The sequence below is a fragment of the Malania oleifera genome, chromosome 1 (assembly GCF_029873635.1).
Source record: "Malania oleifera isolate guangnan ecotype guangnan chromosome 1, ASM2987363v1, whole genome shotgun sequence".
Taxonomy (NCBI): domain Eukaryota; kingdom Viridiplantae; phylum Streptophyta; class Magnoliopsida; order Santalales; family Ximeniaceae; genus Malania; species Malania oleifera.
Window position 1 is genome coordinate 90,907,941 of NC_080417.1, and position 72,089 is coordinate 90,980,029.

Below are 72,089 nucleotides of genomic sequence, written 5' to 3' on the forward strand. Positions count from 1 at the left end.
ATGAAAATACGTCAGAAGTATCCACAGTTGTTTTGAGCACTTGTATGTTATCCTACTTTGGGTTGGGATAGGTGGTTAGTCGTCAAGAGTGTGTGTATTGTGAACTCCTGAGACGGGTGTATATGTAACCACGGTATTGCTCCGCCATAAGTGACGGTATGTATGTATATGTGTATGATGGGGTTGCGCTGTAGTAGTCGCTAGTTTTTTACTAGAGATGTGTATATGTGTTCGATTGTATGAGCGAGTTTGTGGATGAGAGATGGCAAATTTCGAGGACGAAATTTTTATAAAAAGAGGAGATTGTAAGAACCCGAATCGTCATATATGGGTTTAAATAAATAAGAGAGGGGTAAAATTGGAATTTGAATAGGCTTCGTTGACGAAGCCAGAGTTCGTTGACGAAGGCCTTGTATATCTCATCGACGAAGTTCAGAGGCTCGTCAGCGAGGAGAAGCCGAGGGTTTTGGGAAACCGGTGATATTAGGATTTGTCGACGAGAAGACCATAGAGCCTCATCGACGAGGACACCATTTCGCCGACGAGTTTGCCTAAGTCAAAGGGCTATAAATATCATTTCTCATTGCTTAACCATTAAGAAACTCAAATATCTTCTCTCCCTCTCTAGAACTCTCCCTACTCTTCATCTTTCTAGATTTCTTCGCCGTTCGTCGCGAGAATCATAAATCTGAAGTTACCACGAGGATCGTGGAAGGATTCTCTACAAGTTCTACGGATTGGAATCCCGTTTCGGAGATTTTCGGGTTTTGGTATAAAATTGAGGTAAGACTCAGTTTTTAATTCTGATCCAGTAGTTTCATGTGAGTATATTCTGTAATGTGATTTGTAGGTTTTGGAACTCAGTTTGCTATTTAGGGGTCTTAGAGTTCAGGTTTTGCTATTTGGGAAAAGGTAAGGGAAATTGTGTTTATATCGGTTATTTTTTAAATCGGACTCGGTAGAACTGTAGTTCACAGTCCTGTGTGTATTTTGGCTACTTATTTGAGGGGATCTAATAAGGAAAACTATGGGTTTTTCATGATTACAATTTTAGGAAAAAGGGAGCGACGGGCTGCATCCCTAGTTTTGTTGAAAACCGAGCGTATATGTTGATTTATATTGTATTATAGGGATGATCATGCCTTGACTTGTTTAAACTCTATTTAGTTGGAAAACCATGATTTTAGATTACCAAATGAGTGTGGTTTTGTTTGGTTATATGAGCATGCGTGTATTGTATTTTGGTGAAATAGGAACGAGGTTCCGAATTGTTCTAGGTTTGAAAATTCGACTTTTGCTGAAGAGTGTGCATTACCACTAGATCGGCTGGCTTTCGAGCCAAAGGGTGTGTGAACACCAGATCTGCACCGGTTCAATGCTAATGCTATGCCAGGCTACCGGGGGCATCGGCGTTTGCCGAAGGGTGTGAAATATTACCAAACTGCTAGCATTTGCCAAAGGGTTTGAAATATCACCAGATTACCGATTTTTACCGAAGGGTGTGAAATACCACCAAACAGTCCGGGTTTGAGCCGAAGGGTGTGACAACACTAGATTGTATTGCTTGTTTTGTGAAAATACTAGAACTGGTTTTGATTGTTTTGACTATTGAACTATGTATGTTAGTATGTCATGATAAAACTCAAATGTGTCACACCAATATAACATGTATTCTTCCTTACTGAGAGGTGTCTTACCCCTATTGTACGTACATTTTTATAGGTCCTTCGAGTAACCGAAACTAGCATTCTAGTGTAGGGAGCGTAGTGGCCGGTGTACTGCAGGTAGCACTTGGGTAAGTGCTAGGACTTGTATTTTGTGGGTTTCCGTTTTGAAATGTGTTGGGCACCCAATTGTACGTTGTATGATAGAGTCTATTCCTGCTCTGGTATAGACTCTGGTATGGTACTGTATACATATAGAATGACCTTATTCCGATGCATACATTCTGTTATGTTTGGATGTGTATAGGGTGCCTGGGAACCCCACAGGGTTGGACCCTCATCTGTTGTCCTGTATCTTTGGATGTTTTGTATGATACAAGGACTGGTTGGTTTACATTTTTACCCCTAAGTCCCATTCCGGGTTCGAGGCGTGACACCTTCTACCTTTCCAAAGTTCATAGGGACTTTTATTTAAATTTGATCTTATTAATACTCTATTTATTACATAACATGCGGTATTTACCACTTCAGCCCAAAAATATTTTGGTAGCTTATGTTCATTTAGCATTGTTCTTGTCATTTCTTGAAGAGTTTTATTTTTTTTTTTTCAACAACTTCATTTTGTTGTGGAGTTCTAAGTGCTGAAAAATTATGATTAATTCCATATTCATTACAAAATTTTTCAACTTCATTGTTGTTTAACTCTCTTCCTTGATCACTCCTTATATTTGAAACACTATATCCTTTTTCATTTTGAAGTTTCTTGCACAAATGTATTAACATGTTACAAGCTTCATCTTTGGAGGCTAAAAATAGTACCCAGGTAAACTTGGAATAGTCATCAACTATGACAAAAGCATATTGCTTACCTCCTTTGCTTTAAGTTCTAGTAGGACTAAGTAAATCTAAATGAATAAGTTTTAAGGATCTACGAGTAGAAAAATGTTTCTTCTTTTTAAAACTTTTTTTGATTTTTTTTCCAAATTGGCAAGCATCACAAATTTTATATTTTATGAATTTTTTATTTGGTAAACCTTTGACTAACTTCTTTCTAGATAAGTTTGATAATAGATCCATGCTTACATGTCCTAATCTTCCATGCCAAATCCAATTAGCTTCATTCATGACAGCTAAGCATGTTGCATCTTGAGAGATTAAGTTTTCAAGGTTTATCAATATACATTATTGACTCTATAAGCTATAAATAACACTTCATGTTTTCTTGGGTTTTGAACTATGCACTTATCTTGCTTAAAGACTATGTCAAATCCTTTATCACTAAATTGACTTATGTTTAAAAGATTATGCTTTAATCCATCCACTAACAAAATATCATCAATTGTAAGGGAGGGTTTTTTATCTATTTTACCAATCCCGACGATTTTACTTTTAGCGTTGTCACTGAAGGTCACATACCCTCCATATTTTTTAACTAGGGTGGTGAACTTTGTTCTATCCCCGGTCATATGCCTTGAACACCCGCTGTCCAAGTACCATTTTTCCTTTAGTGGAGTGATCTTAAAGCATACCTACAAGGAAGGATTTACGGTGTTACTTTTGGAACCCAAACCTTCTTAATTTTTTTTAAGTCACATCTATTTTTAGTGTTCATTTTCCATTCATTTTTTATTTTGACATACTTCTTTTTAAGTGGACAATTAAACTTTATATGTCCCTTATTCCTATATAAGAAGCAAGTAGTGTGTTCATAAATATTTGTAGAAGATGTACTAGCATAGTATTTTGCTTCTTTTACAAAATATCTCATAAATAAGTTCTTCTTTTTGTTTTCAATTTCATTGTAACCAATTCCTTCTTTGTCACTAATCATCCTTTGTTATCCAACCATCTTTTCAAAATTCTCTTTTCTTCTAATAAAATTATAAATGATTTTGTCTTTCTCTTTAATTTTACTTTTAAGATTACTTATTTTTAAGTCTTTCTTACTTTCACCGTTTACTTGTAGTTTTACCAACTCTTGAGACATGTTGTTTATTTTCTTCATTAGGTCATCAATATGAGATTCCTTTTCTTTTTCAGCTGATTTAGAGGATTCTAGCTTATTCTTAAGATTTTCATTTTGCTCTTTCAAAGCTATGTTCCTTTTAGTTACTTTAATGAACCTATTGTGTAAGGTGAATAACTCAGCTTGGAATTCCTTGTATGAAGACATACTATCACATGAATCATTACAAGACTCTCCACTAGATTCTTATGATGAACTATAGTAAGAGTTTACCTCAGCATTGTGCGTCATAAAGCACGTGTTGGCAACTTCTTGTTCACTTGATTCATTTTCCGATTAGTTTGAGCTTGTATCATTCCATGTAGCTTTCATTGCCTTCTTTTTTTTCTTGTCTTTCTTCAGCTGTGGACAATCAGGTTTAATGTGTCTGACCTTCTTGCAGTTATAACATATAGGTGGTTCATTCTTAGTTTCCTTTGTGCTTGTTTGTACTTTGTTAGTTTTTTATCCTTTAAACTTCTGAGGGAATTTCCTATTCATTTTAAAAAAATTTCCAAATCTTTTAGTAATGAAGGCTAGTTCTTCATCATCTAATTCATTATCTTCATCTTCATCACTAGAACTTTCTTTGATAGCCTTAAGGGCTATTGATTTCTCGTTTTTATCATTGTTCTCTAAATTTATTTCATTTATCGTCATCTCATATGGGAGAAGGGATCCAATCAACTCATCAAGGGAGGTATTTTTCAAGTTTCTTCCTTCCATGATTGCTGTGGCCTTAGGTTCCCATATCGGAGGAAGTCCTCGAAGGATTTTTCGAATCATTTCATATGATGAATAATTTTTTCATAAAGCATTTAAGGAATTTATTATATGAGTAAATATGGTATACATTCTAGTGATAGTTTCATCAAGATTCATCATAAAGACTTCATACTCGCTAGAGAGCATGTCGATTCTACTATCTCTAACATCTATTGTTTCTTCATAGATTACCTCTAACTTATCCCATATTTCTTTAGGTGACTTACATGTCATGACCCTATTGAATTCATTAACGTCCAAAGTACAATATAATGCATTCATGGCATTTGAGTTTACTTGCATCATTTTATAGTCATTATCAGTCAAATCTCGTTCTTCTTTAGGCACTTATTTACCATTGACTAATTTAGAAGGAATGTGGTCACCAAGTGAGACAACTTTCCATACTTTCCGATCCATAGTTTCAATATAGATTCTCATTTTTTGTTTCCAGAAGGTGTAGTTTTCACCGCAGAAAATAGGGGGTCCAGTTGAGGATTGGCCCTCAGCAAAAAGGGATACACCTAAGTGTGTCATAGTGATCTTTATATAGAAGATTTGTTATAACCCCACTCTGATACTAATTGAAAATGAAGGTGTATTCCTAATAGCGAGGTGAATTGGGATTTTAAAATTTCTTTTCAATTTCTTTGATTAATTCTTTTTCATTTATTTTAAATTCAGCAACCTCACAAGCAAAGTCGTTTTACAATTATAAGTATAGTGGAAAATTAACTTTGTAAAACCTTTATGAATGTATATGCCAAGTTGTTTAATTTTTTCAGCAACTCAATACAATCCAATCAACACAAACTTAACACAATCCACACTAGAGAAAGAATTTAGCAATGTTGTCAAGTTTCAACACTTTTGTAACCCAAAGTAGAGTTCAAGAATGTATGCTTGCTGATGAAAAGCCCTATTTTTATGTACCTATTTTCTCAATATAAACCACAATTCAAACTTCCAACAATCTTACAAAAACTCAGACATTAAATAAACTTTCAATTAATTAGTCTTGGGTGTTAACCAATCAACGTACTCCCTTTAAGGTTTCCGCAATTTATATTGATCAACCAACGTACTCCCGTTCGGTTTCCGCAATCCCAAAATCAAATTAAACCGTAATTTATTTAATTTCCAATCCACGTAGTGTGTATAATCAAAAATTAAAATCCAACCACTGAGTTAATATAAACAAGAAATTAAATGAGAATAGGGAAGAGAGTGAGATGAGAGTTTTTACGAGGTTTGGCTATACCCGCTTACGTCCTCACCTTAGGCCAAACCACCCAAGGATTTCATTATAACCACTCCTTTATAGGCAGGAGCAACCTTACAATCTCTCCTCCAATAGGCTAGAGTACGCCTCTCCAAACGATACCCCACACTTGGTCCAACAACGATTCAAGAACCTGAACCGTCTACAAAATAAGAACAAGTTTTGGTGTACAAAGACACTCTCAACAAGAGCTAATTAGTACAACAATTAAGCACTGAAATATACTTCAATTCAAAATAATAATTGAAAGAGTTTGAAGCCTTTAGAAATATATCACCATGAGCTTTCTTTCAAGATTGAAAGAATTTAGTATAGGCTTAGAATTGTGTATGAGATTCCTAGCAAACCTCAATAGAGAATTTAGAAAGTAATTGCACAAGAAAGCTTTTGAGAGTATTGAGAGTTTTGAGAGCAAGAAAGCTTGATTGCTGTAATTACTTGGTGTGTTTGAATCCTTAGTCTTGGGGAGGTATTTATAGATGATTAATCAAGAGTATTTCATATTTCCCAAGTGACTTGGAGTGTTTCTCAAGTTTTCATAACGGTTAGAATTTAAAATATCAAATTTGGAAAGTACCCGTTATGTTTAAAATTTAAAATCTTGAAGAGTCAGTCGACTGGAAAACATGAGTCAGTCGCCTGGATCCATTTAAAACACTGAAATTTTCAAAGTCAAAGCGAGTCAGTTGACTAGGAACACACGAGTCAGTCGATTGGGCCCTCTCGGGTTGTTTCAAAAACAATTCAAATATTTGTTAGTTGACAGGGAAGACACAAGTCAGTCGACTGGGTCCTCTTGGGTTGTTTCAAAATTAATTCAAACATTTGTCAGTCGACTGGAAAAACCTTGTCAGTCACCTGGAAGGACCAAAAACTGATTTTTCAATTTTGTTTCCAAATTCTTTTTGCTCTTTTGATTTCCCCAAAATAATTTAAGGTTTTTGAAAAGTAGTTTCCGGGGTTTCTCAAAACATGGTCTCTAGGTCAATGAGAATCCTATTGAGTTTTAAATTCAATCAAATTATCATTTGAATGAAGTACTTACACAAAGGCTCTCTTAAGACTTTATAACACTTTGTAAGTTAGGAGTCTTCATGTTTGTCCTTTGTTGAATCATTTCTTGTCTTTGAACTTCAAATTCTCTAAACTTTTAGTAAGTCCTTTTTGAATTTCATGCTCTCATGATCTTCAAGCTTTCATATTCCTTCTCCATGGAGTTTTGCAATCAGCTTTTGAATTCATTTGAACATGAGCTTAATGACTTGATTCTTGAAATTTCATCACTTGCAACAAGTCATGTTAAGTGACATTTTATTTGTTATCATCAAAACAAGATTAGTAAACCATGTTAGGCCAAGAGTGGTTTCATCCCATCGTCGATCAATCGCTACGTAAATCTCTTCTTCTTTGAATCCTTTATGGTTCAATAATGGATTCCTCAGAGATTCTACCCCACACGATTCATCGATTGTAAGTTGAGGGCTTTAGTTATTGGGAAAACTCATTGATTGACTAGCTTGTGTCAAAAGCACTAGGCCAGGTCACCTTTCACCATCAGCTGCTATTTCATGCCTTGAATCCATTCAATGATGTCAATCGGCTCAAAGTATGATTCATTTTGATGGGTTCATCGTGGATGGACCATAGGTGGGCCTCTAAATGATCCTAAGAAGTGTTGCTTCAAGAATTTAAAATTCCCAATTTCATAAATTATGCTTGAAGCCCAGCCCCCAGCTTTTATGGAGTATGCAAAAAAAAAAAACCCTTATGAGTCAAAAAGAGGCTTTTGCAATTTTTGTTCTTGAAAGCCTAGCATAAAAGGTTACTCATCATCCATCTCATACCCCTTTTCATTCTTTTTAAAATTTAAATGAGACATCCTACACAAACGCATCAAATTCTAACTATTAAGATATCTCTCATAAGACGTTTGCAAGCATGTTATTGATAGGGCATATGATACTAAAAGGATTCACTTGACCACTGTTATTTTTTTATCATATGATATCTTAGAACCATTTCATTAGATCACTAATAAATAATTTTCTTATTTAATTAATAATTATTTTGTAATCTAGAGAAAACTATAATATTAAACTAATAATAACTTATAATATTTTATTCAATTTTTTTAATGGAGCAACAACATTACTACTATATTATGAATTGTAAAACAGCAACAATCAACTATTGAACAAGATTTATCTTCTTTTCAATATAAATTAGTATACACACTTCTCAATAATAGCAACGAACTCTCAAGTCATGCAAGAAGTGGAGCTATATTGTCTTCTCTATGTTCTTATAATAATAACATTATTATTTGCCAAACTAAAGAAAACAAACAGGAAACAAAGAAAGAGTCAATTCTAGCATGGAAGAATCATAAATTATCACAGAAAATTTGAAAATTACTGTCGCAATGTCTCGAACATGGGTGTCTACAACTACTAAACTCTTTAACAAATTAAAATCAGGTACCATGCACTCTACCTCAGTGATCTATACAAATACCCATAAAGATACTAATGAGCCAAGAGCATCCAAATGGGTTGCAGGGAGTATGTTAGAACATCCCAATAATTAAAGTTTCAGAACATATAGACATGCAGCAAGAGTAGATTAGAGAGTAGATTAAGTAAAGTTGGCCCTGCCTGTTTGATCTACCACGTTAGAATCCATGCACAATAGCATTATTATTTTATTGCGTTTTAGAGTTTAGATTTTAAATCTTAGATTTGAATCCAAATGAATTTTTTTAAGAAAAAAAAAAAAAAAAGCAAGCTACAAAATTATATTTAATTTCATATAAATTCACATAAATTCAAATATTACCTTTAAATTTTTACGTTCAAGTTCTCAAATTTGAATATTAAGAGTAAGAGATATGAAATGAGAAATTAATTCTCCCCCATTGTCTAGGCCAGGACGACGGGCTTCCTATGAAGCACAAATTCTCTTGCAAAATTTGTGCAGAACACTCCTATGATTTTCAACCAATTTGTTTACGTAGCCTCAATGCCACCAGATAATTGACACGTGATTCAGTAGGACGATAAAACGCACTCAGCCGGCTGGAATTCATATGAAAGCCTTGAAAAGTAAACGCTGGAGATGGTCAAAGCGTTGAGTTTAGACATTAGACAATTCCGCATACACCTTTGTTGTCCCTTTCTCCAGGGCCGGCTCTTCACAATATGGGGCCTAAGCGAATGATTTAATCAAGGACCCTTAATATTTTTTTTAATTTTAATTTTTATTTAAAATTAATTTTTCTAACTTTTTGAGATGCAAAATCACTAATTAAAGTTTTATATTCAAGATTTTCAAGTATTTCTTTTTCTATTGATAACATAGCCAATCCATTTAATCTTTCTTGTGACATAGTTGATCGCAAATAATTTTTTATAAGTTTAAGTTTTGAAAAACTTCTTTCTGCAGAAGCTACTGTCACAGGTATCGTTAATAAAATTCTATAAGCAATAAATATATTTGGAAAACAATCTACCTTTTTTATAAAATTCAATGTTTCAATTGGTGTACTCGTTTCTTCCAAACTTTCTTTTAAAATTCTCAATTCTGAAAATAAATCAAAACCATTAATATCTGAATGTGTTCCACATTTTAAAATATTCTCAAGTGTCAAACATTTTTGTTTCAAATTATTCTCATCTAATGATTTTAATATTTTTAAATCATATAAAAAACCAAAAATATTCTCATATGTTTAAAATTGTTCAAATCTACTCTCAAATGAAATAATAGCTTGATCTATTATGTATAAGAAAAAATTAATCATAAAAGATTCTTCAGCTGAGTGTGTTGTATCATCATTAGCATTCTCATCAAATTGTTTTTTTCCTATTAATTACACGTTTTTTACGAAATATAGGTTCGATATTCATTTCAAGTGCAATCTCTTTTGCTGAAATCATAGAAGATATAAATTCATTCTCCCTATAATTTTTTAGAAAAACAATAAGACCTTTTAATTGATTAATGGCGACATCAATACACATATCTTTTGATTGTAAATTTTTACTAACACAATTAACACCAAATAATATGTCATACCAAATAATCATTCCTAGTAAGAATTCAAAATTTTCCATTTCATAAGTTGCTATACAATAAGATTCACTCTTTGTTTTTGGATCATCACTAGTTTTTTCTAATTGAAGCAAAGCATCTCTAATTTGAGAAGCTTGAAACCTTATTGCCTTAACACTCTTTATTCGACTTTCCCAACGTGTTTGTGATAATGATTTTACAGTTAAATTTGGTACATATTCGGTTAAAATTTTCCATCGTTTTGTAGAAGAAGAAAATAATGTATATATTCGTTGTACTACTCCAAAAAAAGTTATAACTTTAGAACAACAATTAGCCATATCACAAAGTACTAGATTAAGACTGTGACAACCACACGGAGTATAAAATGCTCTAGAATTTAAATCTAATAGTCTCTTTTGTACACCTTGTTGTTTTCCTTTCATATTAGATCCATTATCATATCCTTGCCCTCTTATATTCTCAATACTAAGTTCAAATTTTTGTATGACATTTATTAATTCATTAAAGAGTCATTCTCCTGACGTATCATCTACTTTTAGAAATTCTATAAAATGTTCTTCTATTTTAATTGGACTTGTAGAAAGATTCAAATATCGTATTATTAAAGACATTTGTTCTTGATGACTTACATCCGGAGTGCAATCGAGTATGATTGAATAATATTTTGTTTCATTGATTTGCTTCATAATTTTCTTTTTAATATTAAGAGTTAATAAATTTATCAATTCATTTTGCATATTATGACCAAGATAATGATTATGAATTTCACCATGTTGAAAACGTCGAATATGTTCTTTCATTATTGGATCAAATTCTGCAATCATTTCAATTAAACTTAAAAAAATTCCATTATTCTCTTGATAAATTCGTTCATTTTTCCCACGAAATGCCAAATTATTTTTAGCAAGAGTTTTCACAACAGAAATAATTCTCAATAATACTTTTTTCCAGTGTTCTTTTTCTTTGTTAATTTGTTCTTCTATATTTTTATCAATTGTTATATTTTTTAACAATCTTAACTCTAAATCAGCCCATTTACTCATATTAAAAATATGTTCTTCACTAATTTCGTGACTTTTAAGTTTGGTACTAAGATTTTTCCAATCTTTACACCCTTCATTAGCTAGTTGTTGGTTATTTAATTTTTGACCAAATAACTTACAACAAAAACAAAATACTCTATCTAAATCTTTAGAATATATAAGCCATTTTCTATCATGTTTCTCTCCATTTGATAATTTTCGAATATAATATATATTTGAAAAATGTCTTGAATTTTCATCTTTTGGAAAAATTAAATCATTATCCTTAATAGGACCTTTTTCAACTAATAAATTTCGTAATTTGCTATCTATATTTTCCCAATATTTTGGATCATAAATATTATCATCATTATTTATTTTTTTTTCTTCTATATTGTTAAAATGTCTTTCAAAAGAAATATCATTAGTGAACATTTCCTGTATATCAATGTTATCTTTATCACTATTATTATTATTATTATTATTATTATTATTATTATATTAGATTCTAATTCCATCTCTGGAATTGATTGCTCGTTTTTTGGAGGATTTTCATCTTGTTCATTTATATTTTGCTTAGAACTAAAAATAAATTTGTCAAGAGCTCCTTTTTGAGATGACACTAATTCTTCTATTTTTTTTTTCTTTCTTCGTTTTTCGTATCCGGATTCATATTTTCTTGTTGACATAGTTAAATTTCAAAATTAACACTATAAATTGACAAATTATGTAAACAAATAAAAATAAATTTGATAAATCTATAGAAATAGTAGATTGAAACAATATAACCTGATTATTATTATTATTGCAAATCGATCGGTGAGCGAGACTTTAGAGATATCGGATTCTTGCCGGATACAGCGCTCTAACCTCAAAGCTTCCAAAATCTAAGAAAAAATAGAAAGAAAAAAAAATTTCAGAGTGAAAATAATAGAAAAATAATATACAAACATTGAAATCAAAATTAGAGTTGAAGAAAATTACAGAGAATCGTAGGCCCGAAGATGATGAACACAATAGTTGGAGTAAAAATCATAGAGAGACCAAGAAATGAGAGTGTGAGAGCGTGAGAGATGAAAAAAAAATTTTAGAGAGACTAAGAGAGAGAGATGGGAGTAATATATAATTTGAAATACAATAAAATTATTAGTTGGGAAGTATAAGACTTGAAAAAAAAAATTTTAATTATATTTATTTTATATTTTAAAATATAATTTTATTTATTTGTTAGTTAGGAAGTCAATTATGGGAATAGAGCATAATAAATAATATTAATATTATTTAATTAAAAAAAATTTTGGGACCCTAAAAGTATATTATTATATTAAATAAAAATTGAGGGGCCCCAAAAATTTGGGGGCCCTAGGCGGCTGCCTTAATGGCCTAAGGGCAGAGCCGCCTCTGCCTTTCTCAAGACCTTCCTAACCCAGGGAAAAGTATTCCATCCCCGAAGCTCCCAAGAAATTAATACCTTGTTCAATTATCAATCAGCCAGAGCTGAACTTAAACGCATATATATAAACACATGCACAAACACAAACAGATCATGCATACGGATTTTTATATGCCATTTGGACTTCAAGAAACTCAATAAAATGGCTCTGCTATGTGCGATGCAAGTTACTTTGTTGCTGCTTTTGCTATTCAGTGCAGTAGCAAAAGCAGAACCAGCTATAGCCAAACCAGGCTGCAGACCCCAGTGCGGAAATGTTAGTGTTCCATACCCATTTGGAATTGGACTGGCAGAATGTTACCTGGACGAGTGGTTCGCCATTGACTGCAACGAAACCTCCAGCCCTCCTAAACTTATCATCAGGAGTATCAATATGGAGGCTCTGGATATAGATCTTCGAGGCACAGTTCGTGTCAGGAGCCCGATAATTTCTTCTCCAAACTGTTCTAGTCCAGCAGAAAATCGTGAAGGGGTGAGCTTACAGGGGAGTCCTTATGCCTTCTCATCCTCTCAGAACATGTTCACCGCAATTGGCTGCAACAACTTCGCAGTAATGACTGATATTGATCCCACGGTTGTTGGGTGCAAAGCAGACTGCAACTCCAGTAGAAATAACAGCAGAAAATTCAACTGCACATCAGGCTTCAATTGCTGCCAGACGACGCCCCCTTCAGACCTTAAAGTGTTCAATGCAGGTATTAGTAACATAGATGGTCACAGAAGTAATGCAGGCGAGTGCAAGTATGCTTTCTTGGTAGAGAAAGATTGGTTCAGTAACGAGCGTGATCCCATTTTGTCCATTGAAGGAAGGGGTTTCACTCCAGTGGTGCTGAACTGGAAGATATATGAATGGAACAACAATTCCCAGGCTTTGTTTGCTATGTGGAACAGAAGGGAGGTCAGCTGTGATTTTTCTGTCATCCAATACCCAGAGAATGAGTTCCGTATTTTAAGCGTTCTATGTCATTGCAGTACGGGATACAAAGGAAACCCTTATCTTCATGCAGCATGTGTAGGTAAACTCTTCATACGGATGGACTACTCTAAGATAGTTTCTTCAGAAGTTAGAATGCATTTATTAACAATGATAAAGTTAATGCTTCTTTTTGCCAAAGAGTATTTATCAAAATTAATAGGTATTTAAAAATCTGAAACATTTTATGTTCTACCTTGCTAAAATTATGGGGAAGATTATACTTTTTGCCTTTTTCCAAGGAAGTTTGCCGAGATTCATAGGTATTTAAAAATGAGATTATGAGAACTATTTTTTGTTTTCCTTTGCTAAAGCTATGCTACAGAACCTCTCATGCACCACTTTTCAACCAATTTCATTATTTTTAACTCCAGGATGATCACAAAGAATTTTTACGTTAGTACAAGTTAGAAGCATGTATGCTTACTCGATTGGAACTACCTTTTGTTTTCCATTGCCCCAGAATTTTTCCTAAAAAGTTTTCATGTACAAAATGTGCTTGGGTAGAACACCCCTTCTTTCTCCCTTAATCTTGCTTGGCTTGGTTTATTTCAAGCACAAAGCCAAAATTCAAATTATAAGCTCATTAAAGACTAAAAAGGTCTCCATAGTCTTCTGCAGCTCCGGAATGTGCTAACCTAGTGGGTTTCTTAACTTCTATTTTTATTTTATTTCAGACATAAATGAGTGCGAGGATCCAAAGCTACACACATGCAACAGTGCAGGAGATTGTGAGAATACAATTGGGGGTTACAATTGTGACAAACGAAAAACTAAGATGAAGATAGCCGTGATAGGTATGTTGTGTGCTAAATCTGAACAATGAAAATGAGTCTGAAAAGGGATCTAAGATAAACAAATGGAGGAAAATGTTTCATATATTGTCGAGAAAGTTAAGGATATAACTGACTTATCCATGTGCCCAATTTATGCAGTTGTTGGCACAACCCTTGCTGTGCTCCTTCTACTCTTAATTACATGGTGGTTATACAAAGTGATTAAGAAAAGAAATGAAACTAAGCTCAAGAAAAAGAATTTCAAAAGGAATGGTGGCTTGTTGTTGAAGCAACGAGTATCATCGAATGAAGATAATGTCCAGAGTACAAGACTATTCAATTCAAGGGACTTGGAGAAGGCCACAGACCATTTTAACAAAAGCCGAATACTTGGTCAAGGTGGGCAAGGTACAGTGTACAAAGGAATGCTGGTTGATGGCAAAATTGTTGCAATCAAGAAGTCCACAGTAGTGGATGAGGCTAACCTTGAACAATTCATCAATGAGGTTGTTATTCTTTCACAGATTAATCACAGAAATGTGGTTAAGCTACTTGGGTGTTGCTTGGAGACTCAAGTTCCTCTGTTGGTTTATGAATTCATCCCAAATGGAACACTTCTCCAATATCTTCATGAACAAAATGAAGAGTTTCCACTGACATGGGAGTTGCGCTTAAGGATTGCCACAGAAGTTGCTGGAGCACTTACCTACTTGCACTCGGCAGCTTCACTGCCTATTTACCACCGAGACATAAAGTCTACGAACATACTCTTAGATGATAAGTACAGAGCAAAAGTAGCTGACTTTGGGACTTCAAGGTCTGTTGCAGCCATTGACCAAACTCACATAACCACACAAGTATGTGGCACCTTTGGATACCTAGATCCACAGTACTTCCAAACAAGCCAATTTACAGAAAAGAGTGATGTTTATAGCTTTGGAGTTGTCCTGGTTGAACTAATAACTGGAGAGAAAGCAGTTTCTTCCATGAGGTCACAAGAAGGCAAAAATCTGGCAACATATTTCATTATTGCAGTTGAAGCTAATCATCTACATGACATTCTTGATGCCCGAGTTAAGCAGGAGGGGCGTATAGAAGAGATCATTGCAGTTGCTGAACTTGCTAAGAGATGCTTGAATTTAAATGGGAGAAACCGACCAACAATGAGAGAGGTTGTCATTGCGTTGGAAGGGATTAGAAAAGGTTCTAACGTTCAGCAGATGCAGGAAGAGTTTGAATATGTTAGAACTGAAGAAAACGAGCCTTGGGACAATTTTTCTACCTCAACAAGATCACTACTGCAGTATCATACCAGTACGATAAAATAGTGTTCATTCTTGTAGCAAACATTTTTCCCCTTTCTTTTCATTCCATATTGAATACTATTGTTAATTCTGTTTGTTACAACAATTTGGTAAATTTTAAGAATCTTTTAAAACTGTATTGCACGATAAATGTTGGAGGAAATAGTACAAGTCAACAATTTCAGGCTTGCACTTTAAAGATCGATAAAACCTTTTTTCCTACGATTTATTTGATAGTGAGTCCTAAAGAGCTTTAACATATAGGGTTTTGAGTGAACATAATAGCTAATAGTTGATTAAATGAAGATTTTTACAGCTCATGTGAGAAGATGAAGTCAAATCATTCTGCAGCATATCATTAACATTCCATATAGCCATTCAGTAGGACGATAAAACGCACTCAGCCGGCTGGAATTCATATGAAAGCCTTGAAAAGTAAACGCTGGAGATGGTCAAAGCGTTGAGTTTAGACATTAGACAATTCAGCATACACCTTTGTTGTCCCTTTCTCCAGGGCCGGCTATTCACAATATGGGACCCTAAGCGAATGATTTAATCAAGGACCCTTAATATTTTTTTTAATTTTAATTTTTATTTAAAATTAATTTTTCTAACTTTTTGAGATGCAAAATCACTAATTAAAGTTTTATATTCAAGATTTTCAAGTATTTCTTTTTCTATTGATAACATAGCCAATCCATTTAATCTTTCTTGTGACATAGTTGATCGCAAATAATTTTTTATAAGTTTAAGTTTTGAAAAACTTCTTTCTGCAGAAGCTACTGTCACAGGTATCGTTAATAAAATTCTATAAGCAATAAATGTATTTGGAAAACAATCAACCTTTTTTATAAAATTCAATGTTTCAATTGGTGTACTCGTTTCTTCCAAACTTTCTTTTAAAATTCTCAATTCTGAAAATAAATCAAAAACATTAAAATATTCTCAAGTGTCAAACATTTTTGTTTCAAATTATTCTCATCTAATGATTTTAATATTTTTAAATCATATAAAAAACCAAAAATATTCTCATATGTTTGAAATTGTTCAAATCTACTCTCAAATGAAATAATAGCTTGATCTATTATGTATAAGAAAAAATTAATCCTAAAAGATTCTTCAGCTGAGTGTGTTGTATCATCATTAGCATTCTCATCAAATTGTTTTTTCCTATTAATTACACGTTTTTTACGAAATATAGGTTCGATATTCATTTCAAGTGCAATCTCTTTTGCTGAAATCATAGAAGATATAAATCCATTCTCCCTATAATTTTTTAGAAAAACAATAAAACCTTTTAATTGATTAATGGCGACATCAATACACATATCTTTTGATTGTAAATTTTTACTAACACAATTAACAGCAAATAATATGTCATACCAAATAATCATTCCTAGTAAGAATTCAAAATTTTCCATTTCATAAGTTGCTATACAATAAGATTCACTCTTTGTTTTTGGATCATCACTAGTTTTTTCTAATTGAAGCAAAGCATCTCTAATTTGAGAAGTTTGAAACCTTATTGCCTTAACACTCTCTATTCGACTTTCCCAACGTGTTTGTGATAATGATTTTACAATTAAATTTGGTACATATTCGGTTAAAATTTTCCATCGTTTCGTAGAAGAAGAAAATAATGTATATATTCGTTGTACTACTCCAAAAAAAGTTATAACTTTAGAACAATAATTAGCCATATCACAAAGTATTAGATTAAGACTGTGACAACCACACGGAGTATAAAATGCTCTAGAATTTAAATCTAATAGTCTCTTTTGTACACCTTGTTGTTTTCCTTTCATATTAGATCCATTATCATATCCTTGCCCTCTTATATTCTCAATACTAAGTTCAAATTTTTGTATGACATTTATTAATTCATTAAAGAGTCCTTCTCCTGACGTATCATCTACTTTTAGAAATTCTATAAAATGTTCTTCTATTTTAATTGGACTTGTAGAAAGATTCAAATATCGTATTATTAAAGACATTTGTTCTTGATGACTTACATCCGGAGTGCAATCGAGTATGATTGAATAATATTTTGTTTCATTGATTTGCTTCATAATTTTCTTTTTAATATTAAGAGTTAATAAATTTATCAATTCATTTTGCATATTATGACCAAGATAATGATTATGAATTTCACCATGTTGAAAACGTCGAATATGTTCTTTCATTATTGGATCAAATTCTGCAATCATTTCAATTAAACTTAAAAAAATTCCATTATTCTCTTGATAAATTCGTTCATTTTTCCCACGAAATGCCAAATTATTTTTAGCAAGAGTTTTCACAACAGAAATAATTCTCAATAATACTTTTTTCCAGTGTTCTTTTTCTTTGTTAATTTGTTCTTCTATATTTTTATCAATTGTTATATTTTTTAACAATCTTAACTCTAAATCAGCCCATTTACTCATATTAAAAATATGTTCTTCACTAATTTCGTGACTTTTAAGTTTGGTACTAAGATTTTTCCAATCTTTACACCCTTCATTAGCTAGTTGTTGGTTATTTAATTTTTGATCAAATAACTTACAACAAAAACAAAATACTCTATCTAAATCTTTAGAATATATAAGCCATTTTCTATCATGTTTCTCTCCATTTGATAATTTTCGAATATAATATATATTTGAAAAATGTCTTGAATTTTCATCTTTTAGAAAAATTAAATCATTATCCCTAATAGGACCTTTTTCAACTAATAAATTTCGTAATTTGCTATCTATATTTTCCCAATATTTTGGATCATAAATATTATCATCATTATTTATTTATTTTTCTTCTATATTGTTAAAATATCTTTCAAAAGAAATATCATTAGTGAACATTTCCTGTATATCAATGTTATCTTTATCACTATTATTATTATTATTATTATTATTATTATTATCTATCATTATATTAGATTTTAATTCCATCTCTGGAATTGATTGCTCGTTTCTTGGAGGATTTTCATCTTGTTCATTTATATTTTGCTTAGAACTAAAAATAAATTTGTCAAGAGCTCCTTTTTGAGATGACACTAATTCTTCTATTTTTTTTTTCTTTCTTCGTTTTTCGTATCCGGATTCATATTTTCTTGTTGACATAGTTAAATTTCAAAATTAACACTATAAATTGACAAATTATGTAAACAAATAAAAATAAATTTAATAAATCTATAAAAATAGTAGATTGAAACAATATAACCTGATTATTATTATTATTACAAATCGATCGGTGAACGAGACTTTAGAGATATCGGATTCTTGCCGGATACAGCGCTCTAACCTCAAAGCTTCCAAAATCTAAGCAAAAATAGAAAAAAAAAAAAAAAATTTCAGAGTGAAAATAATAGAAAAATAATATACAAACATTGAAATCAAAATTAGAGTTGAAGAAAATTACAGAGAATCGTAGGCCCGAAGATTATGAACACAATAGTTGGAGTAAAAATCATAGAGAGACCAAGAGATGAGAGTGTGAGTGTGAGAGATGAAAAAAAAATTTTAGAGAGACTAAGAGAGAGAGATGGGAGTAATATATAATTTGAAATACAATAAAATTGTTAGTTGGGAAGTATAAGACTTGAAAAAAAAAATTTCAATTATATTTATTTTATATTTTAAAATATAATTTTATTTATTTGTTAGTTGGGAAGTCAATTATGGGAATAGAGCATAATAAATAATATTAATATTATTTAATTAAAAAAAATTTTGGGACCCTAAAAGTATATTATTATATTAAATAAAAATTGAGGGGCCCCAAAAATTTGGGGGCCCTAGGCGGCTGCCTTAATGGCCTAAGGGCAGAGCCGCCTCTGCCTTTCTCAAGACCTTCCTAACCCAGGGAAAAGTATTCCATCCCCGAAGCTCCCAAGAAATTAATACCTTGTTCAATTATCAATCAGCCAGAGCTGAACTTAAACGCATATATATAAACACATGCACAAACACAAACAGATCATGCATACGGATTTTTATATGCCATTTGGACTTCAAGAAACTCAATAAAATGGCTCTGCTATGTGCGATGCAAGTTACTTTGTTGCTGCTTTTGCTATTCAGTGCAGTAGCAAAAGCAGAACCAGCTATAGCCAAACCAGGCTGCAGACCCCAGTGCGGAAATGTTAGTGTTCCATACCCATTTGGAATTGGACTGGCAGAATGTTACCTGGACGAGTGGTTCGCCATTGACTGCAACGAAACCTCCAGCCCTCCTAAACTTATCATCAGGAGTATCAATATGGAGGCTCTGGATATAGATCTTCGAGGCACAGTTCGTGTCAGGAGCCCGATAATTTCTTCTCCAAACTGTTCTAGTCCAGCAGAAAATCGTGAAGGGGTGAGCTTACAGGGGAGTCCTTATGTCTTCTCATCCTCTCAGAACATGTTCACCGCAATTGGCTGCAACAACTTCGCAGTAATGACTGATATTGATCCCACGGTTGTTGGGTGCAAAGCAGACTGCGACTCCAGTAGAAATAACAGCAGAAAATTCAACTGCACATCAGGCTTCAATTGCTGCCAGACGACGCCCCCTTCAGACCTTAAAGTGTTCAATGCAGGTATTAGTAACATAGATGGTCACAGAAGTAATGCAGGCGAGTGCAAGTATGCTTTCTTGGTAGAGAAAGATTGGTTCAGTAACGAGCGTGATCCCATTTTGTCCATTGAAGGAAGGGGTTTCACTCCAGTGGTGCTGAACTGGAAGATATATGAATGGAACAACAATTCCCAGGCTTTGTTTGCGTCAATGTGGAACAGAAGGGAGGTCAGCTGTGATCTTTCTGCCATCCAATACCCAGAGAATGAGATCCGTATTTTAAGCGTTCTATGTCATTGCAGTACGGGATACAAAGGAAACCCTTATCTTCATGCAGCATGTGTAGGTAAACTCTTCATACGGATGGACTACTCTTAAGATAGTTTCTTCAGAAGTGAAGTTGAATGCATTTATTAACAATGATAAAGTTTATGCTTCTTTTTGCCAAAGAGTATTTATCAAAATTAATAGGTATTTAAAAATCTGAAACGTTTTATGTTCTACCTTGGTAAAATTATGGGGAAGATTATACTTTTTGCCTTTTTCCAAGGAAAGTTTGCCGAGATTCATAGGTATTTAACAATGAGATTATGAGAACTATTTTTTGTTTTCCTTTGCTAAAGCTATGCTACAGAACCTCTCATGCACCACTTTTCAACCAATTTCATTATTTTTAACTCCAGGATGATCACAAAGAATTTTTACGTTAGTACAAGTTAGAAGCATATATGCTTACTCGATTGGAACTACCTTTTGTTTTCCATTGCCCCAGAATTTTTCCCGAAAAGTTTTCATGTACAAAATGTGCTTGGGTAGAACACCCCTTCTTTCTCCCTTAATCTTGCTTGGCTTGGTTTATTTCAAGCACAAAGCCCAAATTCAAATTATAAGCTCATTAAAGACTAAAAAGCTGTCCATAGTCTTCTGCAGCTCCGGAATGTGCTAACCTAGTGGGTTTCGTAACTTCTATTTTTATTTTATTTCAGACATAAATGAGTGCGAGGATCCAAAGCTACACACATGCAACAGTGCAGGAGATTGTGAGAATACAATTGGGGGTTACAATTGTGACAAACGAAAAACTAAGATGAAGATAGCCGTGATAGGTATGTTGTGTGCTAAATCTGAACAATGAAAATGAGTCTGAAAAGGGATCTAAGATAAACAAATGGGGGAAAATGTTTCATACATTGTCGAGAAAGTTAAGGATATAACTGACTTATCCATGTGCCCAATTTATGCAGTTGTTGGCACAACCCTTGCTGTGCTCCTTCTACTCTTAATTACATGGTGGTTATACAAAGTGATTAAGAAAAGAAATGAAACTAAGCTCAAGAAAAAGAATTTCAAAAGGAATGGTGGCATGTTGTTGAAGCAACGAGTATCATCGAATGAAGATAATGTCCAGAGTACAAGACTATTCAATTCAAGGGACTTGGAGAAGGCCACAGACCATTTTAACAAAAGCCGAATACTTGGCCAAGGTGGGCAAGGTACAGTGTACAAAGGAATGCTGGTTGATGGCAAAATTGTTGCAATCAAGAAGTCCACAGTAGTGGATGAGGCTAACCTTGAACAATTCATCAATGAGGTTGTCATTCTTTCACAGATTAATCACAGAAATGTGGTTAAGCTACTTGGGTGTTGCTTGGAGACTCAAGTTCCTCTGTTGGTTTATGAATTCATCCCAAATGGAACACTTTTCCAATATCTTCATGAACAAAATGAAGAGTTTCCACTGACATGGGAGTTGCGCTTAAGGATTGCCACAGAAGTTGCTGGAGCACTTACCTACTTGCACTCGGCAGCTTCACTGCCTATTTACCACCGAGACATAAAGTCTACGAACATACTCTTAGATGATAAGTACAGAGCAAAAGTAGCTGACTTTGGGACTTCAAGGTCTGTTGCAGCCATTGACCAAACTCACATAACCACACAAGTATGTGGCACCTTTGGATACCTAGATCCACAGTACTTCCAAACAAGCCAATTTACAGAAAAGAGTGATGTTTATAGCTTTGGAGTCGTCCTGGTTGAACTACTAACTGGAGAGAAAGCAGTTTCGTCCATGAGGTCACAAGAAGGCAAAAATCTGGCAACATATTTCATTATTGCAGTTGAAGCTAATCATCTACATGATATTCTTGATGCCCGAGTTAAGCAGGAGGGGCGTATAGAAGAGATCATTGCAGTTGCTGAACTTGCTAAGAGATGCTTGAACCTAAATGGGAGAAACCGACCAACAATGAGAGAGGTTGTCATTGCGTTGGAAGGGATTAGAAAAGGTTCTAACATTCGGCAGATGCAGGAAGAGTTTGAATAAGTTAGAACTGAAGAAAACGAGCCTTGGGATCATTTTTCTACCTCAACAAGATCACTACTAGAGTATCATACCAGTACGATAAAATAGTGTTCATTCTTGTAGCAAACATTTTTCCCCTTTCTTTTCATTCCATATTGAATACTATTGTAAATTCTGTTTGCTACAACAATTTGGTAAATTTTAAGAATCTTTTAAAACTGTATCGCACGATAAATGTTTAAGGAAATAGTACAAGTCAACAATTTCAGGCTTGCACTTTAAAGATCGATAAAACCTTTTTTCCTACGATTTATTTGACAGTGAGTCCTAAAGAGCTTTAACATATAGGGTTTTGTGTGAACATAATAGCTAATAGTTGATTAAATGAAGATTTTTACAGCTCATGTGAGAAGATGAAGTCAAATCGTTCTGCAGCATATCATTAACATTCCGTATAGCCATTGTCATATGTTTTGGTGTGGCTCAGTTAAATTTCTTACAAAATAGAGTTTGGTCTTCAATTTAATTCAAGTTATACTGAGTTTATAAGATTAAGAACTGTATCACAATGTGTATCACTATATCATACGGAGTTATCAAAGAATAACTAAAGGCAGGGTACATCCTGCTCATTCTTGTTGGAGCATTATTGTTGATTACTTGATTTACAGTTCCTTATTTTTCTGCTTAGTGTATTACTAAAAGAAAGGAAATATTACAATTGTCCAGGTATATAATTTTCCAAGCTCTGTACCACCATAACACTGTTTTGGACTCGTTTTGGCAAAAGAGTCCACCATTTATATTCTTTGTTGTATCGTCAATTACAAGTCTTGTATCTCGCTGTTGTATCATCTACAGAACGCGAATTGAGTTTATTATGGTACACATTTACATGGCACCTGTTCTTTACATCTGCAGCTCCCTATCAAATAATTCTATCGTTTCTTCTACAACTATATTCCCAAAGAAGTTTAGATCCATTATATCCCAAGTTTGTGGTTCTCTTTTTTTTTTGCCCAGTGGCACTTAGCACACTTGCTCCCATGCTCCTTTTGGCTCTCTTGTTTTGATTTTTTATTTTTCTTTTGTATTTTTGTGTTTTGTGTTGTTTTATTTTGTTTTGTTTTTTAAAGTAGCCAGATAAACTTGCAATTGCCTCCCAAACAAAATCCTGTCATTACCTAATTCCCCATGCCTCATTGCATTCAACTGCCCCTACAATTTCCCTCCTAATAGCACTTGTTCCCTACTTGAAAATCTAAACATTCTGTTACTCCTTCCCAATCCAGATGTAACACACAGCTACTGCCATAAAGCACCACACCATGGCACATCATTTCCCTTGAATCTTCTCAGCATGAGCATCCAGTCAATTTTATCCTACCATCCTCCAGCATTCCTGCTAACATTTAAAATTCCCAATAACTTCAGGGCATCTTTTTCTGGTAAAATAACACTAAGAAGAATCAATGTGACAGATTCTAGTAGTAGTGGCAATTATTACAGAAATTAAAAGAAGAATTACTTAAGATCCTTTTCTCTACCACTTGATCTCAAGTCCACCTTTTCTCCAAAGCCTAAGCATAAGATCAAATTATGCCTAGATATATAATTCTTGTACCACAGCAGATGTTCGAGTCACATCAAGCAGATGCTGTCGATATCCTCTCCCATCCTCTGATGATGTGGTAACTAGTAATATACTTTCTCTTTGTTAACAATTCTATGCAATATATGACGCTTAGCCCATTTCCTAACTTTTAGCAACCTTTGCCAATTCCAGCTGCAGCAAGTTGGAGGTTGAATTCCCTACATACTCCAATTTCTAGCATGCCAAAGATGCATCCAGAATCCCCCTATATACTTCTATTTCTGATATTCTGAAAATGCATCCACTCCAGCTCCATGCACACAGCACCTTCTATTTCTAGTACGCCAAGGATGCATCCAGTCCAGCTCTATACACGCAGCACCTTTAATACCCAGTGCATTTTTCTTTTGTAGGATAGCACAAACCATCCCGGTTTACTATACTACTCTTCATATGAAAACAGTCCATTTGGAACTAGGAAATGCTATGAAAAGGAAAGAAAAATATAAAATAATTTTCCTTTTATGCTTGGTTAAAAAAGAAATCAAATCAGTGAAAGAAACTTTAGATTTTTCTTAATTTTAATCATATTAGAACAATTTTTTCTCATTTTTAATCATATTACAAGAAATTTTCAGTTTTAATAATATTTGATATAAAGACAATATAACAGAATGAATTTCTATTTTATTTTCCTTTCTTTTCTTTTGTCCACACAAAATCAAATCCTTAAGCTACAAAAACCTAGAAGTAATACCACAACCAACCTGGGCTAACGCACACCCCCTATAAAATCGTTGGGTCACCTTCACACGAGTGTGTACTCCCAAATTAATCATAGTCAGTGAATTGTGCAATATCAGCAACTGTGATCTTGACTATGCAAGGAGCGGAGAATGTAACAATCACATGGACACCCAAAAAAATAAAAAAAGGAAAAATCCAACATCTATTGAAGAGATGTTTAGGTTTGTACATGGCATTTCCAATAGAAAAAATGAAATAATTAATAGTAATACTTCTATTATCTAAAATAGGGAGAAGGCAACCAAAAATACCGGTGTTCTCTAGTCATATTCTAAACTTCTCAGAAATAAATCTTACTTTTGGTAAAGATACACAAACAACAATTTACACCCATTTTCACTTAATGGGTTTAAGATATTTTTGGAACAAAATGAAGTATTGAAACCTTACATATGATAAACCCTGAAATCAATCCACTCTGAGAGAGCATAAGTTGAAAAAGAGGAAACATCTGTACTTGTCCTAGAGAGGACCAACTTTTGTCAATTTAGAGCAATCAGGGCAGGAAAAGTGGCCTTTAGCTCGACATTTAGTACATGGAACGGATCTAACCCTTGCACGATCCCCAGATAATTGAAAGAAGTCCTCCAGAAGCTTAAAACTAAATGGCCCACCCGCACTAACCGATCCAACTCCTTTGCATCTTGAGCAAGCTATTATCTTTAAATCACCACATCTCTTGCACATACCCAAAGAGCTGAACATTAAAGGAGTTAAACAAACAGCACAATTATATCAGATTTCTACTTTTCATTGCATACTAGTTTGAATATGCAAAATACAGATTGATTGGTGATGGAGCTTAAAATGTCATATCCTCCAAAGATTTTTTTTTGTTTTTTCCTTTTTCTCTGCATTGGGGTGTCTAATTTTGGGAATCTATGGTTAAGAGTCACTAGGTCTGCTATGAAGTCAGCCATCAGTGATCAACTCATTTTATAAATGTTGTGTGTGTGTGTGTGTGTGTGTTCCTTAGGAAGACTGCTCTCATAAAAGCACCACCATGATAAGAGCAACTTCATTATCATTAAATTTTCAAAGTGAAAATAATACGAAGAATTGGTAAGGAGATGTTCCTATAATCATCACCATTCAGGGAAAAAAAAAAGGACAAAAAAAGAATTAGTGGCAGAAGTTTAAGGAGACAAGTTCAATCCCTCACCCACATATTCTCTGTAGTGGAGCCATTACAGAAAATGTAGTGAATAATGCATTTCAATAATAAAAAAAAAAAAAAGGTTATCTTGCGAAATTGTGAAAGATTTTACATATGTTCCTTAATTTGAAAACTAACCATTGTATATGCAAAAATAAATTCATTCAATTCATAAAGCTGACAAGTTCAACTCATTTCAATTGCCATTCAGAAAACAATGAAAAGATTACATTCTATAGGACACTCTAACAATCATAAAAAAAACTTAAGGAAACTGTAAATCAAGGTGAAATGATGTCCTAATCTATCTTGCCCAACAAGCTAGGGCATTTCAGCCCTAGGGGAAGTTCCAAGATCCCGTTGCCCCCCACAGCAAACAATAATGTGAACAAATACCAGACAAAAGATCCACAAGGAATGTGCTCTCCATGTGAGGAGACTCTTCAACAATAAGACCAAGTTTGGGCTTTTCGGGTGGGTCTGGGTACCATGGCTTTTTTTTTTTCATTTTTTCTTTTTTTCTAATGCCAGCTCATTTCTTATTAGGAGGGGAAGTAACTTTCCCATTGTAAGCAACTGATGCAAACAATTCCTCAAGCATTGAACCCACTCAACTGCTCAATTGTTGGACAAATTCACACAAACAATTACCTTGAGAGAAGATCCCAAGCTTGCTGATCCGACCAGTCATTTATGCTGGGTAACCTTGTGCTGGTGTAAAAGACCAGATATATCAGTTGCAAGGCTCCTATTTCTTTCTCATTCTCTCTTAACTATTTGATTACCATTTTACCCAAACTTGTAGAAATTGTTGTAAAGCCATTGATAATATCATAGATCACGTTTTGCGTATTCTAACTAATCAAAGATGGGATATGAGCATTAAATTACTGAAAGTGGCTGTGGAAGTCCAAATTTTGTGGAATTCTCCCCCTCTTCTCTCATCTATCTCTCCAAATTATGTGTTGGCTGTAATTCCATGATGCTAAACTGCATCACTATGTTAGAGAATTGGACCCACATTTAATTTTCTAGATTCATCATTTGTGTCTTTTCCAAGTAAGGGTTTAAATGCAGCATGCTTTTCCTATTAAATTGTTTCTAATCAGATGGCTCAATCGAATCTGCTAGAAAGGAGATGAAATCTTATACTGTATTGGCTTACAATTTCTAAAGAACTGAAAAGCATTCCATCAATGAAAAGTATAAGATGGTAATAAAGGGAGGCGGTTGCTCTAGCATCCTTTAAGAAATCCAAGCTTTGCTCAGTAGAGTCATCAAGATGGCCATATGGCAAAAGGAGGGGAATAAGATGTAAAAATATTTTTCCTTTCAGCACTTTCTGTATCTTTCTTATACTTATAGATGCTTTGATTGAGTGTAGCAATACCAGCCATCCATTTCTGTTCTATTAATGTATGTTATCGGTTACTTTAGCTATTCAGCATTATTGCTGTGCATTACTGCTAGGTTAGTAAGACTGAGTTGGTGCAAGATTTAGTAAGGGTATGATGGTCATTGTAGTGTAATGACATGCATTATAAATAGAGAGGGAGACCTATTCGCTGTTTTAGGGTTTTCCCGTTTACTGAACATTCTCGACATAGAATTGGAGCAGGTTCCCAAGACCTAAAATCCAGGAGCCACAGCTACAGTCAAACCAAGCCCTAATCCCATAATCCTAAGCATGTATGCCGCTGTAGGAGTGCCATTTATACCACTGCAGGTCTGAAACAGCTCCAGCAGTTGCCAGATTTGAAATCAGCATCATAGTTTCCCATAGACTGATAGACATCGCCGATCTTTAGCCTCCTGATCTCATAGCTGGAAGCCCAGCCCTGCGCCCTCACACACCCGCCGATCACATCCCAGTGCGTTAGGCTTCGTTAATCCTTGTTTTTTATCAATTTGAACCACACATCTTCAGTCCCTCCATAAACCATGATATCAAGTTGTTGGTCATGGATTTTGGTCCAAAGATCCAACCTTCTTAATCCCTCACTTGCGGCACTTCATTAATGATGTTAGAAGTTGTTTGTGACTGGTGTTGGGACTGCAGTGCTGTATCAGTGTGTCTGTAATGTGACTGTTCCAGTGTTGTATCACTGCTGTGACAGCATGTTTGTGATTGGTTTTGTTTGTGGGTGTTGGATGGAGTCCATGAATCTCAAAAGAATGTTTCCCGCATCAGTCACCAGACTCACCACAGAATTCACCCCTATTCATTCAGCCATTGACGAACTATGTGATATATCTGTCTCAAAGGAGTATTCAAGGCTCCTGCAGTACCCGGCATCCCAACAAACATCTCTTCACTGCATGCCACTGAGTAACAGCATCCCTCCCACTAATGACTAGCCTGTCATAGATTTTTACAGTGCTGACCATATGATAGGTGTAGCCCACCTTTGTTTGTACCCTCGAGTATTTTGAAAACCTACCTCAAGTTACTTTTTTCCGATGCTATAATTAAAGGAATAGGAACAGTAAATCCTACTCCCTTGATGTCCCTTTTTTTTGTTCTATATATTGCTAAATTCCCTTTTAATCTCATGCCAATTAGTAAGATTATGAAATTATAGAATTGCTTCGTAACAATCTTTCCATATCTGCAGTTATTTAGGATTTGAAGACTAGGGAAAAAGATTGGCAGAGGACAAGAAGCTGGTGGGCCTTACTACTTTGAGTTTCTATCTCCTTCTACTGCCTGCATTGATGCTACTATCCCTCTTCAAATCCATGGTCGCCCTGGTCATCCTTAGTTGGATGAGTTAAAACAGTTGGTTCCTAGTTCCTACGTCGAGTTCTATGTCTAGTCTTGGGCGGAGTCTTGTAGAAAAGCATCATCATGCCAAGCTTGCTTCTCAAGTCACTAAACAAGTAATAAGCCCTTTTCTGTTAGTTAATTCTAATGTTTGGGCACTAGTATCAGATTGTTGGCATAACATGGCTTTCGAATCTTATTTTGATGATATTTGGTTTAAGTGATGATGTTTCAGGAAATCAAGTATATAAAGTTCAAAAGTTCAAGTATTATGAGTTCAAGATCACAAGTGTTATTAAAAGTTCATATTCCAAAAACAAATGATCAAAAGGAAGCTTAAAAGGTCAAAGACAGACAAATCCTATGAAAGCTTAAAGAATATTGAAACTCAAGACCAGATGGACTCAAAGCAAAGATATACATGAAGACTTCGAGTTTAGAAAGTTTTAAAGTTTTAAGAAAGTCTTGTATAAGTACGTCAAGTTAATATTAAAATGAATGTTTTGAAACTCATTAGGGTTAATCATGGACTTAGAGACCATATTTTGAAAACCCTGGAAAATACATTTAAATAGTCTCAAAACAAATTGGCAAAAGTTTTTGAAAACAAGGTTTAACAACAATGTTTTAACTGCCCAGGCGACTGACCCTTGTTTGGTCAGGCGACTAATAATTTATGCTAAATTAAAATTGGAAGATAGTATAGGCCCAGGCAACTGACCCTTGTGAGTCCAGGCACCTAACCTTGTTCTGATTTTGATATTACGCTGAAATTCAAAAGCCCAGGCGACTGACCCCGATGAGTCCAGACACTTGACCTTCATAATGGCTTTTTTTAAACAACGTTTAAATATTTCCAAATTATGTTGCTTGTGCTCCAAACTTTGTGAAAACTAGGGAAATACTCCAAGTAACTTGGCAACATGAAAATATGACTTTTTAAGTCTATAAATACATGATTTCACAAATCAAATCAATACTAAGAATTCATAACAGCAATCAAGCATACAACTTTCATACTCTTCCAAAAGCTTTCTTGCTCATATACTTGTTGGAATTTTTTCTGAGATTTGTTGAGCTATTTTTCACTAATCTTTGAGCATAAACTCTAAATTTGATCAATCCAAAGAAAGATCCTGGTGATATAATCTCTAAGCTTCAATTCTATTTTTCATTGATATTTAAATTGAAGTATTCTTAGCTATACTTTAACTTGTACTAATCTGCTCTTTTTGAGAGTGACTCTTCTACGCAGGAAGTGTTTCTTATTTTCTTGACAGTTCGGGGCTATTGAATCATTGTACCGAGCATGGGCTATCGCTTGAAGAGGAGTGCTCCAACCTATTGAAGGAGTGCTGTAAAGGTTGCTCCTACCCGTAAAGGAGTGGTATAGTGGAATCCTTAGGTGTGTTGCCTAAGGCGAGGACGTAGACAGGTATAGCCGAACCTCGTAAAAACTTGGTCTCACTCTCTTCTCTTACTCTTTAATTTTTTGCATATATAAATTGCGTGGATGTTTATTTTAAGTACTGGAAATTAAATTGATATTGAGATTGAGGAAACTTTTAATTAAAGGGAGTACGTTGATTGATCTTTTGCGAAAACCTTAAAGGGTGTACGTTGATTAATCGTTTGCGGAAACCTTGATTAAAGAAAGAACATTGATTAAAAAACCTAATTGATTACAAAGTTTGAATCTTGAAAGCACTGCTACAATTCATATATTATTTAAGTAACTTGTGGATTGTGTTGGCTTATTGATTAATTGATTGGGTGTGAATTTAAATTGCTGCAAGATCAAGTTAATATATTTTCTAATTAAGATTCAAAAGTGAATTTGGTTTTCAGCTAATATTGTAATTGAAATTCAAAACCATCCTTGTGTGATTGCTAAGAATAAAATAAGTTGGGAAAGAATTTATCAAAAGAATTCAAGAAACTTTTAAAACCCAATTCACCCCTCCTCTTGGGACTACACCTTACTTTTCACAGATATTATGTTACCTTTGTCAATGACTACTTAGGGATGGCTTGACTTTTTTTAATGAAAGAATTTTTGAGTTATTTAATATCTTTGTGCCTTGTGTTCTACAATAAAGACTTAGTTTGATTCACTAATCATGATACTTCGTAGTGATAATGATAAGGAGTACTTGAGTACCCAATAAAATACCCATACGACTAGCTTTGTTACTTTTGTCAATGACTACTCAGGATGACTTGGCTTTATTTAATGAAAGATTTAATATCTTTTGTGCCTGACGTTCTAAAATAAAGACTCAGTTTGATTCATCGGTCACCATACTTTGTAGTGATAATGATAACGAGTACTTTAGCACTTAATTCACTACCAATTTGACCAATTTTGGTATGATCTATGAGTCATCTAGTTCCCACACTCCACAGAAAAAATGGACTCAATGAGAGGAAAGAACTGCATACTCTTGAAGTCACTAGTACTTTATTGTATCAGATGAATGTACCCAAAGTATTTTGGAGATTACTACTTGTTCGATATTGATCCAATGCAATCCCTATCCTTGGTGGTAACATGGTAACATACCATATTTTGTTCTATTCTCGAACGCTCCTTTGTTCTAATTACCTCCTCACATATTTAGAGGTGTGTCCATTGTCCACCAATTGAGTCTAGGAGTGGATAAATTGGATCCTCGTGCCACCAAATACATTTTTATAATTACTCTTATACTCAAAAGGGCTGTCAATATTATAGCCCTAATTTACATTATTCCTTTATCTTTTACCTTCTTTGAATCTACACCATAGTATTCCAATTCCCCAATCCCATTGACCTTAATGAGTCTTTCCTCAGCCTAGTTTTTTGGTTTTCAGTCTACTATTTCATCCCAATCCTCCTCCTATGTTGTCATCTTAATCTAATCCTTTTATGCTTGGATCATCCTCATATACACATGACACCGAATCAGGGGACAAAGCCCTTGCCACCTAATGCTATTTCTTTGGTGCCTTTTTTTGATGATTGAACTTCTCATGACCTTCCTATTATTGTTCAAAAAGGTCGGCACCAATACCCTACAATCAATCTCTATTTTTTTCCTTTTACGATTTCTTGTCACCCCCATGCCACTAGTTTGTTATCACTTTATCCAATGTTTCCTATCTTACTTCTATGTTTGAAGAATTATCTTGCTTTGAGTGTTCAGTTGCAACTGTTGAAGAGATGTGTGCCTTGTAGGACAATGATACTTGGGAACTAATACCTCTTCCAATTGATAAATCTATTGTTCGATGTTGCTGGTGTACACTATAAAGGTTAATCCTAACGGATCTATAGTTCACCTGAAGAGTCTTCTTGTTTCCAAATGATATATTAGGTGTATGGGTTGAACTATTCTAACACATGCTCCCTGATTACGAAACTTACATCGATCTAGCCATTGACCTTTCCGTCATATGAATAATACCTTCCTAAATGGTGATATTCACAAAAAAGTCTACATAGAACAAGCACTTGGATTTATTGTTCAAGGGCAGTAAACATTACAGCATCAGCTTAAGAAATCCTTGTATGATCTACGCAGTCTCTCAGAACATGTTCTGGTTGGTTCAATGCATAGTACTTGAGTTTAGTCTCCAGTATTCAATTTATATCTTTGTGCTCTATCACTATACTGATGTTGGTAGGATTGTCCTCGTTGTCTATGTGGATGATATTGTGATTACTTTTGAACACTATCAAGGTATCCAAAGCCTAAAGCATTTTCCATAAACTAAATTTCAAACCAAAGGTTTAGGGCCATGGAATACTTCTTGAGTATAGAAGTATCCAAATCTCGTATGAGGATTTTTTTTGTCATTGAAGAAGTATGTTCTAGACCTTCTAGATGAGATTGAGCCATTGAGACCCAAACCTAATATGCCCATTGATGCTAACAATTAGTGCTAGATGCGGATAATGTGTTTGATTGACCCTAGTCGATACCAAAGAGTTGTTGGGAAGTTGAACTATCTCACAATACTTGACCAAATATATCTTTCTCAACAAGTACCATAATCCAATTTGTTGATTCTTTAAGAAAAAGTCACTCGAATGTAGTCATTCATATCTTGAGATACCTAGGTGCACCTAGGAGAAGTATCTTGTATCAAGATTAGGGTCACACTCATGTTCAAGGATATGCATATGCAAATTGGGTTGGGTCAACTTTTGATAGAAGATCCACAACCGTGTACTATATTTTTGTTGGTGGTAAATTAGTATCTTAGAAGAGTAAAAAACAAACTATGATGGCCTAGTCAAGTGTTGAGTCCTCAGTCATGGTACCATGCCATGGCCCACATGACACGTGAGCTTGTTTGGCTAAAGAACATGTTGGAAGAATTTGGTTTCCCGCATTCTCAAATTATGGAGTTGATGTGTTATAGTTCATATTGCCTTCAACCCTATCTTCCATGAACAAATGAAACACATTCAAGTTGATTGTCACTTTGTTAGGGAAAAACTCATGCGCAAGCTTATACAACAACTCATGTGAAGCCTAAGTTCCAACTTGGTCATTTATACAATAAAAGCCCAGAGGGTGCTCGTACTAAAACTATTTGTAACAAGCTAGAAGCATATGGTATCTATGCTCCAGCTTGAGGAGGGGGGTGGTTACTTGTTACTTTAGTTATTTAGCATTTTTGTCGTCTATTACTATTGGGTTAGTAACTCATAAGTGCGAGTTTGTGCGTGAGTATGTAAGGATAGGATGTTCATTATAGAGTACATGGCACACATAATAAATAGAGAGAGAGAGAGAGAGAGAGAGAGAGACCTATTCACTGTTTTAGGTATTTCCATTTACCAAAAAATCTCAAAAAAATTAGTGTATGAAGATAAGCACAAGCTAGGATAGCTCTAGATCCATGTCATTGTCAAGATAATATGTAAATATCTTTCTGCATTTGTTGTATGTCCACACATTGATAGATGCTTTGGCCAAGTGACGTAGGTTATGCTTTATTAGCATCATTTCAAAAGCTGTGGCTTTGAGTTTGAAATGCATCTGGATTCAGCACTCCCAAATGGTGTTATTCCTAGTTTCTTATGAATATGTTTAGGTAACATTTGGAATCTAAAAAGGTGTCCCTGGGCCACAAGACTCCCCACTTCGCAAGGGTAAGGAGAGGGTCATCACAGTGTACACAGCCTTACCCCTACTTCTATGTAGAGATGTTATTTCCTAGAACTCGAACCCCCATGGCCAACCGGTCACAAAGGAGTAACATTTTCTGAATTTAAAATTGAGTGAATTTGGACAAAATTGCATCTAATTTTACATTTAATTTCGTCCACCTACATTGCAAATTCACATCCTAAATTTGTATTACCATACCAATCTAAGTGAATTGTCCCTGAAATTTTAACTACATTATTTTGAGATAGAGATTTTTACAGTAGATATGGGTTGTTTTTTTAATAACATCATTTTGGAATGGGGATTATTCATTTGGTGGCTACGGCGTTTTCTTTTTGGTATTCAAAGGTTGAGGAATCATATAGGAGAGACAACAAATCAACACTAAAAATGCATTTCAAAAGCAGCCCAAAGAGTTAGATAACCCCAATAATCAATATCAAAAACCACAGAACACTCACATTTTCTTCTCAATGAACATACATTTTTTGAAAAAAGAAAAAGAAAAAAAGAAAGAAAATGGAACCATCTGAAGCACCATACAAATTGAAGCTCAGAGTGAAAGGGAAAATTACCTTCTCTGGGAGGCAGAGATGAAAGCGTCGATTCTGGGAGCACTAATGGTGGCCCATAAAAGGAAAGCCCCTACACCAAAACCAGCCAACTCGCTTGCTGTAAGATTTTGCATCTCCTCCCCTCCTCTTCTTCGCTTCCGAACTTCCGCAACTGGCACTCAAATCACCTTATCGAAATATCCACTGGGCTACTGCAGATGCATATTATAAAATATAAGTCATTTCGTAAGAAAGTCAGACACATTAACTTAGTCGGATAGAGAACGACGCAATTTGCGTTTCCACACGCACGGCTTCAGTATAAGTTTTTCTTTTTAATTTTAAAAAATACACTATACTTAGAAGGCATTTTAATTTGATTACAAGAAAAATTTTAAATAATCACAAAATATGTTAACATTTTATTTTTAACTCAAATAAATAATTTTAAGAAAAATAAAAGTTAAGAAATATTTTAATTTAATTTAATTTAAAAAGTAGTTATAAGGGCATTTTAGATATTTAAAAAAAAAAGTTAGGACAAGAACATTAGATTAAAGATGATGAAACAATTGCAGAGGAAATAAATAATAGTTGAAGGGCATTTTAATTTAATTCGGAAGTAGTTATGGATGGTTATAGGCATCATTTGATATTTATAAAAAATTAAATCAAGTTTGAGAACTACTCATTTCTAGTATTAGAGATAAAAAGTGTGAAGGAAGGGTATTAGCTCCGGATTAGGTCAATTAATGCGCACTATCTATCTATTATATCCTTATAATATTGTAGTAAAATTGTACCTTAAAATTATGCACACACACAACAAAACGAAAAGAGAAATTAAAAAAGAAGTAGAACAAAATGAATTTATGTGGTTTGCCAGTGTACCTACATCCAGCAATTCCTATGCAATTTTTACTATCTTATCAAATAAAAATTACACAACATCTATTTAAATGTTCTTATATAATAATAATATAATCACATTACATCATAACTTAAACATGATGTGTTATACCACTCCCCGCTAAGTTAATTTGGTTTAACTAGATAGAAAAATCTTGCATAAGTGAGGAAGCCTAAATATGAATTATAACTCAAGTGTAACTATTAAAGGTTGCTTCTATGACATTTTAGGAAATAAAAAGCGGAATAGAGCTATGACTTGGGCTTATAGATATAGCTTGCCCATTTTGCAGTTTAATATTTTTCCTTCTAATTTAAACTTTTCAAAAAAAAAATCATATTGTAGTTTTAAAAAGATTTGAAAATAATTTTAAAAATAATTTCAAATAATAAATCATATTCATATTTCAAATTTTAAAAATCAATTTTCATTTTAAATTTTAGTTGCCTAATATTCATATTTATTGATTTTAAAATTTTTAAATAAACATAAAAATGTGATACTTTTTTAAAAAAAAAATTATAAATCTCATCTTTCATTTCCCAAAAAAAAAAAATTATATTTTTGTCTCTAAGAAACAAAAATATTGATTTTACAAGTACAATAATAATTTTAAAATAGTTTTAAAATAAAATTAAGATTAAAATGTAGTTAGATTGGTATTTTGAATATTCAAAGTTGACATTTCATATTTTTAAAAAATAAAATTTAAAAGTTGAAATTCAAATTTGTATTATGTGGCATCGTGTAACAGTCTTGGACCCAACTCTGGTGAGGTATTGTTCGCTTTAATCTACTAGTCTCACGGGTTTGTCCTATAAAAGGCGCCTCACATAGTTGGAACTCAAACCCTCCTTATAAGCCCAAGATCTCCCTATTACACATCAGATGTAGGATCGTGACTGACTTTCCTGTTCAATCTCTGACATCTTTGTCATCATGATTTCCTTAGTACACATTCGATGTGAGACAGTGACAGACTCTCCCGTCTGATTTTTGACATTCCCATCAGGGTGATCTTCCTAGTACACATCCGATGTGATTCCATGACAAGCTCATTCATTCAATCTTTAACGTCCTTATCAAAGTTTCTTACACTTCTATATAAGATCCACTCACATGATAATACTCGTAGGGCAAACCTACTCACATGATAGTACCCCCCAAGACGGATCCACTCACATGACAGTACCCCCTAGGGTGGCTCTAATACTAAATATAATAGTCTTGGGTCCAACTTTCGTAATATATTATTCACTTTGCCCCATTGGTCTCACGAGTTTGTCCTATAAAAGGCTTCTAACTTAGTTGGAGTTCAAACCCTCCTAATAAGCTTAAGATCTCCCCAATACAAATCTAATGTGGGACCATGACATATCGTGTGACGCCCCGAACCCTCCAAGTGGGGCTCGGGTGCCATATGTTCCAATCACCTATATTTGATACTATAATTAACATGCACACAGCGAAATATAAATAAATAATCTCAAATAAATACTAGATTTATATATAATTACCCAAAAATGAACACTACAATATCCAGATATCCGTATCCACAACCAGCATTTAAAACATAACCTGGTACAAATGAAATGCCCCGAACCCTTAAACCTGGGCCCGGTGCGTTATACCTGATCATATCCCTGATAAATCATGATCCATAACAATGCAGCGGAAAACATAATCATAATCTCCATATAAATATACCAGAGTTTACTAATTCTAACTATAATCCATAATAAATCATCCAACACCTGCATTTCCATAAATCTACATAACTCCCAAAACAAATCAGTATTTTCACAATCATTCCTTACTCAATAGTCTTAAAACATAAAGACATAAAACATAAATTTTGTACATCCCAAAATTAACATAGAAATATACCTTTTACTTTTTATATTCCTCAATAATGCTATAAAAACTTTGAGCTCTCAAAGCTCGATCTCGAAGAAATCCTGAAAAAAGATAAATTTATATTCGGGTGAGACACATCTCAGTAAGGGAAGAAACCATATATTAAAATAGTGTGTGGCCAACATGAGTTTATTTATAACATAAGATTTAACATTTGAAAATCGTTAACATAATTTCTGAAATCATTCCCTAATCCTAATCAAACACATGCAAATGTTTAACCCACGAGATTACCCAAGGATAGGGGTGATTACCCGTCCATACAAGTAGCACCTCTCTGCTCTGATACATTTAACAACCCGAAGGTCACGATTTAAGCATACTAGGGCACTCACCTTACTCAGTAAGTACTTAAGTGATAAATTAATCTCGTACTCACGCTGTTCAACAATAGTTTACCGGCAAAGACCCTAAGGATAGGGAAATCTACCAGCCCATACAAGTAGGTTCCCTCTGCCCTAGTACGTTAAGCGGCTACTGTCACATTTATAGCTACTAGTGCACTTACCTTACTCAACAAGCCCTTAGGCGAAGAATATGCCTCGCTCAATCGTAACATGTTCTACGTACATGCATACTTCTATTATCATAATACATCATTCTGTTCTGCCATTATACATTCATGCACATTCATTCCTGTTCATAACTTAACTTTACATTTCATTTCACTTTAAGTGACTCTTTCCCATTTACATCATTTACCTTTGTCATTTCATTTCATTGTCATTTCATCGTCATTTCATTGCATAACATTTTATTTCATTACTTCGTACTACAACTGGTCTTTAGCCATCATCAGTTACTACATAGAAATGTGGTAGATCTGCTAACACAACTCCTTTTAGCTATCATCAGTTAGTCTACACAGAAGTGTGCTAGATCTGCTAATATGGCTACCTTTCAGCTATCTTACATTTACATGGTTGCATTTAACATACACAGACAACATTGTCCATATCATATTTTATTCTCATTATTTTACTTACTTAGCCCGCATCTCATACATTTAACATATATTTGTACACAACATTCTATTTACTCATGCCACACAATTTAGCAATAAAATTCATACACTACCTGTAAAATAAGTCAACCAACATTTAATGTTTATATACTAAGAATACCTTTCATGTCTTACATAAATATTTTGAAAATATTTTTTCACTTTCATCAGTTCATTTTACTTATACATATCTAATAAACAGCCCTAAACTCGAAAAAATATAATTTAAACAGTTGGTGTTTTATCCATAATGAAACATATACACGTACATATAACACAATTTATTTTTTCATTAAATTCATAAAAATTCTGATTTAATATATATTTTTTCCTTTACCTGGTTTCTTGAACTATGCCAATACAGACTCCAAAAAATACCTACGGCGCTCACCTGAATCCTGAAATTAGATTCCTAGTTCCAATAAATTATGCTTGAATAAATTATTATTTAAATATTTCGTAGGGCCATAATTCCTAAATAAATAACAATATCCTCAAATTTAGTCAAATTCTCAAATTTCTCAAATCTCACTCTCGTTTTGGAGTAAGGCTTAGAAAATCCCAATTGGAAAATTACCTACGTCAAAATGACGACGATGACAACTAGGACCCCGTGGTGGTGTCCGTTCGTCAATTTAACCACATATTAATAGGAAAATTGAGAAAATGAGGAAAAGTTATCTTTCCCCAGGAGCAGTGCCTAAGCCGTTCCCATGAAAAATCTGCTCCAGTAGAAATGTCGGTAGCAGAACTGGGATTCCAACGGCACTTTCTGTTTCCTGATCCGTTGCAAACTCGCTGAATAATTGAGAGAAGGAGAGAGACAGATGCAGGAAAGAATAAAAAAAATTCAGGGGGGGTTGCGTACTGCTTCTTCTCCAGCTTCTTCTTTCTTCTTCTTCTTTCTTCTTTCTTCTTTCTTCCTTCTTCCTTCTTATCTCTTCCAATAACTTAACTTTACATATATATATATATAATATTACTTTAACTTTTATATATATATATATATATATATATATATATATATATATATCTTATTTTAATTATTATTATTTTTAAATCCAATATAATAATATTTAATTTAACAACTAGTTATTTAATTATTTAATGTATCTTAATTTAATTTAATTTCTATATTTTTAATTTTCTTTTCTTTTCTCATGTTATTCCTTTTATTTATTTATCTGTTATTTTATTTATTTTTATTTTTTTTAAATTATTTTAATCTTTTTAAATTTTTGGGTCTTTACAACAAATATATCTTTATATATACCAGTATCTCACAATACCCAAAAAGAAACCACCAAAAAAAAAAAAACAATCCTAGCCTAGGCCTTCAAACCCGATCTAAACAAGAACCTAAAAAGTTCTTAATCTACTAGGGTGAGACACTTCTCAGTAAGGGTGGAATAAATTATAACAGTGTGTGACAAATGAGTTTTAATATTTATATATCAAAATAAACAGTTTCTCATATAATATCAATAATAGTTGAGAAAACGTATCATTAATAACATTACTGATATCTAATATCATACACACATCCAATATACACAAGTACATAATTTTTATGCAGGCGAAAGTCCTCAAGGATAGGAAAGATTACCTGCCCATACAAGTAGTTTCCCTTCGCTTTGGTACTAAAAACTACCTACTAGAGCACTCACCTTACTTAGTAAGCCCTTAGGTGAAGAATTACCTCGCCTCCAGTATACACATCTTTATTATTTTAAAGGCGAAGGTTTTTGGGAATCGGGACATCTACCCGCCCATACAAGTAGCTTCCCTCTGCTCTAGTACTAAAAACTATCTATCAGAGCACCCACCTTACTCAGTAAACCCTTAGGTAAAGAATTACCTCACCGCCAATATACACATCTTTATTATTTTAAAGGCGAAGGTTTCTAGGAATCGGGATGTCTACCCGCCTTTACAAGTAGCATCCCTTTGCACTGATACCAAGAAACTACCTATCAGAGCACTCGCCTTTCTCAGTAAGCCCCTGACGGTATGTTTACCGTGCCACATGCACACACATACATTCACATTATACTATAACATTATTATTATGTTTTAATTAAATTCACATGCACAACACATCCACACAGGAAGCAACTGCGTACATATCAGTATGTGGCCCACATACGCACCTACGCACTTCTTATCTACATGTGGCCTACATAGGCACCACAACCTATACAGGGTACATAACATGGCCCACACACACGCTACTATCCACACATGATACATAACATGGCCTACACTGGCATCATTATCCACACAGGATATAATGTGGCCCACACAGGCACCACTCCAACTTCCGCAACATGTGGCCCTCACAGGCACCACTATTCACCAGTATCCAATCCCCATGACTTATCTGTAGTACATCAGTAGAACAAGCTCCTCAACCTGCTAATGTCCTACCCCATATATATGACAATACAACGACCTCCTTGACCGGCCAACATCATATCATGATTTATATTTATGCAATATAACAACCTCCTCATGCCAATGTTATATTGAGATGCATACGAATAACCACATCAGTTAGTTCACACAGATACATCAATGCATTACCACGCAGGTATCCAACAGATCAATACATTCCCACACAGTAATCCAACAAATCAGTACATTTCCACACATGAGTCAAACATAACAATTCATTCATCATGTCATAATCATTCCAAACATCCCCACATGCAAACTCAAATACCACAATAATTTATATTCAATTTATTAGGAAAAATTTTTCTCATGTCACACGAATTTAATATCATATGCAATTATCTCAAATATAAATCTTAAACAAAATCATCATTTTCCAGTACTTAAGTTGTTCTAAAAAAATCATATAAATAAATAATAAATTTCATATGCTCGTAAATAACCAGTTCACCTTAATAAAATACTGATATAATTTTATTTCCCTTTACCTGATTTCTTGAACCACGTCTGCAGGGTCCCTAAAATTATACCCGCGGCACTTACTCGAACCCTAATTCAATCAAATCAACCCCAATAAAATATTATTTTAATCTTTCCTAATTTATAATAATTAAATAAAAATTAATTTCTAAATAACTCATTTATCCTAGTTTTGGAGCTATGCTTACAACGACCCCACGAGAAATTCGCTCTGCTAGACTTGTAGAAAATCTTACCTAAATTCTCGTGGTGGTGTCTGATCGTCAATTTGACTTAAAATTTAAGAAAAATTGAGGTAAGAGTGAGAATTTGTCTTATCCCAGGAGATATGCCTACATTGCTCTTACGACAAATCCACTTCGGTAGAATTGTCAGTGACGAAAAATGGAGTCTAGTGGTATTTTTGGATTTTCAATTAGGGGAGAATCCGTTGCGAAATCGTAAAGAGAGGAGTGGAGAGCGTGAGGAGAGTTCGAGTGGCGTGAGAGTTTTTTTTTTTTTTTTTTCCTTTCCTTCCTTTCTGTTCTGTTGCATGAGAGGTTTTTTTTTTTCTTTTCTTTTCCTCTCTCTATTTGTTCCAGGAAGCTTAGACACTAAGCTTTCTTAAGCATATACATATACATAACCCTCAGATTTCTTAATTTAATTAATTTCCTTAATAATAATAATTATTTATTTATTTATTTTTTTTTCCTGGTTTACTACATCCTCCCCTCTTTAAAAGAATTTCATCCTCGAAATTTGCTAATTAATTCTTTTACAAAACTCTAAAATTACTTAATCATCATTATACCACAAATTCAATATACTCCACAATTCTAAGTAAACATATGAATCTAAAATCAAATTAATATTTAATATAAAATCATACCTGCTCCTGCACCACGAGCAATATCCTTATCAGCCGGAACCATGGTATACACATGCGTCGAACCACCACGAGGCAGTGGCTTATTCCTCTGGTGTTGATCAGGTGCAGGTGCGTTGTTTGGCAGTTCTCGACAATCTCGGGCCATGTGGCTGTATCTGCCGCACTGATAGCACTTAATGTTCCTAGCTAGGCATTCTTCCCAATGTCTCAACTTACAATGAACACAATAGGGAGGTGAAGAATCGCTCTGACGTCCTCGATCACCTCTATCAAATCTCTCTCCCCCAACATATTTGTTCCTCTTCCACGTGCCCTGTTTGGCATCATCAGAAAAACTGAGAGGCTTAGGCCTCTTCCTCTGCTCTACCATCTCTGCACTCCTCCACAGACTCAATTCTGCCACGGTGGATCTATCCACCAACTCTGAAAAGCTTTGTACCTTCAGGACTACCACTTGTTCATGAATTCTCAGTTTCAATCCCTTCTCAAACCACCTCACCTTTTGGAATTCATTTGGAACCATAAAAGGTGCAAAATGGAAGAGCCACTTGAACTTTGCAGCATACTGTTGCATAATAAGTTGCCCTTGAGTCAGGTGGAAGAATTCCTCTGCCTTTGTAGCCCTGGTGGTGGTAGAGAAGTACTGATCGTAGAAAAGCTCCTTAAATCGACTCCAGGTCATATCCGTGGGTACTACCCGTTGTTCCTCCAGCAGCTTCACTCCTTGCCACCAGCGCTCGGCCTCCCCTATAAGCTTAAAGGTAGCGAAGAGAACTTTTTGTGCCTTAGTGCAAGATAACACTGCCAACATTTTTTCATTTCTTGCACCCAGCTCTTTGCTACAAGTGGGTCAACACCGCTCGCAAACGCAGAAGGTTTCAGGTGAGTAAATTGGTCAATCGAACAGCCTTGGTTTACAGGTGGGAAGTTCTATCCTTCAGAGTCTTACCTAATTTCTTCCCGAACTTGCCAAGATAAACCCCGCAGTATAGTGGAGGTATCGATCTCTCCCACACTGGTAGCTCCTACATCATTCTCCTCTCCAGCATCAACTTCTTTTCCCCTGGAATCCATCCTGTAGATAGGACATAAGAGAATTTAGAACCTTCATATCACATTAGGTACATTTATAGAACAACGAATCAGTTTAACATTTAAATCCTTAATTAAAATATCAAACAACCAGCTTATCCCAAAATGAACCTAACCCTCAAGTTCTAATTTTGAGTTCCAGTCTCTCTACTCAGAAACATCATCATCAATATATTTACTGTGGTTTTCTTAAACTGGTCGGATTCAGAAACTCACAGAAGTCCATCAAGGGATTTCTATCTCTAAGCTACAAAACAAAACTCAAAATCTCCTATCAACATCCTAATCTACCCATTCCTATCCTTATCCTTATCCTTATTCGTACTGATACACTAGTATTAATCAATCCTAAAGTCTGCAAAACCTATAACCTAATGCTCTAATACCACAATGTGATGTCCTGAACCTGCCAAGTGGGGTCCGGGTACCACATGTTCCAATCATCTGTATCTGATACCATAATTAACATGCACGCAGCGGAATATAAATAAATAATCTCAAATAAATACAAGAATTCTATATAAAAACCCAAAAATGAACACTACAACATCCAAATATTCATATCCACAACCAACATTTAAAAATAACCCAGTACAAATATATCTATATATATACCAGCATCTCATAATACCCCAAAAAGAAACCACCAAACCCAACCTAGGCCTTCAAACTCAATCTCTAGAAGAACCTGAAAAGTTATTAATCCACTAGGGTGAGACACTCATTGTAAGGGCGGAATAAATTACAACAGTGTGTGACAAATGAGTTTTAATATTTATATATCAAAATAGACTACTTCTCATATAATATCAATAACAACTGAGAAAACATATCATTAATAACATCATTGACATCTGATGTCTTACACACATCCAATATGCACAAGTACATAATTTTTATGCATGTGAAAGTCCCCGAGGATAGGGAAGAAGATTACTCGCCCAAACAAGTAGCTTCCCTTTGCTCTGGTACTAAAAACTACCTACTAGAGCACTCACCTTACTCAGTAAACCCTTAGGTGAAGAATTACTTTGCCGCCAATATACACATCTTTATTATTTTAAAGGTGCGGGTTCCCAGGAATCGGGATGTCAACCCGCCCATACAAGTAGCTTCCCTCTGCTTTGGTACTAAAAACTACCTACCACAACACTCAGCTTACTTAATAAGCCCTCAGGTGAAGAATTACCTCACCACTAGTATACACATCTTTATTATTTTAAAGGCGAAGATTTTCGGGAATTGGGATGTCTGCCTTCCTATAGAAGTAGCATCCCTTTGCACTGATACCAAGAAACTACCTATCAGAGCACTCGCCTTTCTCAGCAAACCCTTGGCGGTATGTTTATCTCGCCGCATGCACACACATGCATTCACATTATACTATACCATTATTATTATGTTTTAATTAAATTCACATGCACAACACATCCACACAAGAATCATGCAACTCATACTTTGTCTTCCAACGTCCTTAGTACGTGGCACACACAGAACAATTGCGTACATATCAGTACGTAGCCCACATAAGCACCTACGCACTTCTTATCTACACGTGGCCCATACAGGTACCACTGCCCACACAGGGTACATAACATGGCCCACACAAGCACCACTATCCACACATAATACATAACAGGGCCCACACAGGCGCCATTATCCACACAGGATATAACGTGGCCCACATAGGCACCACTCCAGCTTCTGCAACACGTGGCCCACACAGGAACCACTATTCACCAGTATCCAATCCCTATGACCTACTCGTAGTACATCAGTAGAACAAGCTCCTCGACCTGCGAATGTCCTACCCCATATAAATGACAATACGACGACCTCCTCGACTAGCCAACGTCATATCATATTTATATCTGGGCAATATAACAGCCTCCTCATGCCAACGTTATATTGAGATGCATATGAATAACCACACCAGTTAGTTCACACTGATGCATCAATGCATTACCACGCAGGTATCCAACAGATCAATACATTTCCACACATGAGTCAAACATAACAATTCATTCATCATGTCATAATCATTTCAAACATCTCCACATGCAAACTCAAATACCACAGTAATTCATATTTAATTTATTAGGAAAAATTGTTCTCATGTCACACGAATTTAATATCATATGCAATTATCTCAAATATAAATCTTAAACAAAATCATCATTTTATAGTATTCAAGCTATTCTAAAAAAATCATATAGATAAATAATAAATTTCATATGCTCGTAAATAACCAGTTCACCTTAATAAAATACTAATACAATTTTATTCCCCCTTACCTGATTTCCTGAACCATGCCTGTAGGGTTCCCAAAATTATAACCACGGCGCTCACCTGAACCCTAATTCAATCAAATCAACCCTAATAAAATATTATTTTAACCTTTCCTAATTTACAATAATTAAATAACAATTAATTTCTAAATAACTCACTTATCCTAGTTTTGGGGCTATGCCTACAACGACCCCATGAGAAATCTGCTCTATTAGAGCTGTAGAGAATCATCTCTAGATTCTCGTGGTGGTGTCTGATAGTCAATTTGCCTTAAAATTTAAGAAAAAATGAGGTAAGAGTGAGAATTTGCCTTACCTCAGGAGAGATGCCTACGTTACTTCTACGACAAATCCATTTCGATAAAAATGTTAGTGGCGGAGAATGGAATCTAGTGGTATTTTCGGATTTTCAATTGGGCGAGAATCCGCCACAAAATCGTAAAGAGAGGAGTGGAGAGCGTGAGGAGAGATAGAGTGGTGTAAGAGTTTTTTTTTTTTCCTCTCTCTATTTGTTCCAGGAAGTTTAGACACTAAGCTTCTTTTTTTTTTTTTTTCTTTTCCTTTACTTTATACATTATTATATACTTATATATATATAATTATAATAATAATAATAATAATAATAATAATTTATCCTTATATGCATTTAAGCATATACATACACATAACCCTCTGATTTCTTAATTTAATTAATTTTCTTGTATTAATTAATTAATTAATAATAATTATTTATTTATTTATTTTATTATTTTTTTTCTAGGTTACTACACATAGGACACCCATTCTAGACCGTGCTGATGAATGCACCTATTTTTTGTAAATTGTTTGCACACATCCCCTAATTTGATAAAACTTCGATAAATATGTGGTTAAATATCCGTTCATTTACATGCATAATAAAAATTGAGTTGATAACCCTTTTTCTATATATTTTTAATGGTTAAGAATAAATAAAATACATTGTCAACACTAGAGGGATCAAGCCACTATTCTCAAAAAATATTTTTAGTGAATTAAAGAATATCTTTTGGGTTTTAAAGAAGAAAACATTGAAATTTTGAGAAACCTACAATTTAAGACAAATTTCTTGAAATTTGAGTCCTTTTTTAAAAAAAAAAAAACATCATTGAAAATGTTGCTTTTAATAAAAATGATTTTATTAACGTAACCAAAAGTTAGGATAGTGCTTTAATAAAGTCAATTTTTTTAAAGAAAAGATTTTTTATTTTTTCTTAGAAGAAGAACATAAAATGGTCAAGATACTACTACCATGGAAAATGTTATTTCTTCTTTAGTAAAAGATTGATCTTCAGAACTATTCAAAATTTGCATCATGAATAACATTCTAAAATTCTTTTCTCTAAAAATATTTTTTTTTGGTTTTTTAAGAAAAAAAAAAACATAATATCAACAAAACACATAATTCAAAGACTTGATCTAATTTCATAGAAATCACTGAATTATTAGAAAATATCAAAAATCGACTTAGAAAAAACCAAAATTTGGTTTTTGGACAAGTTGATTGACCATCCCTTAATGGGTGGTTGACCACTTGTATACCAAAACTATTGGTTGGCCGTATTTTCATGGGCGGGTTAATCGCCTGCAAATCACCTAGAAATAATAGATTTTATGCACTTTTTTTAACTTTGAAATGCATTATTCTTCTATATGACATCCTTTAATGACAGGCTAATCAATAAAAGAGATATGTAAATATAGAAACTTGTAGAAAAATCATACACGCTCATTTGTGAGAACATACTTCATTTTAAAAAAAAATATAAAATAAACTTTGATTTAAACCATGCATACTTTATCATATCACATTCTACATTCTAAAATGCTATTTCAAAATTCTAACCACCAAGATATACATCTACAATATATACAATACAATATGCATATTCATAAAAAGCATAAAGTAAGAAAAGCATGAAAACTTTGAAGGATAGTATATGGATTGACATGGAGTGATAAACCAAGTAGTGACAGTGGGAAAAACATGGATATCACAAAATAAAATGGAAAGTGTTGATAATTATTTTTTACCTTTAAAAAAAAAGTTCTTTCAAATAAGTGAAAAATGGAACCAAATAAAAATAGAAGAAGGAAATATGCTTGAGGTAGTCAACAAGCTTGTCCTTTTAGGCAATCAATCGACCTTCCCTCCAAAATTAGCCGTTGGCACCATCTTACCAGTGGTCGACCAACCTCCATAGGTGGTCAACCGGTCTGCACAAATTTTGAAATTTTGAGATATAAAAATTTGATTAGCTTGAGGTTTTGGGTAAGCCACATATCCCTTAACTATCAGCAAATAGCATTTGATGGTTGGCAGTTATTGGTGGTTAACTTTTGAATTTGAATTTGAATTTTTAAATTCAAATTGAAAAGAAATTTTCCTCCACTCCACAAGAGGTCAACAAAATGACAAATTCAAATTCAAATTCAAAAGGAATTTCCCTCCACTCCACAAGAGGTCAATAAAAGGACCCTCTTAATGAGAGACTAGGGCATATCCAAGTGAGGGCAAGGTGAGGATTTTTGTGAAAAAAAAACAAAGATTAAAGAGGGTGTTTTGTTTGAAAGAAGAAAGAAGGGAAAAAAATAGTTTAAAGAGGGTGTTTTGTTTGAAAGAAGAAAGAAGGAAAACCTCATTCCTTCAAATTTGCAAAGGGGTATTTGGGGAGTGATTTGCAAAAGAAAGGCCCTTACTTGATTTATAGTGTAAAGAAACAATCCAAAGTTAGTGTCTAACCGTTTCTTCTATGTGATTTCATTTATTTTTACAAGTATGACATGCGTGTACCCTAGAAACATGTTTTAGGATTGACATATGATCTACTTTGTTTTCTCCATGTTTCCATGATGCTATTTATTTCATTTTGTAGTACAGATATTTGTCTTTAAGATGTGTATGATCATACATGAGAAAAGTGCTAAAATTGGCATGAGAATAAAAAATATATATAATGTATGTGGTTGATCGTCCCATGCAGGTGGTTAATCGGCTTGCACACTTTTCACAGTTGTTGGACTACAAATGGTCAACCAACCCTCTAAACTTTTTAGCAGGAAATTGATTGCTAAATCTCGAAAGGTGAAATTTTGCACATTTTTTTTACTTTTCTCCAGCATTTTTGGCCGTGTTTTGAGTTTGCACACTCGTTTGAGCATAGTTAGTTTAGTCTTATATTAGTTTTTGCAAGGGTTTTTCATGGTTTTTTATATTAAAAACTAAGTTTTCATGAAAATCAAACATGTTTATCCATGTTTCTTCAAAGTATTCAAAGGCTTTCTCAAGTTTTCTCAAAACCTTAGAGTTGTACACCCTTGATATCATTTTCTAATGGATTCTAAAGAGAACCTGGAGAAATTATGGGAGTTTTTGGAGAATCCAAATCACATTATAACATCTTCAATAGGAAGGTATCAACTTAATGCATTATTATTGTTGATTGTACATTGTCCGCTTTTTCTTCTAGTTCTATGTCAAATTATATTGTATTTAGGGTAATTGTTTTCATTAGAACTTATATTTCCCTTGTCAAGTACTTTCATTTTTATTTTTTTATATTTGTTGAGGAAATATCATCAACTATAAAAGTGAGATTTTGTATCACTGTTGGAGCTCTGTTGTGGAATTACATAATTGATTTTATGATTCTCGTATTGCAGCAGGAAGTACAGAGCACATATGCTATAATTGGTAAAAAATTAAAGCTTTGTCACTCAAGAACTGCAGAATAAAGTGTCGCAATGTCCCGGGAGTGCATGTGCCCCGGGAGGCGAAATAAAAATGAATTTTAATTTTCAAGAAAAATCATGGAATGTTGGAGTCGCCACTAACCTTTTAGTGTGGTTAGAATACATGATTACTACTCCGTTAGGGGTAGAGTGGGTCTACGTTACCAGAGTTAGGCTCGGGAGTTCAGTTACGCGAGGGGAAGGTACAAGCACCCCCTACGAGCCCGTTCTTACGAACGGTACCTAATTAATTTGAAATTATCCCTAAGTTAATCTAATAAGTCTTTAAATTACTCTTTTTTATGAATTTATAAATACACATGAAAAATAAATAAATATAATATATACATATATATTCCCTCAGAGCTTAAAGGTACGTGAAGCCCGAAGGCTAATACCCCCGCATTAAAATCATAGGGACTAAAAATCAAAAATACTTTATCAAATATACTCCCAAATTTTAGAAATCTTATGGGTTTTCCTAAGTACGAAAAATACTAGTTTGGGAGGTTTTGGATAATAGATATAATAATTTAAACTTAATAACAAAGATAAAAAAAAAATAGTAATACTAGAATATTAGGATACCACAATACGAAATATAAACATAAGATATAGTTGAAAATTCCAGAAATATGTGACAATAATAGCCCTAATATATTATAATGATAATACATTACTTGTAATAACAATACTACTATAGTAGTAACACATGTATATCTCACAATATTAATAACACATAAATACCAATACAATATTATAATACCACTTTAATATTTATATATATCATAGCACCTAAATATTAATATTATACCATAATAATACTACTAGACTAATAATACATATACATCATAATTTTAATAACTATACAATATGATAATAACATATCCTAACAAATACATGCAAAAGCCCTAATTATAAATAATCAAAATTTTGACATAACACTAACAAAACCCTAATATTAACAATAAAGGAAATATGACAATAGGTCAAACCCTAAAAGTTAAATATAAACAAACATGAAAACAAATAAGACGAAATTATAGCATTTAGACAAACCTAAAAATAAATATACAACGACATGGAAATAATCAAACCCTAAAAAATTAAACGTGCAATAAAATGAAAATAAATCAAAAATCCTAAAAAAAAATATGTACTAATAATTTGGAAACGTAACAACTCCTAAAGTTAAAATGTGATAATAATATGGAAACACTCATAACCCTAAAATTAATAAACAATCTATATAGAGCCAATCAAACCCTAAAAACATCAATAACATGCTAATTATAATAATGATGATAATAATAATAATATTTTAACAATAATAAACAATATGCTTGTATTTATACATTAACAATGTACTTAATACTACCAATAATGTACAAATAATATAACATTTATATTAACACAATTCATCTAATAGTAATACTTAATAAATTAACAATGATATAACCAATAATAGTAACATACTAATTATATAATAATCTTACCAATAATGCTATATAAACAATATAGTAATAATACTAATATAATTAATATAATAATAATACTAATGATAATGAACCAACTACATAATAATATGACTAATAATGATATATAAATCATATAATACTAATAATAACAATACACCTATAATATGATGACAATATTAGAAATATTATACAAATCATATAATAATATTATTAATGGTAATATACAAATAATATAACAACACTATTAATAATGATATTCATATGACAATGATACTATAACCAATAATGTATAAATAATATTATTAATCAATAATGTACAACTAATAATACTAATATGGTATATATATATATATATGCCTGCAAAAGTAAAGAGTCCTTCAGTATCTAATATAATACACAAGCATGTACAATAAAGTAAAATAAAAAAAACATGTGTGTGCTGTGTGTGCGTGAGTGTGTGTGTTGCGGTGTGTGCGCGTGTGTATTTACTGGGGGTGTGAGTGTGTACAAGGGAGCTTACAGAGGGAGGGGATGGCCGTGAGGTAAGGTCAGAGCTGCTGGCGCAGCGGCGACGTGGAAGCCATGAGGGCTGACCGTTGCAGGACTGCTGCGGAGTTGCTGTGCGTGGCCGGAGATCCTGGGGGAGGATGGAGATGACCGGAGATGGTGGTGACGTCGGAGCTGTGCTCTGGTGGTTTTGTGCAGCAGAGGGATGGTGGAGTGGACGATCTGGAGCAGCAGCGGGAGACCTCTTCGGCTTGGGCAGCGGCCTCTTTTCAGGGAGGTTCACGGATGTTCTGTGAGTGGTGGCCGGTGGTTGTCTCGGGAGGCAACAGACACGGTGGTTGCTGGAGGTGGCTCACGGTTGCAGCAGTACTGGGGGCAGCGGCTCTGCTGGTGTGGCTCGTGGCGGATGGAGAGTGACTCGCCGGAGTTGATGCTGCAGAGGGTTGAGGCTGGTGGCGGTCGACGGTCGCGGCTGGAGAAGGCAGGAGCTACTGCAGGGAGGTTCGCCGGAGCTTGCGGTAGGCTTAGTGGTCCGTGGGCTGTTGCTGCAGGCTGGAGGCTGCGATGTTGGTTGGAGCTGGAAGGATGTGCCGGACAAAGAAGAAGAAGAAGAAAAGAAAATTTTTGCTTCCCTTTTGGCCTCCGCCCCCTCTTGCCCTTATATAAAAAAATTGAAAACCCTAAAACAAAACTTCCTTTTTTTTGATTTTATTTTTCTTTTCTATTTTGATGCTTTTATTCTTATGGTAATAATGAAAATGGAAATAATAGTAATAATAATTATCATAATAATATTAGTATCAATAAGGTAATAATAATAATAATACTACTACTAATAGTAAATAATAATAAATAATTATAGTAAAAATAAAAATTAAGATACTATTGGTAAAATAATAATAATAATAATATTAATAAAAATAAAGTAATAATACTAATATTAAAAGTGATAAATAATAATAATGATAACATTACTAAAAATAGTAAAAATAATAATAGCCAAAATAAGATAATAATAATAATAATAATAATAATAATAATAATAATAATATATCAAAAACAATAAAATAAATGAAAAATAAAAATAATTATAGTAAAGTAAAAATAAAATAAAGATAATAAAAGTACTAGTAATAATAATAAAAATGAAAAATAATAATAATAATGATAATAAAAATACTAGCAAAATAATAGTAAAGTACTAACAATATAGGAAAATAATAATAATAATAATAATAATAATAATAATAATAATAATAATAATAATAATAATAGGGGACCCCTTGTTCTATATGGTTAGGGCAAAAATAGGGTGTCTATATAAAGGATAGCTAAGGAGCTAGGGGAATTATTCGTGGAGTTTGCAAATCATCATAAGCGACTGCACAAGAGGCTTGCATTGGAAAATAGAAAAATCTTGAACCATTTGCTCCATAAGTTCTTGCAGAGTTCAGACGTGTTCTTGGTTGACCACTCAAATAAGCAGGTAAAAATTTGTGTCTCATTTTTGCAAACCAAGTGAATGATTAAATTTCATTGATGGATGGTTTATATTTTGTATGAACTATTATTTGAGTTACTGGATTTCATGCCTTATCTAGAATGCTACCTGTATCGGTGATGCAATGATTTATGTTTTTTATGCTATAGAAAATCATTAGGCTATCCAGTATACTCTCTTTGATTTACAGATTTGGGAAATGTTCTATTTTCAGACGACATGCTACCGAAATTTTGTTAAAGTTTTTCCCAAAATAATCAAAGCCAAAAAAATCAAGTGCTAAATGTTTATAATAAGATGCATGGTTAAATTGTTATTGAAAGGATGAGTGATTACTAAATGAAGATTGATCTTCATCCTAAATTGAAAATGCATGCATAAGAACATATATAAAGGAGCTGAGCACTATTCTTAGAAATCGAGCATAAAGAACCCATTTACATCATGTGCTATGCTTTTTGAATATTGAGGATTTTCCGAAAACCTTGAACATCGTTTCCAGCTTTTAAAGTTTTATGATTAAATGTGGATTGTTCTTGGTTATGAATACAAAATCATGTCTTAATATAGTATGTACATATATGTTCAAACATTGTATACTAGCTAGTTAATTTCTTCTGAAATTATTATTTTGTAGGGTTTGTGGTTGTCAGAACACTACGACAATGCCAGATACTATAGTCGGGTCGAATGAGCGCAAGTTTTTACTTTTCCTGTATTTCTTGTTAAGTGATCATAATTAATTTGTATATTTTAATTTGAATTTGTACTTATATGTATTTTAATTCTAAACAATTTGTATTTTAAATTTTAATAACTTATGAATGTTTTAGTAATTTTGGTTTCATTTTATGTATGCTAAAATGTAATTACAGGTTTTTACAGGAATTAAAAAAAAAAAATTTTAATTTTTTCAAAAGATTAGTAACTGTTTTCAAAACCATTACTAATAATGGGAAGATGAAGTAGTAGTGATAGTTTAGAAATCGTCACTATAGAATCAACATTATGGGGCCAAAATCGTCACTAACTGCCACATATTAGTGATGGTTTCACAATTGTTACTAATATTTAATTATTAGTGATGATTTTAATAACCGTTACTAAAAAGCGTACCATTAGTGACGGTTATTAGATCCATCACTAATACAAGTGCTTTAGTGACGAATTTGAATCGACCACATGTATAATTTATAGTGACGGTCGTAGAATATTAGTGACGATTTTTTTTCGATTACTAATACTCCATTATTAGGGACGGTTTGAATATTTTGTCACTAATAAGTAATAGTATCCACAGATATGCTGACAAATACAAAAAAACTCTCAAAATATACAATTTCTTCTTCTTTCGTTGGTTACTCTCCCTCTTCTCCACCACATGCAACACAGAAAAACGAACACCAATTTATAAGAGAAAAAGTGGTTAATGTTGAGGATTGGTCGGCGTGATTTGTGGAGGTGATGTCTACAAATTTTTCTTCTACGTAGGGAATGTGTCCATTTCCCATACCTGCTTCTTTAACTTCTTCTTCATCCTTGTTCACCTTCTTCATTACACTTTCTTCATCTTTTATATTTTTTATTATTTATGTAAATGAGTCCCATCAAGTTTAATATTCAACAAAAAATAACAACGATGATTAGATAAGGGACTTAAGCATCAAAGATAACATCACAGGCTAAAAAAAGTTGCTAGGTAGAAAATTAAAGAGACTACCTAGCAACTTTTCTACCTAGCAACTTTTTTTAGGTTGCAAAAAACTAGCTCAAAGAGCCTAGCTGAACCAACTCAAGTGGTAAGGGTGTTTTGTGAGTTTGGTGGCTCCAAGGTCATGTGCTCGATTCCCCTTTGAGGCATTAAGCCGGTGAATTACCAGGCGTGCGTCAATGGGCGGGTGGCTTTCACCTCTTCGAGTTTGGTGCTGCACCATAGTATCTAAAGTAACGTGATGATGGCTAAAGTCCGTGGGTTATAAAAAAAAAAAAAAACTAGCTCAAAGATTTTGTCATAATGTTCAATTATATATATAAAAAAAGGTAATAAAATTGTTAATATTAATTTTTAATGCTTGGGAAAAAATAGCAAATAGTAGAAATAATATCTCAATAATTACTTCATCATTATTAATTTATCCAAAATTGATTTCTTTATTTTGTTAGAATTTATATTTCAACTAACGAAACCTAATATATTACTTCCCTTAAAGGTTAATATTCCCATAGGTGAAAAAACGCATAGCTCCATGTCTAGAATAATTTTTAATTAAAAATATTTCAATTATTTTTATATGAAATGATTATAAGAATTAGACATTTAATTAAAATTTTTCTTCCTTTTTGATTCATTAGACGCCCACAAAGGACTATACAATGAGATGCAACTTTTTTCATCACCAATCCCTTCACAATTCTATCATAATTCGAACTTAAGACATTTATCATGAAAGTTTTAAATTTTAATAAAGTCTTAGAATAGCTTATAGAAGACAATTTCTTCCCTAACTGTTAGGATAATTTTTTTCTCTTTCCCTTTCAAAAAGACATAATTCATGGCATAAGAATTTTTATGCAAGTCATTGAGCGACTATTTGAACTTTAAATGTTATTAAAAAAAAAAAATACTTTTTATTGTATATTTTTTTTTTATTCAAAATAACCTTATGAGTATGAATTTTGGATTTTAAATTTGAAATTTATATAGGTTTAGATAAATTTTAATATAATTTTATATTATATCTTATTTAAATTTAATACAAATTTAAATTCAAAATCTCTTCAAAAAAAGATCTAAGAAAAACTTTAAATATTTATCAATAACTTTCGCACGTTACAAACTAGTGCAATAGAAGAAAAAACTCACCCACCAATTGGGACTTGCTCTGACAAAACATAAACGTTTTTTTAAATATACATGCAAGGAGACTAAGCTACATTCTCTTGTTGACGATATTCCTACGTCAGCTAGTGACTTGGGCATTTGATCCCCTCTGCCTCTTTAATTTAGACCTTTGCTAGTAAGATTTCATTAATCATCACCTTGCCAATTAATGCTATACTATGTACCATGTTTTTTTTTTAAATAAATAATTAGGAGTTTACATTGTGCTTGTTGGGATATGAATCCCACCCAAGATCAAATAACACACACGAATAACACACAAGATTTACATGGTTCGACCAATTTAGCCTACGTCCACGGGAGAGGAGTAACTTCACTTTATATATATATATGAGTATACAATGAAGAAGGAGGAGGATTACAACACACTCAACTCACTCACCTTAATACACACTCACAGTGCACTCACAATTATTGTATCTTCACTCTCACTCTCTCTATATGTCACAATAGAGGGGAAGTGCTCCTTTTATAGGAGGAGATCACCGCAACCCAATTCCCTCAAAAACAAATAATTTCCCTTCTTTTTCAAAGAGGTGGGTGGAATCCTGACCACCGAAAAATTGTAGCCAATTTTGTCATTGACTTTCTCTTCTATGTGAGGCTTGCCCAACTGCAGCTAACCACCATGTTCTTGCCTCCTTTTTAATAAATAAGGTGGGCCCAACAAATCTTCCCCGCCTAACTCATGCGAAGAGTTCCACCAAACCTGTTATGGTTCTACAAGTTTTACGGTTCTACAAGTTTCAAGCTTTGACCTAGACGTTATCTTAGTCATCATGTCTGATGCATTGTCATTAGTATGGATCTTCTCTATACTTAGCTGCTTTGACTCCAATGCTTCTCGAATCTAGTGGTATTGAACATCAATATGCTTTGTCTTTGAGTGAAAACTTGGATTCTTACTGAGATGAATAACGCTTTGACTGTCATAATAGAGAACATACTTATCTTGCTTGAGGCCAAGTTCCTCCAAGAACTTCTTTATCCATATAAGCTCTTTGCTTGCTTCAGTGATGGCAATGTACTTTGCCTCAGTAGTGGACAATGCAACACATTTTTTGTAGTTTTTATTGCCACGACATTAGTACCCCAAAAAATGTCATCAGGTATCTCAAAGTAGATTTTCTAGAATCAACGTCACTGGCCATATTTGCATTTGTTTAACCTTCCAACACAGGTTTGTCATGACTAATACATAAACATAAGAGAGAAGTACCTTTGAGATACTTGAGAAACCTCTTGATGACTTCCCAATGTTCTTTTCCATAATTAGAAAGGAATCAACTGGCTACTCCAACTACATGAGCAATATCAGGTCTTGTGCATACCATGGTGTACATTAAGCTCCCCACAGTTGAAGAGTAAGGCACTTTCTTCATTTTTTTTTTTATCATTTTCACTTGTAGGATATTGCTTGGAAGTAACCTTGAAGTGTCCTGCAAGTGGACAATTGAATAGTTTTTATTTGCTCATGTTAAATCTTTTTAGTACCTTCTCAATATACCTTTCTTGAGATAACCACAACTTTTTATTTTTCCTTTCTTAAAAGATCTTCATTCCGAGAATCTATTTTTTTGGACTCAAATCCTTCATTGCAAAGGATTTGCTTAGTTCTTTATTCAAATTTCCTATCTTTTTAGTATCATGACCAACAATAAGTATATCATCCACATAAAGCATAAGAATAATGAAATCATTACTAGAAAATCTCTTAATAAAAACATAATGGTCAGTTATGAACCTGTTATACCCGTACTCCATCATGAATGAATCGAACTTCTTGTACCACTGTCTTGGAGCCTGCTTGAGGCCATACAAACTCTTTCTTAGTTTGCACACCAATTGTTCTTTTCCTTTGACCTCGAATCTTTCACGTTGTTTCACGTAGATTTCTTCTTTCAAATCACCATGGAGAAATGCAGTTTTTGCATCAAGTTGCTCAATCTCCAAGTTCAAGTTGGTAACTAATCCAAGAACAACTTGAATAGATGACATCTTTACCACGGGTGAGAAAATCTCTTCAAAGTTAAAGCCTTTTCTTTGACTGAAGCCTTTCATAACTAGTCGCACCTTGTACCTTGGTTGTGAGTTTCCTTCTTCATTTTTCAATTTAAACACCCATTTGTTGTTGAGTGTTTTCATTCCCTTTGGTAAATTTCGGTCATGACTTGTTGTGCCACACTGCGTAAAACTGCATCCGAATCACCGCCAGCGATGCCGGAGGGTCCAGTACCCTTATTTCCACTAGCGTGGGAACTACTATCACCAGAGTCCATCCTAAAAAATAAGTAAATTAACTCAGAATCCCTTCACTATACATATCTCCTAACCAAAATAGTATATATATTCTTAATTAATTCATCTCTTCTGATCTTAATTTAAGGTTCAATCCTGCAACCTAGATACCCAACCCAACGATAGTTTACCATGACATTTTTGAAATCGTTACCCCAGAAAAATCATACAAACCACCACGGAAGTCCTGCATCAAGACTACAAAACCAGACCTCAAATCCTCTTATCCTATACTCTAATATTATTACTGCTGCACTCTAGAGTCTACAGAACCTAGTATCCTAGGCTTTGATACCAAACTGTAACGACCTGCTTATCTTAATATATAATAAAACATAATAAATAAAATAATCAACCCAAACCCGTGGGTATCGAGGACACCTATCATTCACAGCGGAAACCTAAATAGCAGTAAATTTAAATTACATTCATCAACCATAAATTACATAATACCAGAGTCTATTGTATACCCAAAGATATTCATCAACCATAAATTACATAATACCAGAGTCTATTGTATACCCAAAGATACTGTATCCATATACAATCTCCAAAGCATAAAAAATATACTCCTATCTAGGGACCTACAACATGAATTTCCCGCCTTTATATCAGAACTTACCCTTCTAATAGGGTAGTACCACTCTATCTCAACGGCGGCCTTGATCTGTCGGTCTTCTGGGTTCCCTGAAAATCATTTAATGTTCGGGGTTGAGACACTTCTCAGTAAGGAAAAATAAACTAAATACAGCTGTGTGGCAACATGAACATTTAATGCAATTATACATATACATTACATTTCATATATCTGTAAACATTCATCATAACATACTAAATTAATCATATACTTTTGTATTTGCTAATAAATCATACCATTCATAAAATGTCTATTATAGCCGATAATACTGAAAACACACTCAGGATGAATAGCTAGTTAATGTCCTGTATTACCCCCCATGACGGGTTGTGCAGCTCGAAGGCAGGACCCGACAATGGCTGGCCAACCACTGCCAAGTAAAAAATGTTTGTAAGTACGATGGGCTCGCCACAGCCTGGTCCGGACTAATAGGTGGATTTCTACAACTCTACATTGAAAGTCACATCGACTATCCATCTCCTACCCCCTCGTGGGGTGGTTAGCACCAATCTAAACATAAATATCTAATCTATAAACTACGATACCGTGCTCTTGAACTGAACTAAACTAACATTTGGGTTCTGATAACATATAATACATGATAAAATAGCGTTTAGCATAAATGATTGATAGCATTTTCTATAGTTTTATAAATACAGCCTCGCATCGAAATCATACGTAAAACACGGCCTTGCGCCGACTATCAATCATGACCTTGCACTGAATATCTCATATATATCATTCTGAATAAATACGTCATTTATCATGTACTTCAAAATCATAACGTACTGTATCATTTCATAATTCTTGAAAACATGCTTATTCATAAAATTGCCATTTCATAGTACTTTTTCATGAAACATAACATTCATGCCACACAAAGCTGAGTAAATCTATACATTTCATTCTAAAATCACATTTTATGTATAATAGCAGTATTTTCCTAATAATATACATTTTCTCAATAATATTCATATATAATACATGCTTCCCTGAAAATTGATTTGTTAATAATTAATAGTAATACGCGTGGAAAATAACTACTTTAGTTTATTCCCTTACCGGGTATTAGAAAGAAACCCCCTAAAAACCTACTCGTTCTGCACCCATAGGGTTCCCCAAGCAACACCCTGAAACCAATAACTTACAAAACTAAATTTCAGTATTTTCACATGAGTATCATTTCCTATAACTGCGAAAATATCAAATTTGGCATAAAAAGTCTTACCTTAACCTAGAAATGAATTTTAACTCGCTTCCACCAATGATCCGCTTCGGTAGATTTGGAGAGAACTTCTCCATGAGGGTCGTGGTGGCCTCAGATCATCGATCCGGTGAACGACGGAGCCGAAATCAAAGAGAGAGGAGAGAGAAATTGTAGGGAGGAGAGAGAGAGAGAGAGAGAGAGAGAGAGAGAGAGAGAGAGAGGTTTTTTGGGTTAAAAATCTAAGTTTCAGTGATTTATAGGGCTAGATTCATCAACGAGACATGTCACCTCATCGACGAGTTCTATAGAAAGTTTATTGACGAACCTGCACCCTCGTCGATGAATTTCAAACTTCCAAAATTCCTCTCTCGGTATCTTCTCGTCGACGAAACTTGTCTTCGTCAATGAGACCCTCTTGTACCTTCGTCGATGAATCCCATGTGTTCGTTGACAAAGACCTGATAGATTTTCTTGGGTCATTGCATCTCAAAGTGCAACGTCATCGACGAAGTTGGCTGCTTCCTTCTGTTACTGTTTCCATTCCCCTTCCTCTTTTTTTTAAATACCATTATTATTATTCGAGTCATTACAGTACTACCAATCAATTCTTCATGGAGTTAAAAAGTCATATAAAGAGAAACTACATATAAATGACTCGAGTGTGTAATTCTTAGGTTATATGCAAGTATGTGAAGGGTATAACTCAGTGTTAATCATGACATAATCATCTATCTTCAATACTCTTTCTTTATTTTTATTTTTTTTATTAATAAAAAACTCAACAAGTGGGGCATGCACAGTGTCACATGCAAATTATCACCCCCCAACTATAGTGGAACATTGTCTTCAATGTGAAAGTATAGGGGAGATAGAGAAGATGTGCACGGGGGAAATAGAGCGTACCTGGATGGAGAAGTAATGGAAAAGAAAAACTGAAATTACAAAAAAAAATGTACCTAAAAATTAACTAAAAATAAAATAAGGTAAAACAAAATGAAAAGAAGGGAAATAATAACATCATAGTCTGTCTGGCAGAGGCTCTAGAGGAATTTCATTTGGTGAGTATAAGTCTATAAATTGAACCAGCGAGTCTTCAAATTTTAGTCGTCACAACGAATCTGTCTTGTTTCCTGCACAAAAGTTAGCCTCAAATAAATCAATATGTTCTAAGGTACCAGAAAAAACATGTGCAGATGACCTTCCTTGTTTTAACAAGAAGGGATCGTTATTCAGTATATTTTCAAGGGATTTCACTTCTTTAAGGATTGGTCTTTAAGGCACAGGTGTCAGAACAGTTACCTTTGGTTCGCTAGAAACATTAGCATTAAAAGTTTTACCTAGTTCCTTGAAAGTTAAATTCTCACTGGTCTGCTCACCCTCTTTGTTGGGTGTACCCATCATCGTACCACTGTGGGGATTTGCTTCGACATTACACTCCTTGACATTTAATTCAGTAGGGAGTGATGATTCCACGACTATCAATCTTTGAGGGTAAGGTACCACAGGTTGGTACTCCTTACTGGTCTCGGTCTCCACGTTAACAGACTTCTTCAATTCTGGGCTTGCTTCCTTTGATTTTTCTTTGACCTCATCTATCTCAATCGTAACTTCAGGTGTCGGGACAACTGGCTGTCTATCGATGAGTATCTCAGGTTGGGGAACTTCTTTTCCACTTCTTGAAGTAATAAAGGCCCCCGCTGTCTCAAGAGAAACATTATGTATTTATTATTGTTGGTGCTGATATTCTTGAGGATTAGGCTAAGGTTCGATAAAAAATTCCCCTTTTTCTAAGATTTTCAACTACGTGCTCATCTCATTATTAGTGTCCTGCAATTCATTTATGGGCTGGGTATATTTATTGTTAGTCGAGACTTGAATCTGCATGAACTACTAAAAAGCATCCTCAAGAGACTTCTCTGGTGGAGCAGGTGTTGCATTAGATTGAATTCCTGAAGGTGCATAGGTTTGAGAGATCTGTTGTGGCTGGTACTGATGCTGAAAGGTAGTCTGATGATATGATGGCTAATAAGGGGGTGCATAGGACTGGGAAAGTTGATCCCAAAGTTGCTCAATACTATTCTCCTTTTTCATCTCCATAGCCTCATCACTTCTGGTAAGTTCACCTAAACGTGCCTCAACACAAAAATCATCTTTCAGTTCATACCACTCTCCATCATGTATTGCTTTCAATGGTTGTGATGTAATTGGTCTTCTGTCAATCCTAGTGTTCCACTGAAGAGCATAGCCAGCTAAATGATCTAGAAAATTTAATGCCTCATCAGGCTCCGTGTCGAAGAAATATCCTGAACACATAGTATGAACGAACTGTTTCGATTCAGGAGTCAGCGCAGTATAGAAATAGTTAACCAGGCGCCATGATTCAAATCCATGGTGGGGACACATGTTAACCAGATCTCTAAATCCCTCCTAGATTTCAAGAAATGTCCCATCAACTCCTTGCATGAATCGACTGATTTATTCCTGCAAAAATTAAGTTCTCTGTAAGGGAAAAAAGTTATGCAGAAATTTATTTTTGCATATCAGCCCAACTAGAGATAGAATTAGGCTTAAGAGAATTAAACCACGTCTTAGCCTTGTTTTCAATGAAAAAGGAAATAGACACAATCTAATTGTCTGATTAGTAGTATCCCCATCTATAAATGTAACACATGCAAGCTCAAAATCAGCTAAATGCTGATACGAATTTTCACACTCCATCCAATAAATTTGAGGTATCACATATATCTTTCCAAGCTTAATGTTAAAGTTCTGTGCATTCTCAGGCAATATGATGCAAGATGGTTGTGTGGTTCATGTGAGCTACAAAAAATCTATAAGCGTGCGTAATGCAAGTGCAGCCATATTTTTTTCAAAACTTTTTTTTTTAATTTTTTTTTATTTTTCATGAGAAAAATTAAAACAACGGGAAAAATAGTAGTTTGAAACAAAAACTAACATTCCCCGACAACGGCGCCAAAAACTTGACTCACTCTAAAAATGAGCAGTTTGGAAGTTATTCCAAATATAGGAGTTCAGTCGTGTAATACTTAACTCAAAGGCCAAATCGTCTCCTCAGGGAAAACATTTTAATTCTAAGCTCGTGTAATTCCAAAAGAAATTAAGAAAAGAAAAATTTACTGAACATAGTTCAGATTCAGTTTTCTAGGATTTTTGAGGTTTTTACAATAGAATTTAAATTTTAACTAAAAATTAAATATGCATGAAATAACTTAAATAAATACCAGATTCAATGCCAGAATAATGAAAGAACTAAACCCTACAATCATTCAACTAAATAAAAATATTAACTTTAAATGTAAACCCAAGTAAGAATACACTCTAAATAAAAACACCAACTTTAATAATAAAAACACCCAAAGAAAATAATTAAATTCATATAAAAACATTAAATAAGAAGACAAATTGAAATTAATAATAATAATGCTCAAACAAGAATTTCAATGCAAGAGAGAGAGAGAGAGAGAGAGAGAGAGATTTAAACAGAAATTTATCTAGTAAAATGAAAGTTTTTAAATTAAACAAACTATTTTTAAACAAAAATTAATCCAAACTTTGAATAAATTAAAAACTTAACAATAAAATTAATTTTAACAAAATTGAATTCAAAGAAAGAGAGAGATGAGAGAGTAAAGTAGAAGAGAGAAGAGAGAAGAGAGAAGAGAGAAGAGAGAGAGAGATAGCCGAAAATCTGAGAGAGGCCAAGAGTCTTCTGTTATCCTGCGCACCGCCACCTCCCGCTGCTCCCTTTTCCCCCATAAACCCTTCTCCTCTATAAAATATCCTATTCCCCCTTTAATATTTTGCCCTAACCGTGTCTCCTCTTGAGATAGGCGCATGGGCCATTTTTTCTTTAAGCACTGCACGTGGCCCATGGCAGAATGTTACTTTCAAGCCCAATTTTAACCCACTAAACATTCGTATTAGAAAAAGGATATTTCACAATGAATTGTATAAATCTTAGTAAGCTTTCCAATGCAACTTGAATCACACCAATCCGATGTCAGATAAAAGTGTTACAATTAAAATACCAAAATATGTTCAAGATGTCTCCTAGCGAATTTCGGACTTGGATTGTTGCCCACTTTTCATTGCATGACACTTATTCATGTGCATGAAGCCTACGTAGTCTTCTCACACGGCACCCGATTCTCTTTTATGTCTCCTTTAATTACGAAAATTATCACATTGCATAACACAAATTCTTTAATTTTTACACACGCACACAGCTTCAAACAACTATGTGCATGCCTCGTCATTTGCAGGCATGTGGCTCATGGTCCAGTCTTCGATATTTGGCTTCCTGCACATGACCTCGATTTGAACTCTAGCTCACGGATATGCACGTACGTTTTTAATTTTGGCTTTAATGTGCAAAAATTATCCTACAATAATAAGTTACCCAAAATTCATAAATTATTGAGTAATGATCCAAATATTATAATTCAAGCTCAATGTTAAATTATTGAACATAATTAAGCATTTAATTAAAAATATAATCTTTAATGCATGATTTTAAACACCTAATTACGCAATTTACATGCCTAATCACACAGAAATAAAATCGGTCGTCAAGGCGGTATTAATATACAAAAAAAAAAAAAAAATGCCAATAAGGCGGTAAACCAGTAGCTCGAATACCAATTGTTAGGATATGAATCCCACCTAAGATCAAATAACACACACGAATAACAAACAAGATTTACGTGGTTCGGCATTTTTAGCCTATGTCCACGGGAGAGGAGTAATTTCACTATATATATATGGGTATACAGTGAAGGAGGAGAATTACAACACACTCAACTCACACTACAAAAAAAACTGGTTTTTAGTGACAGAATTATTAGTGATGATTTGAAAATCGTAACTAAAAGCGCTTATTAGTGACTGTTTTATATAACCATCACGAATAATACAAGTGTTAGGTTTTCAAAATCGACACTAATAAGGAACTTTTAGTGACGGATATTAAACAATCACTGATGAGTCTGTCATTAAACTATCACAAGAAGCTACTTTTGGTGCTAAAATTTCTCAAGAAAATATTAGCAACAATTTCTATACTACTAGTGATGGTTTTTGGGCATCACTAATAGTGAATTATTAGTCACGATTTCTTAACCGTCACTAATATTAAATTTTTAGTCACGGTTGACAAAACTGTCACTACTAGGTCATTATTAGTGACGGTTGAGAAAACCCATCGCTAATAGTTTTGTATTAGTGACTGGTCATAAAATTATCACTAAAAAATTAGCCTTGACCGGGGTAAAATTAAAGTCAAGAATTATAGTTGTAGTATTAGTGACGGTTTGCAAAACTGCCACTAATAGTCGTGTATTAGTCACGATTCTTGTAACCATCACTAATAATGTAGTGTTGAGTGGGGAAAGTCAATAATATTAGTGACGGTTTAGTACAACCGTCACTAATAGTCTATTATTAGTGATGACTTTTCTCAACCGTGACTAATAGTTTTTGAATTGAAGAAAGGAAAAATAGCAAATTATTTCGAAAAGTTATGAAAATTTGTGGGGACGTAAAGGGTATATTTTGGAGGTCGTGGGTAGTCTATTTTTTGGTTTTGCACTCTGGGAAAGGCTTGAAAAATATCAGGGAAAGCTGCGGTGCATGGTGCACGGGTTGGTTCATATTTTTTTTTTTGTGGTTTCTTCTATTATTTGTAGTAAAGTTTTGCAAAGATTGGACTAATTTTTTAAATGCAATAGAGGTTGTGAGATCTTTTGAAATTGTTCATCACAGTAAAATGGAATTTGATGCCCGAAAAAGAAATAGCGCATTTAAGGTTTTGATTCTTATTTGAGTTGAATGCTTGAAGAGAAAGATTGTCACTCATAGTCTTATATTAGCTAGTACTGACGATTCTCATAAATCGTTACTAATATTGCATTTGTTGGTAAGGACAATGGTCAAGACTGATTCACAAGCAGGTTGATCTAATGTAGCAACGAAAATGGCCAATCAGGTGCAATTAGCGAAACCCAAATATAAAAATGACCTCGCCTTAGAAAAATACCTGGAAACTGACCTAGCTGATGAGTCGGGCCAAACACCTAACCCTGTTGGACCAACACCCATCTCTCAAACTCTAGAGTAGAATTATCTATATGGCTATGGACTGGGATTAATAATCTTAACATAGTAGACAAAAAATATGGAAGAGTTATCATTGATAGTGAATATTGGTTGAAAAGATTGATTCTCTAAATTTAAACCTTTTTGAGTTCATACATTTTGGAATGGTGATGTACAGACCATGGTTGGCTAGTTGTTTACTGCCGTATAATTCATAGCTAGTGGTGGACAAATAAAACCAGTTGTTGAGATTGTCCAGGAATCTAAACAGGAAAGAAATAATTAATTAATGTTTTGGGCAACCAACCAGTGTGCTTCACACCACAAATTAAAACCTGGATGAGTTGAAGATAAAAATACAACGAGAAAAGCATGTGCTTAAGTAGAATGCTTGAAGAGAAAGACCGTCATGCACTAATGATTTTTTGGATTTTATATCAATATATTGTTGCAATTATACATAAATGAGTAAATAAATAAAAACCAAAATTATACAAAGAAATTAGTAATGGAATAATTAATAATAATACTAATAGTAGTACTTATATAAAATAATTATAATAATATCACAATTTTAAAAAAAATCGTTATTAAATAGGCCTAACAAGTATAATTGTACAATATATATATATATAATTAATAAAAAAACTTTAATTATTTTACAAAATATCATTTTAATAAAATATTGATGTTATCATTTAATTATTATCGAAAAAAAAAAAAAACAAAAGGAGTAAAATAGTCAAATGGAAAATTTAGCTAGAATATTAGTGACGAGTTTCAGACACCGTCACTAATAGTTGTTGTATTAATTAAAAATATATAACTAATTATACTAAATATTAGTGACAGTTTAACAAGTATTAGTGACGGTTTACAACCATCACTAATAGTCTGAAATATTTTAAACCTAACTTGCGTAGATTTTCCCCACTTCTCCCCTCGAAACCCTCCTCCCCTCCGTTCGTGCTTCAGCCTCCTCCTCTCCACTCGTCGGTGCCACTGCGTTTGCTGCCGGCGCCGGCACGGGTCCCCCCAATCTCCCACTCCTTTCCCTCCAATCCTCCCTCCTTTCCCTCCTTCACTACCCACGACACCTGATCCTCCCTCCTTTACCTAATGTCCCTCCTTTCTCTCCAATATCCTCCTTTTTTCCCTACTTCACTCCCCAACGACACCTTCTCGCCATGGCCTAGTCATTCTCCTCTTGCTGACTCGTAGCCCCAGGCCAACTCGCTGGCCCTCGCAATTGTGGTCGAAGCTTTAGGGTTCTTCAAACCCTAGCTACTCCGTCGTTCTCCTCTCGCTGACTTGCTGGTACGTCACACTGACTCGAGTCCTCAAAAACCTCTCTCGTTCGCTGTTCTTACGCTGTATATCACATTTCTCATTTCTCTTTTCTGATTTGCCTTACTTGTGGGAGATGTCTGAAATCTCAATTCATAAATAATATATTCGTATTTTTTATATTAGATTTTGCTGTTGCTTTCTGCTTTTTCACTCGATATCTTTCCATCAGCGAGAAAGTTGGTTCGAGTTTTATTTGCTTTGAGTCTCATTTTCAATTAGAATATGGGTATTGCATAGAGTTGATAGGCTTTAATTATACCCATCTTCTTGAAATGGTTATCGAGATTCTTATTTTGAAATAAACATTGACATATACATCATCTATGCATTTTTTAGAATTTTACAACACAAACAAATATTTGATTATAATTTTACTCCTTGATGCTTGTAGTTGGCTTAGTCACATATCTAATTTACTACTTTGTTTTTATGTAAAAATATAGTGCTAAATTTATATGAGTAAAAGGATTGGAAGATCGAAAAATGGTTAAAAGATTTAATACTATTATAAAATGGCATGGGGTGGATTTGTCCATGTGTTTGGAGTGAATTTAAGTGTAGTTTTCATTTGTTCCATTATATATGAGTGAGGTAATGCCCCTTGTGTTCAATCCATGTGCTAGGAGTGAATTTGAGTGTATTGAAATTTTTTATTACATGCTTGTGAGGTAGTGCTCATTGCGTGTTTAGATTACCACACGTAACGCCCTAACCTGGGTCTGCTAGGGAGCACTGCGTCTCTCCTCCTCCACATGGACCAGACAACAAGGGGCGGGCCTTATCGGACTAATGACTAGCGCCACAGACCAACACATGTCCTTTTCAGTGTGTTTTGTCCTCACTCACATACTTTTTGAGAAAACTTGCTAGAAGGTCATCCATCCCAAGATTACTCCAAGCCAAGCACACTTAATCGGGGAGTTCTTATGGGAAGGCTCCCAAAAAGAAAGGTACACCTTGTTGATATAGGTAGTAACATCTAATCCTTTTAAATCTTTCTTCAACGGGGCATCACATTGTCCCCCACTTACCGAACGCAATGTCCTCGTTGTAAACCCACATTTCCAAACCTAGGCAATGTGAATCTCATCACACTTCCAGCTGGGTATTTTCTCTGATACCATTTTGTAATGCCCCAACCTAGGTTTGTCAGGGAGCACTGCGTCTCTCCTCCTCCACCTGAACCAGACAATAGGGGGGCGAGCCTTATCGGACTAATGACTGACCCCGCAGATCAACACGTATCCTTTTCCGTGTGTTTTTTCCTCACTCACACACTTCTTGAGAAAATTTCCTATAAGGTCACCCATCCCAAGATTACTTGACTCACTCAAAAAATGAGCAGCTCGAAAGTTATCACAAGTATAGGAGTTCTGTCGTGTAATATTTAGCCCAAGGGTCTGATCGTCTCCTCAGGGAATACATTTTAATTCCAAACTCGTGCAATTCCAAAAGAAATTAAGGAAAGAAAAATTTACTAAACATAGTTCAGATTCAGTTTCCTGGGATTTTTGAGATTTTGTGACAAAATTAAAACAATATGAAATTTAATTTATGAACCTAACACGCACTAAATTAACGACAAGAAATAGGAAACAAGCACAATAAAATAGGTGGTAACAAAATTAACTGCGGAAAAATAATCCTACATCTAACTATTCAGACAAGGAATAAAACCTACGTTTGAAATTTCGAACAAAAGCCTAAAAACGAAAACTTTATTACACAAGTGAAACATTCAACCTTGAAATCTTCAATCAACCACTAACACAACCAAAATTAAAATTTTAACACAATCAAAATCTTAACAAAACGTAAATTAAAAACTGAACTTTAATAATAACCAAATAGAAATTAAAAATTCTAAGACTTAAATTAAAACACAACTTAAATAAGCAAGATGAACTTAAACAATTATTTAAAAGAAAAGAGAGAATGAAAGAGAGAGAAAAGAAGAGAGATGGAGCAAAAATTTTTCTAATAATAATATTCTTAAATTAAAGAACAAACTTAAACAAAAATTTAATCCCAACTTAGAATTGAAATAAACTAAATTCTTAACAAAAATTAATTCTACACTATTAAATTCAGAGAGAGAGAGAGAGAGAGATAGTTGTATTGCAATGGAAGCCTAGTCTTAGGTCTTCTTGGGTGTGGCTTGCAGCAGCTGCAGCAGAGGTGGTGGTTGTGCTTCGGGTGGTTGGTGGTTGGCCATGGAGCAGAGAGGGGACTGGTGGAAGCTGGCAGCTGGGTTACAGAGATGGCGGCTAGTTGGAGGTCTCGGCTGTGGCTGGAGGTGGGATGGATCATTGTAGAAAGTGGCTCGTGCTTTGGGTGGCTATAGTGGTTGATCTCGGCTGGCAGTAGGCTATGCTAAAGGTCTCAGCTGGTTATTGTCTTCGAGTCTTCTTGGCAGCAAGGTAGTGTTGTTGGAGGGTGGTTGTGCCTTCACGGGAGGTTGCTGGTGTTGGTGAGGCTGGGCTTCTGTAGCAGTTGGAGTGACTAGAATAGTAGGAGGGAGAGAGAAAGAGAGACTGAGGGAGAGAAAGGAAGTGGGGGTTGCGAGAGAGAAGAAAGGGAACGAGAGAGGATGAGAGAAAGAGAGAGGGAAGGGAAGGATTGAGAGAGAAGAGGGGAGAGAAGAGAAGGAGGGTGCGGGCCTTTCAAAAAGAGGAAAAGAAAGAAATATAAAGGGGAGGGGGAGCAGCAGCCCTAGCGCACGGCCCAGGTAAAAACACCCGACCCGGCTGCATGGTCGGGTCACATCAAGTTTCAATTTTTGTTTTATTATTATTTTTCTCATTTTTCTCTCTACGAATGAGGTTTGTTTTGACTCTCATGGAGCCCGTTTCTCTTGAAGCTCAAAACACGGAAGTTGTAAATAATCTTCTCATCTTTCTTCAAGATTTCAAATCTTCTCGATCGGACCTCAGGTGGAGAAGTTATGCATGAATTACAAACTGATGTTGGTTTTAGCTCCTGATAATTTTCCCGTGATAAAAAAAATGCTAAAAATTCATAAATTGCTCAATAAAACTCAGAGATTATAAATAGGACACCATGTTAAAATATTAAGAGTAATTAGGCATTTAATTAAAAATATAAGCCCTAATGCATGGATTAAAAATTCTTATTACACAGTTTAAGCGTGTAATCACACCCCCCCAACTAACGTTTTGCTAGTGTCTAGCAAATAACGTGAATGAATTTTAAGGCGGTATCCACAATTACTAACTCCAACAAACATGAAATTAATGCCCATACAACACAATCATACCGTTTCACATACAGGAATATAATTGAGTTTCACACAAGCTCGTTCATATTCAATGCACACAACTCCGAAGCATGTCACTTATGCAAGTTTCATCATTATATAGCATTCGAGAATACTATACTCACATAGAGTTAACTAGTGGTACAATTCAAAGTTAATGTAGTCGTATAAGTTCGAGTATAAACAGGTAAAATATCAAGGTGTGTGTGATGTGTATGACTCATTACATCTAGAGTACCAGTGGACACCTACAGAACGGTTATTTTGACTCGACCTTACATGTATACCCTCAAAAACACTAAAAAAGAATGGGTTCACTCGTCATATGTGAGGAGGAGTGTCGCGATCAAATATCCCACATATTGAAAGGAACAATGCTAAGTATATGGAGTGGACTAGTCTAAGAAGGATCTAGCCTATCTATGAGGTGTCGGGTCCTTCACCCTAACATCTTCTCACCTACTCGCCATGTCCAACCGAGACCAGCCTAGATCAACTTATTCACAAACTTGGCATGAATACATCTAAGGCATTAAACTATTGAAGAATCTTCGTACATGGAAAATATGTGTCGTGTCCTTGACTTTTTGTGGTATTTGTGTGGAGCAGGCATTAGCATTTCATTTCATGTGCATTTCTATTTCTTATTCTTTCTTCTGCTCATTCTTCAATTTTTGTATTTTCTTGATCAATTAGGACAATCATTATACTTATTTTGTTGTCTTCATACCATCAAGGGGAATTAAGCTCGAACAGTGGTCCATGAATTAAGTTTATTTCTAGGGGTGGCTCGGCCTTCACATGTTGAGTAGGCTACAAGACCTAGGTTTCTATCTTCACACTAGATATCACCTCTAGGCTAGCAAATAAAAAACAGAGACTGGTGTACAAAGAATCATTCAAAAGAAAAGAGAACTGGGTTCCATGAATTCTGATTTGATGTTAACACTCAAAAGGATGATAAATAGCTCAAGGATATCTCACAAGGTGTCATAGTCGCCATAGGTGTTTTCTCAGTGCTCACAAGGAACCCTAAGTGCAATGAATCACGTGAATGTGTCTATTCATTCTCGTGAGATGCCGTGTAAATATAAGAGATTATATAGCCAGATTAATACGAGTGTACTACCAATCAATTCTTCATGTAGTTACAAAATCATATAAAGAGAAACTACGCATAAATGACTCAAGTGTGTAATTTTTAGGATATATGCAAGTATGTGAAAAATATAAGTCAGTATTAATCATGGCATAATTGTTTATCCTCAATATTCTTTCTTTCTTTCTTGTTTTGAAATTTTTTTTCTCCAAATTAATATATAAAACCCAGCAAGTATACGTGCAGAGTGTCACATGCAAATGCTAACCCCCCCCCCCCCAAAAACTAAAGTGAAACAATGCCCTCAATGTGAAAGCATAGAGGAACTAAAAACTATCCACGGGTGTACAAACTAATAGAACATCACTACCAACTAATATGACAAAAAATAAAAATAAATATGCAAATAAAAACAAATAAATTGAAAAGAAGAGTCAAAGGACTCCCTTAGGGTCTTACAGAAGCAAGACCTCTTTATTGGGATCGAATGAGAACGTGGGGGGCTTGAGCTGTTGTTCCTTGACCATGACGCTGTTATCATTTGTTGGATCTACCAGTTCAATTGTTTCGTGGGAATAAGCATGTTCAATGATATATGAGCCACAGTGGGATCTCAGCTTCCTAGGAAACAGATGGTATCTAGAGTTGTAGAGAGGGTATGGCTGATTTAGGAAGGGTCATTTATCCTTGAGTTTATGTAGCACCTTCATCTGCTAGCAGTCCTTGTCATATACTTTCCCCTTGGATTCTATAAG

General features: G+C 34.2%; 4 protein-coding genes across 4 annotated transcripts; 2 read left to right on the forward strand and 2 right to left on the reverse strand.

Annotated features, from left to right (window-relative positions):
* Positions 1-12,316: 12,316 nt before the first annotated feature.
* On the forward strand, positions 12,317-15,452 carry LOC131157663 (wall-associated receptor kinase-like 10). Its single transcript, XM_058111982.1, has 3 exons — positions 12,317-13,281; positions 13,916-14,035; positions 14,174-15,452. Exons 1-3 carry the CDS (start codon positions 12,408-12,410, stop codon positions 15,340-15,342), a joined length of 2,163 nt encoding a protein of 720 aa, XP_057967965.1. The 5' UTR covers positions 12,317-12,407; the 3' UTR covers positions 15,343-15,452.
* A 3,754-nt stretch (positions 15,453-19,206) lies between these two features.
* On the forward strand, positions 19,207-22,380 carry LOC131157668 (wall-associated receptor kinase-like 10). Its single transcript, XM_058111996.1, has 3 exons — positions 19,207-20,203; positions 20,844-20,963; positions 21,102-22,380. Exons 1-3 carry the CDS (start codon positions 19,327-19,329, stop codon positions 22,181-22,183), a joined length of 2,079 nt encoding a protein of 692 aa, XP_057967979.1. The 5' UTR covers positions 19,207-19,326; the 3' UTR covers positions 22,184-22,380.
* A 2,450-nt stretch (positions 22,381-24,830) lies between these two features.
* Positions 24,831-34,507, reverse strand: LOC131157674 (uncharacterized). Its single transcript, XM_058112009.1, has 2 exons — positions 34,221-34,507; positions 24,831-25,260 (listed from the first exon to the last, which is right to left on the reverse strand). The coding sequence occupies exons 1-2, from the start codon at positions 34,331-34,333 to the stop codon at positions 25,026-25,028; spliced, it is 348 nt and encodes a 115-aa protein (XP_057967992.1). The 5' UTR covers positions 34,334-34,507; the 3' UTR covers positions 24,831-25,025.
* Positions 34,508-41,817: 7,310 nt separating this feature from the next.
* LOC131147404 (uncharacterized) lies at positions 41,818-43,386 on the reverse strand. The gene is made up of 3 exons (XM_058097056.1): positions 43,313-43,386; positions 42,784-42,909; positions 41,818-42,673 (listed from the first exon to the last, which is right to left on the reverse strand). The coding sequence occupies exons 1-3, from the start codon at positions 43,384-43,386 to the stop codon at positions 41,818-41,820; spliced, it is 1,056 nt and encodes a 351-aa protein (XP_057953039.1).
* Between the last annotated feature and the right edge of the window lie 28,703 nt (positions 43,387-72,089).

Coding starts and splice junctions, on each gene's coding strand:
- LOC131157663 (XM_058111982.1), top strand. CDS start 12,408: ATGGCTCTGCTATGTGCGATGCAAGTTACTTTGTTGCTGCTTTTGCTA. Junction 13,282..13,915: donor TCTTCATGCAGCATGTGTAG/GTAAACTCTTCA, acceptor ATTTTATTTCAG/ACATAAATGAGTGCGAGGAT. Junction 14,036..14,173: donor GATGAAGATAGCCGTGATAG/GTATGTTGTGTG, acceptor CAATTTATGCAG/TTGTTGGCACAACCCTTGCT.
- LOC131157668 (XM_058111996.1), top strand. CDS start 19,327: ATGGCTCTGCTATGTGCGATGCAAGTTACTTTGTTGCTGCTTTTGCTA. Junction 20,204..20,843: donor TCTTCATGCAGCATGTGTAG/GTAAACTCTTCA, acceptor ATTTTATTTCAG/ACATAAATGAGTGCGAGGAT. Junction 20,964..21,101: donor GATGAAGATAGCCGTGATAG/GTATGTTGTGTG, acceptor CAATTTATGCAG/TTGTTGGCACAACCCTTGCT.
- LOC131157674 (XM_058112009.1), bottom strand. CDS start 34,333: ATGCAAAATCTTACAGCAAGCGAGTTGGCTGGTTTTGGTGTAGGGGCT. Junction 25,261..34,220: donor ATCTCTGCCTCCCAGAGAAG/GTAATTTTCCCT, acceptor TTTAATGTTCAG/CTCTTTGGGTATGTGCAAGA.
- LOC131147404 (XM_058097056.1), bottom strand. CDS start 43,386: ATGGTATCAGATACAGATGATTGGAACATGTGGTACCCGGACCCCACT. Junction 42,910..43,312: donor GTTCAGGACATCACATTGTG/GTATTAGAGCAT, acceptor TCCTATCTACAG/GATGGATTCCAGGGGAAAAG. Junction 42,674..42,783: donor CAAGTTCGGGAAGAAATTAG/GTAAGACTCTGA, acceptor ACCCACTTGTAG/CAAAGAGCTGGGTGCAAGAA.